This window comes from Oreochromis aureus, linkage group 13 (assembly GCF_013358895.1).
Source record: "Oreochromis aureus strain Israel breed Guangdong linkage group 13, ZZ_aureus, whole genome shotgun sequence".
NCBI lineage: Eukaryota > Metazoa > Chordata > Actinopteri > Cichliformes > Cichlidae > Oreochromis > Oreochromis aureus.
The window spans coordinates 1,130,644-1,202,467 of record NC_052954.1 but is presented as its reverse complement, the minus strand read 5'-3'; the positions used below and the strand labels follow the sequence as shown (position 1 = coordinate 1,202,467).

The 71,824-nt window shown below is 41.6% G+C and overlaps 3 protein-coding genes across 3 annotated transcripts; 2 read left to right on the top strand and 1 right to left on the bottom strand.

Moving 5' to 3' along the window:
- Positions 1 to 21,855: 21,855 nt before the first annotated feature.
- Positions 21,856 to 28,729, bottom strand: yipf4 (Yip1 domain family, member 4). Its single transcript, XM_031755024.2, has 6 exons — positions 28,511 to 28,729; positions 26,730 to 26,883; positions 25,953 to 26,124; positions 24,219 to 24,296; positions 24,018 to 24,131; positions 21,856 to 22,618 (listed from the first exon to the last, which is right to left on the bottom strand). The coding sequence occupies exons 1-6, from the start codon at positions 28,566 to 28,568 to the stop codon at positions 22,481 to 22,483; spliced, it is 714 nt and encodes a 237-aa protein (XP_031610884.1). The 5' UTR covers positions 28,569 to 28,729; the 3' UTR covers positions 21,856 to 22,480.
- Positions 28,730 to 29,644: 915 nt separating this feature from the next.
- Positions 29,645 to 49,342, top strand: exo1 (exonuclease 1). Its single transcript, XM_031755010.2, has 14 exons — positions 29,645 to 29,964; positions 30,879 to 31,069; positions 31,259 to 31,378; positions 34,644 to 34,767; positions 38,616 to 38,753; positions 38,925 to 39,137; positions 39,668 to 39,855; positions 39,982 to 40,084; positions 40,174 to 40,387; positions 40,945 to 41,131; positions 44,996 to 45,521; positions 45,678 to 45,758; positions 48,025 to 48,221; positions 49,141 to 49,342. The coding sequence occupies exons 2-14, from the start codon at positions 30,909 to 30,911 to the stop codon at positions 49,214 to 49,216; spliced, it is 2,328 nt and encodes a 775-aa protein (XP_031610870.1). The 5' UTR covers positions 29,645 to 29,964; positions 30,879 to 30,908; the 3' UTR covers positions 49,217 to 49,342.
- A 6,684-nt stretch (positions 49,343 to 56,026) lies between these two features.
- On the top strand, positions 56,027 to 71,155 carry si:ch211-125o16.4 (neuroblast differentiation-associated protein AHNAK). The gene is made up of 7 exons (XM_039622067.1): positions 56,027 to 56,089; positions 62,347 to 62,462; positions 64,133 to 64,208; positions 64,315 to 64,435; positions 64,538 to 64,713; positions 65,321 to 68,979; positions 69,499 to 71,155. The coding sequence occupies exons 3-7, from the start codon at positions 64,206 to 64,208 to the stop codon at positions 71,153 to 71,155; spliced, it is 5,616 nt and encodes a 1,871-aa protein (XP_039478001.1). The 5' UTR covers positions 56,027 to 56,089; positions 62,347 to 62,462; positions 64,133 to 64,205.
- Positions 71,156 to 71,824: the final 669 nt, after the last annotated feature.

Sequence of the window (71,824 nt, the reverse complement as noted above, 5' to 3'; positions counted from 1 at the left end):
ATGTGCAAAGAAGGTATTTATGATACGCACTATATTCCCAAAAGTATTCACTTTTCTGTCTTCACATGCATATAAACTTGAGTGATATCCCATTCTTAATCTATAGGGTTTAATATGATGTCAGCCGACCCTTTAACAACTCTTCAGCAAAGGCTTTCCACAAGGTTCCAGAGTGTGTTTATGGGAATGTTTCACCATTCTTTATGGGCTCAAATTGTGGTCATAAATATTTTGTACTTGTAAATCAAATGTGTATTTGTGAACTGAGTTTTCTAACCTTGTAAGCCAAAATATGTGAAAATCTTTTGTTTTGTACATCTACAGATGAGAATTTGTGTGTTTGTAAAAAAAAGATTTGTGTTTGTAAAAAATATTTAGACAAGTTACAAATTTTGTTGTTAAGGTCTGGTTACAGATACAAAGCAAAAAACTACGTGTAAAACTCTGCGCTCTCCCTTTGAGTGACTCTGACTCCCCTTGACTCTGCCATCCAGTCTGACTACCCCCAAAATCAAAGAACTGCAGTTTCCACTGTTCTAGTTTCTCTGGTTGCTTCCATAGCTCAGGTTGCCTATGTTCGTAGTTTGTGTTTATACTCACAGCTCAATTTACTCATCTTGTTGCACATTTACTTGACTTGTAAATAAACTTGGTTACTAAAACGCTTACCAGTGCCTCCATCTGCATCCTGCAGTTGAGTCTTTTTTTTCTCTGAGTCGGCCTTTGGCCATGACAGAAAACACCACTGGATCAGTTAATCTTCAAAACCTATATGCATTTATAACAGTTAAAATTCCCAATGGCTGAGATTTTGTATTCACGCAAAATGTTGTCACTCATCCAGGTGACTTCTTCAGTCTCACCTGACTGCAGGTTTCCAATCTTCTAAACAGCACATTTTCACAATGACTGAAACTAGCACCACTGAATGAACAATGGGCCGGGAGGTCAGTTCATTGAGCATTAATATGCAAATTGTCATGATTGATCAAAAACCAATCAAATCAATGGTTGTTGATCAATGGACTCAAGAAGTGACTTGGATGAGTAAGGAAACGTTTCTCCCACGTCCAGATGAACAGAATCAACTTTTAGGATTTACTTACCTGGATGACCGAGCATGCATCAAGACTTTCCTGATGATATTACATTTTTACATATTTTTACTAAAATGAACTAACAATTTAGGACTTTTACTTAGTACTGTTACTTTTTGCTAAGTAAAGACCATATTTCCTGAAAGGTACAGTATAGTGTGTTTTTTTTCCTGAAAATGGAATGAGTGAAATAGAAGGTCATAAGTTTTTTTGTTTTCAAATGATTAACCTCCCAGTGCATGCTTCATGTATTCTTCTGTTTTATTCTACATGTCACACATCATTTTGCTTTTCTCTCTTTGTTACGTTTTAAATAAAACGTAACAAACAGACATTTCATTTTGTGTGTGAACTCTGCTCACTCTACATCAGTGGTTCTCAAACTGTGGTGCACGTACCACTAGTGGTGCTTGGGTTTTCTCTGGTGGTACGCGGGAAATCTCCAATTTTTTTAAAAATTAAATGATATACCATTGTGGAGGTATGCAAAGACGACACAAGAGTTCCCGCGGCTCTTCTGGGAGCCAGAGTCAACCAGAAAACGTCTCCCCGAGCGCAAGTCCTCAATGAAGAGCAGCCTTTCCTTATCGCCAATGGTGGCAGCTGCCACAAAGAGCTGGCGGGCTTGTTTCCCTGGGCCTCAAAACTGCAAACGTGGCACGGCGCTGTTCCGCTGATGGTAAAAACACAGCCCTTTTCCGCCGGGAGATGCCGTCGGTGAGTTGTGAATTATCGCCTGGATGCCAAAGCTCCTGATTCCCAGGAAAATGCGATCTGCTTCTTCTGCGAGTGAGCAGTAATCCTTCGTTGACAGCAGCGGGGAGTTGGCAAGGCCAGCTCGCACCGGCAACTGTCGGAGGAAGACGTGAGTGAAGAGGAATCCGCCATCATCTGTACTGTAAGGTTTTGAAAACGGAGCTTTAAAATGAACAGTGGTAATAAAAACTGAGGAAGGCCGACAGTGATCACTGACTGTTTTTAGGGGCTTGTTCAGATTAAACAGAACAAAATATAAAGCATTAAAACATGTTAAAAACACAACAGCCTTAATAAATGCAGAGTAGTTTGGACCCGGAAGCAGGATTCCTCAGGTCAGCATTTAAATATTGGCTATCCCACCTGCTGTGAATGTTTTAATGCAGTACAGTTGTTATTATTAGTGATATGTCGGTCGCGAACGAAACAGCTCTTAGATCCGGATCTTTGTAGTGAATGACGCAAGCCACTTTTTTGCTTCACTCCACACGTGAGGCTTGTGCTTGCGCTGAGCAGAGGGGGGAGGGGCGGTAGTTACACTCGCAGTAGCACAGGAACAGAGCGGGAGGGAGAGAGAGAAAGAGAGGCAGGGACAACAACGTCACATTACAAAGGTATAGTAATCATCCACAACTATTTTCAGTTGCAGATGATAAAGGATTCAGAAAGTTTATTCATGCAGTGAATCCTATGTATGCAATTCCAAGCAGGAAAACATTCTCCCAAAAAATCATCCCAGGCCCATATGACAGAGAATGTGAATATTGTTTTGATTTTGTATATTTTAATTTATATTTTATTGTGTTGTGGTTTGCAGTGTTTTGTGTTGTTTCAATTTAAATTTCTTTAAAAGGAAAAAGCTGAAAATGTAAATAGTTAAAAGTTGAAATGTACATAGTAGTTTTTTGTATTTTATAATTTATTTATTACATTTAATGTGGAGTGAATAAATAAAAGTATATTTATGGTGGCTCCTAGAGACAAAGCACGTACAAACTCTAAAGCACAACAGAAGTGCTCCAGGATGCTAGAGGCAGTGTTGAGCTTTTGTTACCTAGTGGCTACACAAGCCAGGAAGTACCAACGACCGGATTTGGTGTGTGGTAGTAACAGGTAAATGAACTTTTAAAAAAAATTTTTTTTTAATATATATGAGTGTTTGTGTATAAATACACAAACAGTACACATATGCTTTCAATTGTGTAATTTAAGTGATCTAGGTAGCTTTGTACGTGCTTTGGGTCCATTCTCAGTGAATACCTTTAAACACAGCTCATCTCTCAGGAGTAACGTAATTTTACTCACCCTTCCATTCGCTACAATCGCCCTCTTGTCTGTCAGCGCGTCAGACGAACAACTACTCAAGCTCTGCATCCATCGCATTTCCTCCGGCAATCCCTGAAACACACCGAATGTCACGGTACCAGACATACAGTCTGGTACGTCCATCCATCCAGATTTAGTTTCTCTAAATCTCTAAATCCAGTCATGAAGTAACTCCGGCCACCCGCCACGTCAGTGAAAACCAGTGGGGTCGCCCGCCAGCAGAACTCACAGCCCACAGACCGGGCGAGTTAGCCGAAAAGCCGACGGGCGTCAGCGCCGAACCCACGCTTCCAAACAAATCGCAGCTCCAACAGCAAAAGCTACAGCATACTTCGTAGCTCCACCCACCCACCATCGCCAGATAGCAGGGGGAAGCTCAGCTCTGTACTCCTTCCTACTAACACCATTTAATGCAAGCTGAAAATCTGTCGCTAGCTCCATACTCTCTACCGTTCTCCATCGTCGTGATATTTCCATCCTCCTTTCGCTAAATGCTTAAGCAAGTTGGCACTGGGATGCCCGGTTCTTCCCTATCTGCCATTCGCAAACGCAGCAGCAATCTTCCTACCACCGAACTGCCAGTTTCTCAGCGAAGACGACACACACGCACACACACGAAGGCACTGAGCCGGTTCTCCATGCCTCGGAGGCAAAATGCAGTATGCTTCGGCAGCGAGTTGCCAGGTTTCCAACCTCTCATCTGCTAAACTCTGCGGCAAACATCGGCACCGGGTTGCCAGGTTCTCGGCCACTCATCCCTCCTCTGCTAAACTCTGCAGCAAACATGGCACCGGGTTGCCAGGTTCTCTGCCACTCATCCCTCCTCTGCTAAACTCTTCAGCAAACATGGCACCGGGTTGCCAGGTTCTCTGCCACTCATCCCTCCTCTGCTAAACTCTTCAGCAAACATGGCACCGGGTTGCCAGGTTCTCTGCCACTCATCCCTCCTCTGCTAAACTCTGCAGCAAACATGGCACCGGGTTGCCAGGTTCTCTGCCACTCATCCCTCCTCTGCTAAACTCCCTGGCAAACGTCGGCTCCGAGTTGGCAGGTTCCCAGCCTCTCACGCCTCCTCGGCTAAATTCTGCAGCAAACATGGCACCAGGTTGCCAGGTTCTCGGCCACTCATCCCTCGTCGGCACCGAGTTGCCAGGTTCCCAGCCTCTCATCCCTCCTCGGCTAAACTCTGCAGCAAACATCGGCACCGGGTTGCCAGGTTCCTTTGTCCCTCATTCGCAAAAGCAGCAGCAGCTTTTCTACCGTTGGGTTGGCAGTTCTCTGCATAGACAAAATAAATAAATAAATAAAAAGGCACCGGGTTGCCAGATTTTCCTTCATCCCCCATTTGCATGCAGCATCTAGCTTCCTTACTACTGAACTGCCAGTTTCTCCGCATCTATCATTGCAAGCAGCGGCAAACCCTTCTAGCACCATGGTGTCAGGTTCTTGCTATATCTGCCATGTGCAAACCGCAGTGACAAGCTTCTTACCCCTGAGTTGCCAGTTCCTGTCCATCCACCATGGCAAAAGCAGCAGAGAATCCTTCTAGCTGGTTCCTTCTATAGCCATCATTCATAATCGCAGCAGCAAACTTCTTCCACCACATTGCCAGTTTCTCTGCATCCGTTATTGCAAAGCAGTAGTAAACCCCTCTGGCACCTCGATACCAGGTTCTCTTCCTCTATGCCCCCACGCAAATGCAGTAGCAAGCGTCGGCACCAGGATGTCAGCTTCCTTTTCCTCTGTTCCTCCTTTACGAATGCAATAGCAAGCTTGGCACCGAGATGCCTGGTTCTTCTTTATCCCTCATTCGCAAACGCAGCAGCACGCTTTCTAATATAGAGTTGCCAGTTTCTCTGCATTTATCACAGCAACGCAGCAGTGTGTGAAGAATAGAAATATTTTCCTGCTATTATTTGCTGCTATTTTGATAATCATCATTACCGTTTCATGTTAATAGTGATGTTGCTTTCACAGATGCATTCAGATGTTCAAATATATTGGTATTATATCAGTCTTTATTATAAGTCCAGTTATAACCACTTCGAACTGTTGAGTTGAATCTATAATTTTAAATGCTTTTCTAATGCTTCGATAATCTTAAAGGTTTCTGTGTAGAGGGCAGAGACAGGAAAATACACTCTGTGCCAAAATGAGACAGGAAACGCGTCTGCAGAGCATGCTTTTGCAGAAGTGAAACCGAAAGCAGAGCGAGTGCAAGCCAAAGAGTAGGGTGTTTATTATGCATTTATCTTTGATTTAAGCTTTTAGTAGAGGCTTTTGATCAAAACATTAATTCAGTAGAGTACACATACATAGTCTTGGTTCGGACATACACGTAACCACACACACACTTAGTTAGAGGGATCACTGATAGGGGAAAGTTCAAATTGTTTTGCTTGGGGTTGCCGTTAGACTATATTAGGAGGAGCAAACATATTGGCAGATCTGAGAAGGAAAACCTGTGTTATGAAAATGATTTTAATCTTTTATACATGATTGCATTTGAGCTTATTAAAGAGCTGTGGCTCCTGGTCAAGTGAAGGTCAGAAACTCTTGGCGGGCGTTATGATCTGCCAATACACGGAGAGGAGGACAGGAGCTCTGAAAGGAATTGCAACACACCTGCTTACATGACATATGCCTGGAGTTATATCCTTATATCCTTATATTCTTTAGAGCTAAGAGTTAAGTTTGTATCATTTACACCTTATATCCTTTTGAGTAAGTTTCCTTCATGGTTTGAGTATCATCATTTGAGTGTGACATTTAGCCTAGAAATTACACAGAGTTCAGCTGTGTATGGGCACAGGCCTTATGTCTGGCTAGGACGAGGGGTGTGAGGTGAGCCAGAGTGCAGGAGAGGTCATGACACATACATAGCATACACTGCAGACACACACACACACATGCACACCATAATAGATCTATTTTGGTAGGGCAGAAGTGAAGATGTGTTTTTGCTGCAAAGGCAGAATTGTGCCGACGTACTTAGAGGAAGTGCAACAGATGTCCCAGGAGATAAGCGACAGCGAAGACGAGCTGAGGGGAAGCACCGACCCGAAGACAATGTTCTTTAAAACTATGTTAAAGGTTGTTGACAGAACATTTGTGGTTTTGAGCTGACGTATGCTGTATTAAATCTGCCTAGCAACAGAAAAGGGGGCTGTACTATCTTAACCCTATAAAACTGTTGTCTGAATATGGTAAAGACAGTTCAATACTGATTGGGTTGTTGAACTCACACATGTGTTCATTAAAATGCCGTCTAAATTGCACACTGGACCGGATCTGTGGTTATTTATGGATTCCTCTCTCAACATTGAACCTTAACAAGTGAAACCTTCTACCGCTGGGAAGTCAGCTTCTCTGCATCTAGCCCTCACATGCTAAGCAGCAGACACATGCTAAGCAGCAGACGTTCCTTTTGGCGCCAATCCAGTACCTTACGGTACCTTCTGGTATTGGATTGGCAGCTTCTGCCATCAGTCACTTGTGCAACCCCCCCCCCAAAACCCCGAGATACCAGTTTCGCTGCCATCTTTCCTGCCTTCGCAAAGCACCGGCGAACCTTCGTGGCACCGGGATGCCAGGTTCTGTCCTCTATCGCTCTTTTTAAGACATCCAAACTGCGCCGTGCGCATAATTCTTCATGGCGTCCCTTCACTTCTCATGTGTTTTCACTAGCATCATCAGGCATCCACCCTCAACACAATCATTCAAGACTGCTCTCTAAGTCGACTCACGGTTCTGACTGCGTCTAAACAGCTTATCTCCCACGAAGTCCAGTGGACTTGCACTCTGCTCTCGGACGATTTTGGGGGTTATTATTATAGAGATTATTTTCCTCTAATCAGTCTTTCAATTCATTAACTCGTCCCAAGCTGCTGCTGTTACTTCTGTTCATTCAGAAATCAGCTCAGTTGTTATCGCTGCCTTTTCTGAAGTAACTAACCAGCTAAGCACCCCTTCTCCATCTTCTACTCAAAGACAAGCTCACACAAGCTTTTCGAGCCGTCAAGCCTTACCTCAAATCTCAAATCCAGCATTCTTCTGTCAGAGCTTCAGCTCAAAGTTGAGCCACATCGCTACATGATTGAGGGTTCCCCTCGTTCATCTATTAAGATTTCCGTTGTTCACGATTTCCTTTGATCTCTTCTCCTGCCATTCCTTCCTAATTGTCTGAGCTCATCCACTCCACACCATGGAGCGACGTTCGCTCTCCCCGCGCTTGTCTTTGACCCGTTCTCCTTCTCTCTCCCCAACTGGTCGCGGCAGATGGCCCCGACACTCCCTGAGCCTGGTTCTGCCGGAGGTGTCTTCCTGTTAAAAGGGAGTTTTTCCTTCCCACTGTCGCCAAAGTGCTTGTTCATAGGGGTACATATGATTGTTGGGTTTTCCTGTACACATCATTGCAGGGTCTTGAGGCGTTCATTACTGTGGCTCAGTGCAGTATAAATAAGTCGAATCGAAAATCAAATTATTACCGCTGACGTCTTCGACCTTCATATCGCACAGTTGTTACTGCTTCTAGGGGATGCCTTCTTTGGGGATCTGCCAGGCCCGGGAGCCGTCGCCAGTCCCCTTCGAGGCCTTCCCCAAACCGCAGCTCAGTTCATGTCCAAGCATTCACCTTTACCTACCAAAACGCTGTCAAACCTAAAATGAGGACGTGGGCCCAGCTAGTGAAATAAAAGTTAACTGAAATCATACTTAAGTCTCTTTTCATCTGCAGTTCAGAGTGCAGTTAAATGTCTTTTATCTATCTTTTTCCTTCAGCACCAAGAACAGAAAGCTTAATGAGGAATGCCCCCGCAGAGGCCGGAGTCCCAGCAGCTGAAGCCTGAGTCCCGGCAGATGAGAGGCTGTTCACAATTCGCTCACGGTTTATTGAAAGAGTGTCTGAATCTGTTTTAAACAAACTTCTGGATAAACTCCTGCAGCAGCGTGTTATCAATGATCAGGAGATGGAATCAGTCAGATCACAGCAGAGCAGAGCAGATAAAGCACGAGACGTGATCGACACGGTGCGACGAAAAGGAAGTGAAGCCAGCTCACTTCTGATTGCTGCTCTCTGTGAGGAGGATCGATGCCTTTCCAAAGACCTGAAGTTAACGTGAAGGAACACAGACTTCTAAAGAATCTGTGGAGCTGTGACGATGACTCTCAAAGACCACTGATAGCGTCATTATTGTGATCTTCATGTGAGGTGTGTTTTAAAATGGACTTTAGTTCTGAAAGTGTCTCTCATTAAAAGCTGGACTCTGAATACCTGCTGAGCAGGAAATTGGATTGATTAAGAAGCAGAGTCTGGGACCTCAGTAAGTCTCTGGGCTGCTCATTATTAGTGCACAAACCAGGAAATATGTGAAGCTCCATTAATGCTGAACCGCATCTACAGGTTTAAGAGCAACACCTCAGGTTATCAGGGACCAGCGTCTGTTTCCAACAATATAATTGAAGCTGCTTTTACCTTTAATACTGGAATAACGTATTGAATCACATGATCAGTATTTATAATCTGTCTACTGAGGTTTAAATTCTCCTCTGTGCTAGCTTCTGCTTTGAGCAGCACGTTGTGCTTCTGCCTGTATAAATAAAGTTTTGCTGCTTGCTTTCTTATGGTGGACTTTGAATTCATGTTTTTAAAGAGTTTGAGCTTCCTGTTCATCTGATTGACTTCATTTTCTCCTCATATCTGAACCATGTCGTCGTGGGTCTGCATGTGTTACAGTGTTAATAGAGACGACACAGACTTATAGCGAGCTGTTTATTGAATAAAGGCTGGTGATCCATGGTGATGTAAATAAAAAACCTATTACTAGAAAACCTCACTGACTGGAAACACAGTAAGTAGTGATGATCCGTTTGAAGCTGAAGCTCCGACGCATGTGTAATGAAAAACCAACACACTGCTTCACTGGTTAGTCTGAACAGAGTCACGTGACCACTCATATCATTCGGTATGTCACTGCTTCAATGACCGATTCACTGGTTTATAAAGAAGTGAATCATGGCAGGATTTGTGCTGTGTTTTGGTGATTTTGTGCGAGAGTTAGTGAACCAGTGTGCAACACAATGAGATACATGAGCCAGTGAGGAAGTGAGAACGCTCTGCCTGTTCCTAAATAAAAAACAGTTCATAAGCAATTCTGCCCCCAGGTCTAAAACATACATAAAAATACATTAAACATATACGTAATAATATATATAAACGAATCTGTCCATGGGATAATTACATAACCATGAGACCGTGCCATATGTTGTTATATAAATTGTATTTTTTATCTATTGACAAACACACGCAAAGGGACAATACAGCATGACACGTTTATTCTTCAAAATAATTTTATTCATCAAATACATGTAACATTATTTTTTCAACCTTCAGCTTCAGTTTCCCTGATATCTCACAGAAGAATCACATATTAAACAGAAGCCTTTAGTCAGCTGAAATAAATGTCCAGGCTCCAACACGAGCCACCAGGCCAGAACCAGCTTCCTCATGCTATGGAAGTTTTAACAATAACCTGCAGTGAGCGTGATTTGAAGTGGTTTAATAAACACATTGCAAAGTGGAGAGAAACATCCCAGCCAAACACTAGGGTGATCTCTGCCAATGGCTGCCGCCCTCACATCTTATATACACACACAGACTACGGCGTTCCACAACCCTTACATGTTGGCCCATGTCATGGGGCGGGGGCTACACCTCACAGAGAGAATTATGACCTTGTTTTCTGCTTAGCGTCACCTAAAGATTTACATCCCTGATAAGCAGGAGTCTCACTATCTGTTTAACGTCCTCCATGAACTTACAATGGCCCCACTGTGTGTGATAGAGCATAAGACAAATTTGTGAAGCTAACCCAAGTACAAAGTGATACTGCTATTACTAAAGTGATACGGTTAAAATATGTATCCCTAACCTACAGGCGTGCTTCAACGTCTGGTGACACTGGTAAAATTTCTTATTTTGAATAGTGTTTGTTATATATAGGTGAAATGATAATCTTGCATTCATTATCTTGTTGAGTTGAGGGCTGCATTCTATGTAGTGTTTTGTATAAGACCTGTGGAAATCCCTCAATCCCTGGCGGACTGATCCCCAGCTACCAAGACTGGCAGTTGGGACAGTTAGCTTCTACAACTTCCAATTGTTAAGTGATGCTAGATGTCTCAGCACTGCAGGGAAGCAACAAAACCTTCCCCTTTTGATTGTTCCTGTAGTTGGACTCTGCAAAAGTGTGTGTGTGTTACCGCCAGCAGTCATAGTTGGTCTCTCTTCTGCAAAGAACGCTAAATGGCTAAGGTACTACTGAAGTTTCTTTCTGTTCCTCCTGGAGGCTGATGAGGAAACCTGGTTCTGGCCTGGAGGTAATGAGTGTACAGGCAGATTTCTTTTCTGATGTATTAATCACGAAAACAGCAATATACACACACAATCAGGAACAAATGTAATCTGTGAAGAATGACAGTGTTCTGGTTGTGTGAAAGTCCATGTGTCATTTACCTATGACAGCTTGACCCAGTGCAGACCATGAGATACTGATCTGTCCAAGTCGACCATGTCCTAACGGCCTCTCCAGAAGTTTCTTGTTGGTGACAGTGTAGTAATGATGAATTATATTTCTCATCAGAAACACATTTGTGGATGGAATTATATTACTTATAAAGTAATTATTTTTCATCATGCATGCAAAGAACAGTTCAACAACTTGACTATTCAGCCGGCCTTTCAGTTCTGGGACAAGTTGAATTCTGCGTAATATGTCCTTGGAATCTTTTGTATTTGCCTGTATGAAATCTGCCATACAGGACGATCCAGTGACAGGGTGAGGATTTTCAGTTACACAGTCCATCCTTTCATGTAGCCATGAAGATTCACTCGTAATCTTCCATCCCGCACAGCCTTGAGATTTTCCTTAGTGGGCTCAGCCAGTCAACCTTCATGTGGATGAAATGGCAGTCTATTAGGAACCTGCAAGTTGGTGTGTGCCGCCAAACAGCAAGCAAAATCATAAACGCAGAAATTTGGTATTTGCTTCCAGGACAGGAGAAGGTCAGCAAAATCCCTGAGACTTTCAGCACGAAGATTAAATTTAATACTGTATACAATGCCATCTGGACATAGTATTGCAGACCATCCACCTGTGAGTAAAGATTAAACAAGTTGTCTGTGATTGTAACTAATTATTTTAATGCTACTTCTTATAATCACTAAGTGATGCTTACCAGAGGCACCCCATATGCTTTGAAAGACCTTATCATATGTCTGTCTGCTCTTCATCTTCTTCCTCAGTCTGGTGATGAGATCTGGAGCCTTTGGAGTTGATGCTGCAGGCTTTGCACAATTTTCTCATCACTCAAATCTGACAGTAACTATGGAAAACTGTAAATGGAACAACCACTGAGCTTATTTTACATATTCTGAAAACCACACCACAAGGCAGCAGTCTTGTGGTGGTGGCTGACTTGGCACTGAAGAATGCTGACACGACCATAAATGCCTTGCCATATCCCCACGCCATATGATCGTCATGTTACAGACAGGGAAGTGAACATGTCCTGCCATCCTACATGGGAGCCTGCACTGGCATATAATTTTGTCTGCAAGAGAGAAAAAACACATGTAATTTAAATGTGGTTATATAGAATGCAATCAATTTATCTAAGAACCAGAGTGTACGTGTTAACCTAAACATCCAACCAATGTAACAGGGCTCAGTGCTGGTTCTAACAGTCTGAGCTGCTTCCAGCTTTATTTGTGAAGAGCACAGCAACTTACAAAACACGTAGCGAGCTCGTACAGCTGCGACGTAAAATGTTCATAAGTTAAGAAGGCCTTAAAATAACGGTGATGCTGGCGTTAGCCATGTTAGCACGTTACCTTCAACAGGTGGTCAGACTGCGTAAACAGGCACTCAGTCAGATGTTGGCTCTCCGTTTCGCTGCAGGGTCCCTTCATTCTTCACATATCCGTGTCGAGCCGAGTGTAAATCCCGAGGCTGAACGGCCTTTGTACAAGCACACACGCTTCGTAGCAGGGCGAAGCTATGAGCTAGAAAAATCCAGGCAGACAGCCTGTGTCTGTCCAACCAATCAGAGAGCTCCTTACATCCCACGGTGTGGCTAATTTGCATTGCAGCACGATTTTTAAAATGAAGTTGTTAATCCAACAGCTAAACCAAATGTTAATCCCTGAGCGAACAGGAAAGGGAAATGGATTTTGAAATGAGGAGTGGAATCGCCACTTTAAAAAGGATTTTGAAAATCACTTTATTAAAGTGGAATTCAAAAATGAATTTACAAATGCAGAATTTATTCTACAAGTCATTATTTAAGCACAGAATTCTTTATTTCAATGCGCGTGGCTCTTGTGGTCCTCCATACACAAGTGCCATCAAGCAATGTGACGAACAGGAAAGAAAAATATATTTAATAAAAACACGCATTTTTTCTTGCTGATGAATGCACTGAACTGTACAATGTGAATAGTAAGTTTGAAGTCAACAAAAAGACTGCAGAAGTGCTGAAAAGAAGTGCATATGTATAACCAGGCACGTGCAGAGGGGGGAGCGGAAGGAGCTTGAGCACCCGCCCCTTTCCTGATGGGTGCCCAAAGTGCCCTTTTGTTGAGGCAATTTTTAAAAAATTTTTAATTATTTTTTTTTTTAAATGTGTGTGTGCGTGTGGAGTCCTGTCTGTGCCCCTCAACAATAATATTTAACTATTAATCACATTTTTGCTAAATAAAAGGATCTGGCTTGCATCAGTCACATGATCACCATTAACCAATGATCGCCCTTGACGGCAGAACGCCCTGGTTACGAGCCGGGAACGAGCTCACAAAGTGCACGCGCATTTTTTGCGGTCCGGAGCTGTAGGAGAAACACAAATTACCTCAGAGACACAGACTGATGCGACAAAACCAGTAAGTAGGTGCAGGGTCGTGCAGAGACGTTCAAAGGGGCGGGTGCTCAAAGCTAAAAAGGGGCACATTGAACCAGGCTGAATAACAACAACACACATTCATCAAGAATCTAATATGGGATCGCATCATACTATATCACTGTTGTGAGGCAAAGCAAACGTAGCCTATGTTTTACCTGATGGGTACAATGTTGCTGTTGAGGGGTTGCTGCTGCTCCTGCTGCTGATAGTGCTGGAGGGCAGGGCTGTGCTGATCTGAGACTGTAGACATTAAAAAGTCCACAGGAGAGATGGGAGCTGATTAAACAAGTGTCATGAGATAATAACAAAATGCAAAGATTGGTGACAGAGCTTGGAACCATAAGGCAACAAAAAACTGAGAAATAAACTCGGCTCTGCCTGTGAATCACTCTTTGCCTCTCTTCCTCCTTCCATCCCCTCATCTCATCTATCACTCTCCACTTGCTGTCCATCTGAGAACAAGGCACAACTTGCTATTGCAATAAACTATTATTTAATTATCCACACCTAACAACTCTTACACTTAATCTATAATAAAATGATGACAGAAAAATGTTATAGAAGCAAAACATTCCAGTTGTGCTTATTATTATTTTTATACTGGAATACGTCTCCAACAACTGGTACATGTGTTAATGTTACCTGTGCTCTTTGTAATCCAGCTGCTGAGGGATCCACTGCCTTTAGTAACCTCACACAGCTCCTACTGTTTCCTCCTCATGTCCTTACCAGCCATGTCTGGACAATGTTATATTATGAGTAATAATTTAAAAGATCCATATACATAAAACACACACATGCATGCACACACAGTGACATTTTAGACCTTCTTCAGAATACTGTATATACTGTGGGCACAAGTTTCCATCATGGTGCTGATCCAGAATCCTTCCCTTATTATTTATTACTAGAGCTACAATAATAAAGCAATGAGGGGAAAAAAGTAATAAATTTATAATAATGTATTTATGATGATTCCATTTGTTTCACTATCCACTCTGTGCAGGCAGAAAGCTTATTACATTTTTAAACTGTAGAGATACAATAATTTTGCTGCTGTAAAATCAGCATTTTGTCTTATTTAAAATATAAATCTAATATAATCTGTTTCTTAATGTATGTTCTTTAAAATACAGCGTGTTTTTTAAAATATTATAATTATAATAATCCATTATTATGTGGACATGCATATTAGATCGTTTTTAGTGAAATATATGTTCCCTAAAACGGTGACAGAGCTACAGACCCATGGCAGCCTTACCCAGTGAGCCAGCAGCTATGACCAGCACTACTTGTGCAGTTAATAAAAGGACAGGTAAAGTTTGTCGCGCTGTTGCACACACAGCACGCTCATTTGTTTCAGTTCGTCAGTTGCCACAAGACAGCTTACCAGCGTGTACGTGATAAGCTAATACTCCTGTGTGCTGCAGACTACAGTGTGCGCTGTATACCTACTTACTGGTTTTGTCGCATCAGTCTGTGTCTCTGAGGTAATTTGTGTTTCTCCTACAGCTCCGAACCGCAAAAAATGCGCGTGCACTTTGTGAGCTCGTTCCCGGCTCGTAACCGGCGCGTTCTGCCGTCAAGGGCGATCATTGGTTAATGGTGATCATGTGACTGATGCAAGCCAGATCCTTTTATTTAGCAAAAATGTGATTAATAGTTAAATATTATTGTTGAGGGGCACAGACAGGACTCCACGCGCACACACACATTTAAAAAAAAATAATTAAAAATTTTTAAAAAAATTGCCTCAACAAAAGGGCACTTTGGGCACCCATCAGGAAAGGGGCGGGTGCTCAAGCCCCTTCCGCCCCCCCCTGCACGTGCCTGAGTAGGTGTACAGCGCACACTGTAGTCTGCAGCACACAGGAGTATTAGCTTATCACGTACACGTTGGTAAGCTGTCTTGTGGCAACTGACGAACTGAAACAAATGAGCGTGCTGTGTGTGCAACAGCGCGACAAACTTTACCTGTCCTTTTATTAACTGCACAAGTAGTGCTGGTCATAGCTGCTGGCTCACTGGGTAAGGCTGTCATGGGTCTGTAGCTCTGTCACCGTTTTAGGGAACATATATTTCACTAAAAACGATCTAATATGCATGTCCACATAATAATGGATTATTATAATTATAATATTTTAAAAAACACGCTGTATTTTAAAGAACATACATTAAGAAACAGATTATATTAGATTTATATTTTAAATAAGACAAAATGCTGATTTTACAGCAGCAAAATTATTGTATCTCTACAGTTTAAAAATGTAATAAGCTTTCTGCCTGCACAGAGTGGATAGTGAAACAAATGGAATCATCATAAATACATTATTATAAATTTATTACTTTTTTCCCTCATTGCTTTATTATTGTAGCTCTAGTAATAAATAATAAGGGAAGGATTCTGGATCAGCACCATGATGGAAACGTGCCCACAGTATATACAGTATTCTGAAGAAGGTCTAAAATGTCACTGCGTGTGCATGCATGTGTGTGTTTTATGTATATGGATCTTTTAAATTATTACTCATAATATAACATTGTCCAGACATGGCTGGTAAGGACATGAGGAGGAAACAGTAGCAGCTGTGTGAGGCTACTAAAGGCAGTGGATCCCTCAGCAGCTGGATTACAAAGAGCACAGGTAACATTAACACATGTACCAGTTGTTGGAGAGGTATTCCAGTATAAAAATAATAATAAGCACAACTGAAATGTTTTGCTTCTATAACATTTTTCTGTCATCATTTTATTATAGATTAAGTGTAAGAGTTGTTAAGTGTGGATAATTAAATAATAGTTTATTGCAATAGCAAGTTGTGCCTTGTTCTCAGATGGACAGCAAGTGGAGAGTGATAGATGAGATGAGGGGATGGAAGGAGGAAGAGAGGCAAAGAGTGATTCACAGGCAGAGCCGAGTTTATTTCTCACAGTTTTTTGTTGCCTTATGGTTCCAAGCTCTGTCACCAATCTTTGCATTTTGTTATTATCTCATGACACTTGTTTAATCAGCTCCCATCTCTCCTGTGGACTTTTTAATGTCTACAGTCTCAGATCAGCACAGCCCTGCCCTCCAGCACTATCAGCAGCAGGAGCAGCAGCAACCCCTCAACAGCAACATTGTACCCATCAGGTAAAACATAGGCTACGTTTGCTTTGCCTCACAACAGTGATATAGTATGATGCAATCCCATATTAGATTCTTGATGAATGTGTGTTGTTGTTATTCAGCCTTGTTCAATGTGCCCCTTTTTAGCTTTGAACACCCGCCCCTTTGAACGTCTCTGCATGGCCCTGTGTATAACTATAACTGTAAACTATATTTAATACCTTTAATACTATTAATCATTAATAATATTTATATTATATATTAAATATTAATACTATATTCATAATAATTAATAATAATACCTTTGAAAGGAAAAGCATTTTTAATGTGTCCATTTATATGTTCCTTTGTCTTTTCCCTGACAGGCTGTAAGAGGGCAGTGAAAGAGAGTCGTCTGCAACATGTTGTGCATTCCTGCAATGCTGGCTTTGAGGCAGAATTACATATGTGTGCATCTAAAACAGAGAGAAAAGCAGATAAACACCATATACACATTTTAACTATTTTGATGCTACTTTATGCTGTGTTCTTCAAAGTGTTGACAACAGATTAAGGGAGAATATGAGATCAAATATATTTTGGATGTAAAAAAAAAAGAAAGAAAACAGTTCAGGTTTTAGCAGAAATAACACATTACACTTAGCATGTAATAGATTTGGGGAGAAAAGTCTTTACAAAAAGATACTTTACAAGATACTTTTTTGTGACATACGTATCTATTGACATACAATATATATACACTTTAACAAAGGCTAACTAAAATCTGGGGAATAAGACAGCAGTGGAGAGTAGAATAGAAGTGAATTTGTTCAATAAGACAATAAAAACAAATACGTTTGAAACTGACTACTGTATGCCAACCAGAGAAGTAAAAAGTGCACACATTGTTTACTCAAGTACAAGTATAGATACCTCTACTTAAAAATACTTGACTAAAAGTAGAAGTATTGACTAAAGTTTTTACTCAAGTGGAATTAGAAGTACAGGCTCCAAAAGTGTAATGTAACCTTGTAAAATGTAAGAAGTAGAAGCACAAAAAAACGTGCCAAAGTAATTTTACTTAAATACATTAACAAAGTATTTGTACTTCGTTACTTTCCATCTCTGATGCTGACAGTAAATCATATTCTAATGCAAAATGTGGTTTAGAGACTTCTTTTGTCTTGTTGCCCAGAGAAGCCCAGCTCTCTTACTTAAACCAGGGCCAGGAAACAAACATATCTGTGTGTCTCTGCCATGGAGCACGATAAAAAATACAAAATTTAAAAATGAACCGACCCAACCTTTACGATCCACTTGTGCGGTTTCCACTGTATCCATGCAGGGCACGTGTCTCCGCTTACTGTGGAGCTCCACAGTGACTGCAGCAGACCCTTCTCCATAGCTTTGGATCACAGCACAGATGAAATGAGATTCTTTTTGTTCATTTCACTTTGAAAGAACAGCCACACATGAGCTCAGCAGCCCCACCACGTCTGTAACCCTCACAGAAGCTTCCTTCTTCAGAAAAACCTACACAATCACTGTCAGCACTGTGAGCACTGCCACTTTCACTCTGGACCCACAGACACACGAGTGTGAGCTGAGACTGAAACACCACACTGACACTGACTCAATTACTGTTACTGACACCAGGCTCCAGCTGTGTTTGCAATATCGTGATCTCAGGTAGCATCAGTGATGTTTCCTGTTTGCAGTGCAGCACATTATCAGGAAGTCACTTTGGCTACGTTCACACTGCAGGTCTTAATGCTCAATTCCGACTTTTTGATCAAATCTGATTTTTTTTGTCTGCTTGTTCACACTACAAATAAAATGCGACAGCAAACGCGCTCCAGTGTGAACGCTCAAAGCGGCCCGCATGCGCAAAGGAAGACGTCACACACAACGCGCTCTGTTTAGACCCAGAGCAAACAATATTGTTTGACTGATGGCCCTTAATATAAAGACTTCGGACTTTACGTTTCCCAATTTTTGCTTTAAGTTATTTTGTTATTTACATAATAATGTAAATAACCTAATAATGATCCTTTTTGCTGTTTTAGAGGAGCGGTGCTTCAAAGGATAGTCGCAGATTTCTGTCAGAATCTGCAGATTATACAGTACAAATAAAATGTTCACGTTGTCTTCCCAACAGTTTCACTGACATCTACACTGGATGGCCAGGAAGCGTTCGCGATGTCTTCTCCGGCGCTGATAATTGGCGTCTGTCTTGTGTCAGTGACGTGAAAGACGGATTTAATGCGACCTGACCGTTCAAACAGCAGTCGCTTTCTAAAACATCGGATATGTATCGGATTCAGTACCACATACCAAAGTGACCCAGATCGGATTTGAAAATATCGGATTTGTGCCGTTCACACTGTCAGACCATGATCGGATATGGGTCGCATAGGGTCAGAAAAATCGGATTTGCTGCGCTTTCGCCTGCAGTGTGAACGTAGCCTTTGTAATGTTAGCACAATCTTTATGTTATGTGCTCACTGATAGTCACACTCCCAGAAAATACACAATGAATCTCAATTCTACTTTTTCTACTTTGATCTTCTTGCTAAAGATTTGGGGTTAGAGGGCTGCAGCTTCAGACTGTGATTTTAGCAGATCTGAGCTCCTGTTGGCAGAGTTGAATCACATCTGAGCAGACAGAGAAATCATTTCAGAGAGCTGTGTCTGATTTCAAATTCTATAATCGGACTATTTCTATCTCATTGTGTATTCAGTACTTTATAACACACAGTACAGGTGAGTTTAAAAAACACTCACATAAATTTAATGCACCCGCTGTGTTAAGGCCTGAATCAACTTTAAGTCACAAGAATAAGATGTTCTTGTGACTTAAATTATTTTACAGTAGAAAGAGAATGAACTGATGAGTTAGTTACAAATATACAAAAAAAGAAGCTAGCTAGCCAGGCCCTGTAGCCAGTGCAGCGAAAGATAGCGTAGGCCCCGCCGGGGGTCAAACTCTGGCAATTGGTGATTCTGTTCTCAGACATGTGAAGCTAGAGACACCGGCAACCATAGTCAATTGTCTTCCAGGGGCCAGAGCAGGCGACATTGAAGGAAATTTAAAACTGCTGGCTAAGGGTAAACGTAAATACAGTAAGATCATAATTCACGTCGGCAGTAATGACACCCGGTTACGCCAATCGGAGGTCACTAAAATCAATATTGAATCGGTGTGATCAACCACCGATAAAAAGCTCAGATAAAATAATTATTGTGGGTGATTTTAACATCCATGTAGATGCTAAAAATGACAGCCTCAACATGGCATTTAATCTGTTATTAGACTCAATTGGCTTCTCTCAAAATGTAAAAGAACCCACCCACCACTTTAATCACACTCTAGATCTTGTTTTAACATATGGCATAGAAACTGAACATTTAACAGTGTTTCCTGAAAACCCTCTGCTGTCTGATCATTTCCTGATAACATTTACATTTACAATAATTGATTACACAGCAGTGGAGAGTAGACTTTATCACAATAGATGTCTTTCTGAAAGTGCTGTAACTAAGTTTAAGAATATAATCCACCCACTGTTATCATCTTCAATGCCCTGTACCAACATAGAGCAGAGCAGCTATCTGAACGCTACTCCAACAGAGGTCGATTATCTTGTTAATAATTTTACCTCCTCACTACGTACGACTCTGGATACTGTAGCTCCTGTGAAAACTAAGGCCTCAAATCAGAAGTACCTGACTCCGTGGTATAATTCTCAAACACGTAGCCTAAAGCAGATAACTCGTAAGCTGGAGAGGAAATGGCGTGTCACACATTTAGAGGATCATCATTTAGCCTGGAGAAATAGTTTGCTGCTTTATAAGAAAGCCCTCCGCAAAGCCAGAACATCTTACTATTCATCACTGATTGAAGAAAATAAGAACAACCCCAGGTTTCTCTTCAGCACTGTAGCCAGGCATCAACGTGTCTTTTAGACCCCATTCCTACAAAACTGCTCAAAGAAGTCCTGCCATTAATTAATTCTTCGATCTTAAATATGATCAACCTATCTCTAATAATCGGCTATGTACCACAGGCCTTCAAGCTGGCTGTAGTTAAACCTTTACTTAAAAAGCATCTCTAGACCCAGCTGTCTTAGCTAATTATAGGCCAATCTCCAACCTTCCTTTCATATCAAACATCCTTGAAAGAGTAGTTGTCAAACAGCTAACAGATCATCTGCAGAGGAATGGCTTATTTGAAGAGTTTCAGTCAGGTTTCAGAGCTCATCACAGCACAGAAACAGCTTTAGTGAAGGTTACAAATGATCTTCTTATGGCCTCTGACAGTGGACTCATCTCTGTGCTTGTCCTGCTAGACCTCAGTGCTGCGTTCGATACTGTTGATAATAAAGGTGTGGAGCAGTGGGTTCAGGGCGTATTGTCAGGGGAGACTGAACTTCATCTCATGTCTGTGGAACGAGATGTAGTTAGAGCTGGATCAGGTGACCCTAAATCCTCCCTTAGTTACTTCTTAGTTAAGAAGTATTCTTCTTCTCTCACTATGTGTTTGTACACTACTCTTAATTTAATCATTAGTTGTTATTAATCTCTGTCTCTCTTCCACAGCATGTCTTTATCCCGTCTTCCTTCTCTCACCCCAACCAGTCGCAGCAGATGGCCCCGCCCCTCCCTGAGCCTGGTTCTGCAGGAGGTTTCTTCCTGTTAAAAGGGAGTTTTTCCTTCAGACTGTAGCCAATAATATTATTTTAGGGTCTTGACCTTACAATATAAAGCCCCTTGAGGCAAATATTTTTGTGGCACTAGATCAATTGGAAAGAAGTACATTAGTACATTTCTATCTTAATCCTTAATGACCCTAAACTGCTGCACTTACATTTTAAAGAATATTAAGAGTTACAATTACCTGAGTAGTTCACCTGAATACTACTCTAGTACCACCTCAACATTTGTAATTTGAAGAGCTACTTAGTGGGTCACCAAGAGAGATTCATTCCTCCGTTCTTTGGTATTTGACAACCTACTGATGATGAGCCTCAGCTTCACTCTTGTTTAGTTCTAATTATTCTTCTAATGTCATGTCCCAAACCGATAGCATACAGTAATTATCTGGCTGCCAGCCAGTCATATAAGCACATATTTACAGTTGCTTCTCCCACTAAAATTTGCCAAACTTACGGTATGTCATTTTTAAAGCGGCACTGGCCTAGTTAAGCCTAGTTATAGTTAGGGTGAGTTAGAGCTGTTTTCTTGTGTTGGCCTTGGCTCTCCATGAACTATGCTTCCTTCTGATAACATGTTGGCAATAAAAATTTTAAAAACTGACCTCAACAGCCTCCTTATATTCCTTTTTCCAGTTTTATGTTAGTCCCCTCACCACCTAGACCTTTGTGGGGATGTAACAGAATTGTTACTCTTGGCTTTGTCATTTTTTCTTCTTTTCTACAAACATTAGAAACCCAATTGTAAGTACAGTAGTACTGAATAAGAACACTGTCTTAGTGTGTTTGACCCTACATTTCCAAATGATTGATGATTGTAAAGTTTGTAGGCAAATCTAGTGCTGCAGTATAGATTACTGTTCTGTTAAGTGTGACAAAGTTGGGTTTACTGTAAAGCAGTGATGAGTCATGAGACACCAGATGGTTTAGAGACAAATTAGTCTACAAATTTACTGTATCATTGATCAAACGAGTATAGTCCTGTATCAAAAAGACTCAGGGTTTAGAGAACAAGGCACCACATTTAGTAGACAATGGTTTATATCCTTCTGATTGCCCCATTCCACCTGCTTCCACTGCTGAAATCTATAAATTAACAAGTCTGTAAAAAGGGAAGAGCATAAATGAACATTTCTGATAGTAAGCTACAGTGCACAACAATAAGGATCAGCATAAACATACATAAATATTTGGCACCATATTCCTCAGTGTGATTAAGATTTGTAAAAATATGACATTAATATCCAGGCCTGGACTTATTTCTAAACTCAAGAGCTACAGGTTTCCGCAGGGCTCTGGAACCTGTATTGCACTGGTGATTGATAAGTCTGCATACCAAAGTTTAAGCAGCAAAAGCATATGCACTTTATTGACCAAAGACACAAGGGAAAAACTATATACATTAGTATATATTCCCAACTTCCCCAACATCTAGAATAACAGAGTTTTAAAAAAAATCCTGGTTTTGTAGGTTTTTTTGTTTTTTCCCCCCACCCATGCTCCAGGGTAACTGTCCATGAAAAGGTCCACAGCTCCAGGTCATCCAATCACACTCCAGTATATAGTGACAGGAAGTAGATGTACAGTAGGAAAATGGGATATATGAGAAGGGGCTTCTTTGTTTTAAATTCATCTCCGACGAGCAGTGAAGCAGCACTGTACGCAGCCCAGAAAACTCCAAAAAGCTGGAAGATGAGAAGACATTCGTTCAACATGAAGAGCAAACAGCCACAGGGTGAAACAACTTCACTACTTATCTAAAAGCTACAATTATTAACAGTTTTCTATCATGCTGTGGGTTATGAAAGACTCATTTAAAAGACAAGCTTGTCAAGAGCATACTGACTGGAGCGCACAATTACAGCAATGCTCTAATTACCTGCTGATTCTAATGCCATCCTGCTCGGACATGATAGAATGTTGAAGTCACTGCTTGTTGATGTAAACTTCTCAGGCAAGTTTGTATCTCTGACTTTGCTTACATAGTTCATGAATGCATGCTGAACCAAGCAGCGTATATTTTCCTTTAGAGAAAAGCGAGTGGATTTGGAACCAGGGGCCATGGAGGACTCAAACCATCAGAAATAATAAGGCTCTATTTTTTTTATTCATACATTTCTATCTTCTTCTCATGAGGAGAAATGAGGAAACTGTCATAGGCGCATGAATTTCTGTTCCGTTTATGAAACTTTGTCTCCATGTCCACACTAATATGTTTTTGTTTGAGAACACATCGTTTTCTCTCCGTTGTGGCCTTCCGTCCACACTGAGACGGCGTTTTTGGTCAGGGAAAACGGAGCTCTCCAAAGTGGATACGCTGTTTTCGCGTCACAGTGTGGACTGCGAAATCGGAGGCTCTCAAAAACTCTGACGCATTTTAGTCATGTGATGCAGTCATGTGACCAATTCAACTAAGATGGCGGCATTACACAGCAGTTGTTTTGTTTGCTCTCAATTTTGACAGCCCCATTAAAGATTAATATCAGTTTGTACATGCTCCAGAAGACGCAATGTTTACTCAGAGCAACTTTGTACTCTTGTGTTACTCGCAGCAACAACTCCACCTCATTGTCAGTCCAGTTGAAAAACTTTCCTCGACATTTTGCTGCGACGCTTCAAAGAGCCAGAAAGTAAACGGCAGAAGGAAATGATGCAGGTCGAACCGTCCTACGTTTCACGCATGCGCATTACAGGAAGGTAGTGTTTTCAGTGTGGACAAACTCTCGGAAACGATTGAAAACGATAGTGTGAATGTGAGCATTTTTAGGTGTTTTCAAATTTATCCGGATCAGTGTAGACGCAGCCTTTGACTACAGCAGTCCAGCCTCCTTTTTGCAGCGCGCCCCCTCACTTACTCTCTACCCTGATTTGGACACCAGCTTACTAGACAGACCAGCTCAGCACATATTTGAGCCGTCTCTGCTTCCTACAATCTTTACAAAATACCCATACTTGCATAACACTACCGATTTGCTATCATAATCATGTTCTTTCATTTTGCTGTGGCCTATGAGCCAGGTTGTAACATTGAACTTTTTAACAATGTGAAAGCAGAAGACACTTGTGTTTATTAAAGTGACTCACTTTGACTAGTGTAGAAACCACCTCGAAGCCTCCAATCACTAAGAGCAGAGGGGCTATGACGATGAGAGGAAGAAGGGAATACCCAATCACTCCAAGGACCTGACCATATGAAACCTGCTCACGACAACAAAAGCATTTCTTATCCTCTGTATGTACAAGTTAGAGTTAGCTTCCAGTGCTGCAGGTGTCAGCTGGATTTACCTCCCCACCAAGAACACGAGCCAGCAGGAAGATGGTTAGTGATCCAAATATCCAGATGGTGATGATCCAAGACACAACCTGTGAATGCAAAGAATTATGCCATAGTCAGTTTAAGGCATGACATTTTTGAACATATGTTCACTCTTCTGATTACTTCCACTAGGACTAATATGTGGAGGATCCAGCTAGCAGATTACATATATATGTCTGAGGCAGATGCATATAATATAGAGGATGCAAAGTACTGTCTAGTGAAGCTGCATTTGTTGGTCTACACTAGGGCTGTTCGATATAACGATATATATCGGATGACGATATAAAAACGTCTATCGTTTCATTTTACGCTATCGTTTGTTTCGTGGTGTCGCAAAATAAACTGTTTACGGCAATATTTTTTCATCGTTTTGATGGTCACTGTAGTGGCTATATGAAGTTCTCTCTTTCTCTTATATTTAATATAACCACACTACGGACGGACAAGCGCTTGTTTGTATGCGTTGTCGTTAGCAACAACGACGGTAAAACCATCGCGTGTCCGCTTGCTTATGTTCCACGTGAACCCTTCACAATAAAGCTCAAGATCCTGTTGAGACTTTTCAAAATAAACTCAATCACGTGAAAGATGCAGAGTATTTACGGATGAGAAGCAAAAAGAGCCGTCAGGTGCTAAAAAATAAACCTTAGACTCAAACGTTAGAACAGGCTTTTCCCCGCAGCACGCCGTGTGATAAATACTCACAAAGAAAACGGCGGCCGTTACAACTTATGTCTAAAAATGTATCGTTTCATGCATCTGTTAAAATACTCGACTCCAGGTACGCGACGCCCAGCTGGAAACACTTCACGCAAGTCGAGCTGCCCGACATTCACAGAATTTACAGAAAATGTTAAATTTTTGTGATTTATATCGTTATCGGGATGATAGAATTCTTATATCGGGATATGAGATTTTGGTCATATCGCACAGCCCTAAGCAAAGAGATGGAATAATTTGTTTTATCACCTCAAAACTAAGCACGTTTTGGAATATGAGGAAAGTCAAAAACTGCGCCCTCCACAAACGCCCGGTCAGTCAAGTGGAAAGAAAAAAGGTGGCCCTAACACCAGCAGACTGATCTGTTCCAAAGGCACATTTTCCACTTTATTTTAAACAATTTAGAATTTTGTGTCGTGATATTTAGAAAAAGATCTGTTACATCTTAAAAGTTATTTGAAAAGTTTTCCAATTTAAACATTTAAAAAAAAAGTTTTGCACAATAAATATGCTTAAAATGGCATTCTATACTGTTCAGTCATTTTGACATATTTATACAGAAGTATATATTGCGATATATATCGTTACCGCAATATGGATTTTAGGCCATATTGCCGAGCCCTAATTACAAGTAAAGGTTTTGAGTTACTGGAGGCAAAACATTTGTTTTGTCTGGCTCCAGCAGAGACTGGACTGGAACCCACAACCAATCCACACAGATCTCAAAGTGCTGTGCAGCCCAGTGCACTGGAGCTGTTTGATATGGCCAATGCTTTTTGGGGCTTTAGTTCTTTTCTGGATTCAGTATGAAGCTACATGAAAGAAAAGCAGTAACATAATGAGCACTACTTAAACTCTTGTTTAACCCACAAACACTGGTTTCAAAAGCCATCCAGGCAGGACAGATGACGATGGTCTTGCTGTAGTTTGAACATGTTTGAATGCAAACGACACAGCTGCGTTTCTTGTGTCCTCCTCACCCTGAACTGTCCATAGATGGAGATCATGGAGAAGAGCAGCACCACAGCCAGAGGGCCCCAGAAGTCCGGGTTGTCTCTAACCACCTGTCGGTTGTAACCCAGTGATGGCATTGGCATCAGCACACATCGAATCTTGTAATAGATATCCTTTATATCAATGTCCAGCTCCTCCCTGCTCAAAAAAAAGCACAACAAGATGACGTGATCATCACTGGTGTTAAAGTCAAGTCTAACCCAGTCAGTTTCAATGCTAAAGATCACAAAAACAGGATCTACAGATTAGCATGTGCTTTGAGCAAGCAGCACAAAGTGAACTGAACTGTTCAGAAGCAGTGGCATAATACAACTGTCAAACCCTTCTATTGTTTTATTCCTCATTTCCTCTGATATAAATCTTGTTCCAATGGTGCATGCTTATAGTAAGTATTATCAACATTATCCTCGTTCTGTGTACTCTGATCTCTGTGTTATTCCATAGAGAAGGAATATCTCTAACACAGGTATCTCTCTGGGTTTGGGTAGGGAATAAGTTCCCTTTAAGTAAACCTACAGTTTCAACATTTCAGTACAATTATAAAAAAAGCAGAAACATTTCACTACAAATACTCCCACTTATCTAAAAGAAGTCTATACAGTGCAGACTTGGATGACATTTTTTTGAAAGATAACCCACTATATAAGTTTATTGTAAAGATTAGCCAAGGTGATGTGAGTCATAATACAGCACACTTAAAGCACTACGGCTGTTCCAACAAAATAAAACCACCATGCACTTACAGAAGAGGTTTGCTCTCTTCATTGTCCTCTTCCTCCACCTCCAGCAGCCAGCCGTAGCCTCGTTGTCTCAGGAAGGTGGTGGCATACGGGTCCTTCCCACTGTCACTGCCTATATTCAGTTTAACATCTGGAGTGCTGATGGTGCCGCTGAGTTCTGAGGATGACATATTTGTTTACATTGTGTAATGTGTGCTTTTAGACTGGCGTGGCTGCAGAAATACACACTGCAAGTTTTATGACAAAAGAGCTTTGAGTCCACCACTATAACCAGTTCTTACTCTCAATGCAGCCTTACCAAGCTGACCAATAATCGTCCTCATTAAAATTAGGATGTCAAAGTAAACATTAGTGGCAGCTCCACTCTAAACATAAAGATTGAGACCGATGCAGGCAAAGGTTAAGTTTTTTTTATAAGGAAGGTATTCCAGCGTGCTGCCAGAGTGCACTCGCCTGGCATGTTTAACAAGACCCTGTCCAATCAATGTAGTTACAAGTTACACACACAGGGGATGGGACTAGGAATGGAGAACCGGTTCCCAGGAGTTCAGTTCCTTGGAAATGTTAGTCTGTTTATCCATTGATCTTGCTTACTTGATTGGAATTTGCATGTCAGAGGAGGAAAATACCAGCACAGTCTACAGCATGGATACAGACTTTTATTTTACTTTAATTTTTATTGCACAAAAGGGTGAGAGCGTGATGGTAAAATGGAAGATGCATCCAGGACAGAAACAGCTGCATTATGCTAATCAGACAGCAAGCTAACGCTAAGCTAGCCAAGAACCCAGAGTGGAAGCTGAGTGAACTCCGACCCCAGCCAAGCAGCCAGACCCTGAACTTCAACAGGCAACAAACAGCCTCCATTGTTACCTTCTGTAATGTTTCTGTACAGCAGAATCACTGTGGGGATCACGTTGAAGCGTCTTTGTACTGGTTTTCATTTTGGTTTGCTGTTTTCAGCTTTGTGTTCATACCTAAATACTCAGAGATCGATTACATGTGTGTCCTCACTAGGATAGTGCTTTGTGTTGATGTGTGGGGCTGTAGCCTCAGGTTTATATTGTTCAATGGCAATAATGGGACAATGTGCTCCACCCATTTTATAGAGTTGCATAAAATAACATTATTTTCTCCTTTGAGTAATAAAGTAACGTACTGCGTTACGTTTTATCCAAAAAGGTATTTTGATAATGAGACCTAAATCACTGATCCAAAATCACGTATGTGGGATGACATATAGTGACTATGAAAGCCATAACACGTGACCCATTCACAGTAACCACTGTGGACGGATGAATTGGGATGAGAGTGAAATGTTTCATCCCAGATAAAAGTGACCACTTATAGCAAGTCTGTCTTGACAAGCAGTGACTTTTCCCTTGACGTGGACTCAAACCCTCCACATCATAACAACAGCAACCAGACCCTCACACAGGAGAGACTCAGAGTCACTTACTCCATCACAATTTAAGCAGTAACATTTAATTTCTGGTTTAGCCAGTAAACTTGGTACTCGGTAGCTACGTTCTCCACCAGCCACGTATCAGTCCTGAAGTTATTTAGCAAAGCGAAACGACAGAGTGTCTACCTGTGTATTACTGTGTACCAATTACTCAGAAAAGCAGAGTCAGCCCACAGCAAAGTGCTGTTTCTTAATGTGGATTGATCTACACCTGGGTATCTAGTCTAACTCGTGACAGCTAAAATAAACGACGTGAGCACGTACGAGGCTAGCTATTTTTAGGCCTGCTAGCTGTGTAGCTCTGCTAGCGATAGCCTACCTTCAGCCTCTGTCGAAGACACGAACGTGAAATCTCCGTTGGTGGGAGAGAACTGCATGTTTCAGTTTCTATTACTGCCACACGCCTTGGCTCCACAGAAATTGCATTTAGTGACACGTTAATAAAGCTGTCATTAGTCACAACTCCTCAGTGAAGTTCAACTACCGCATCTTGTTTTCCTTCCGACGTTGTGCGCTTGGACGTAAGCAGGAAGTGCAGATGATGCTAGTAAAGAGGACACGTCTTGTGATGCATTCAGGTCAAATTATGATGGTCGGAAACTATCAGAAAATCTTTGTTATGCTCAGTGTGCAGGGGGTGGAGGGTAGGGGATCCACAAAAATAATTCAGGAACCACACGTGGTCTTTTATACTCTAAAGCCTAGTGGAGTATTTATCTCAGTTAGATTATAGATTGATTATAACTTCAACTAAACGTCAGAACTTGACAACAGCCTTCAATAAAAATTTGTAGAGTATTTTGTTAATGAAGTTAATGTACGCCTAATTCTCAGTCTCACGTTTTCCTCTTCAGACACATGTGATCGGTACAAACTGCTAAATATCCCACTTAATACCCCTTAAATCCTGCTCACACAGTGCGAGTAGGATTGTGTCACTTAACGACATTAGGGCTATGAAAATCCATCAGAACAAAATGTTGTTAATTTGAAAAAAAAAAGAACACTGCCCCAAGTACTGCAAAGCCTGAGTGTATTTTGTGCAAAGTAGAGTTCAGTGTGTTTTGATCACAGGTCCTCTACAGCCAGATCATAGATCATAGATCCCATGTGGCTCTCATCTACATCCAGCTGAGTGTGATCTGCTTACACTTGCCTGCAGTGCACACTTTTACGTGATTCTTTTTCAGCTTGGTATGGGAGATATTTTGCTACCAGATATATTACTATTATTATTATTATTATTATTATTATTATTATTATTGCAAATGAATTTACACATGCATTTTGGTTCAAGACAGAAACCAAAATTCACAGATGCATTTGAACATGACTTCTTCGCTTTTGCCAAAAGACTTTTGGATCCAGCCTCTAGTGGCCCTTGGAGGAACTGCAGTATTACAGGATTACAGGCAACTTTGTACCGGCGTACTTCGTTTCGCAAAGTGGCGGGTAAACTGTGTAACGGGGCAGAAACATGGAGCCAATGGCATGTCGTTGAATCTCTGGCGGTGTTCCCACAGCCGCAACTAATGTGGAAGATTTCAGTTGCACCCACATCAATAAGATACGGGTCGTTACAGCAGCCCTATGGACACATCGTAGCGTCACGCCGGTGATGTTTTGAAGCACACTCCCCTTTCTATTACGTTCCCTGCCTCTTAGCCAATAGCAACATCTCTTACTGAAATCCTTCTTTTGCCGCTAAAACCAAACTCCCTCTAGTTTTCTGTCGCCGAGGGCTCCGTTTGTGTCGCTAATTTCAAGAAAAGGGTAAGTTTAACTTTTAACCGTTAGTCAAATTACGTTAAGCTGCTTTTGCTCCTCGTATGAGGAGAATGTACGCTGACATCAGTTGTAGGGCCAAGAAACTGTCCAGTTTTGTCCTGTTCCCGACCAGCTACTTTTTAAAGATAACAAGGCGTCTCCAGTGTGATTTTCACCACTGTTAATCTGTTGAGTGCATTCAAAGGAGAAACGTCTGCGCTGACTTGATATTGTTACTCAGCGGGAATCGAGCAGCTCAAATTATCAGATAAACATGAACTAAATGCACACGTGCTCATGAATGAACTGATAGGTAGATATAGGAATGTGTTAACGCCGCTGAACGGTGTTTACCACTGCATTGTATCGTATTTATACGATACAAGTGTGACAACTTTATAGCTAAAGCTAGTTTAAAAAAATAAAACAACGTGTGACATTTAAATCTAAATCCGGTTTACTGTGCACGTGGCTTTAACATTAGCAAAAGGGAAAGTAAATCTGAAGCCTTAAAACAATTCTCAAGTGAAATAGTAGGTAGCAAAATAGTCACTGTAGGTTTGGGGGATATTTTTGGATGCACTGATATATCAGCTGAGTATGGGTAGAATCTGTTGACTGACACTGACAGATGGCTGATTTTATTTTATTTTTTTAATCTGTAGTGTCCCATCAGTTTTACACTGGCAAAATGTCACGGAAAAATGAAGAGCTGAAAAGAAAGCAAACAGAATTATCAAGAAGCAAATCTGTATCGACCCAGGATTTTGGAATTGATGCATCAGAAGAAACCTCCATTTGTGACATAGTGCTGTTAACCTTTATTTAGTCCACAAAGTCCATTTTAGTTTAAGGTGTCCAAGCTGGATGCACCGTCTCTTGTTCTTTATCCCTTACTGTTGATGATTTCTTATGTTCAGAATCAGCGTGGCACCGATCACTGGCTGAAAATGGGAATCTCTGGACTGCTGCAGTTCATCAAAGATGCAGCAGAGCCCATCAACGTGAAAAAATACAAAGGCCAGACAGTAGCTGTGGACACCTACTGTTGGCTGCATAAAGGAGCTTTCTCGTGTGCTGAGAAACTTGCTAAAGGAGAACCGACCGACCAGTAAGCAGTTGTGTTATTTTCAATCAATTAAAACGACCGTGTTGTTGTAGGGTCTTTACCTGTTGTTATTATTTGGCACAATGCAAATAAAACTGAAGTGAACTAAAGGTGCTCTGAATGAGGCCGTTCTCTGATTAGGAATGGCCTAAAGTCCAGAACTGATAGTGGTGTTGAATTTGCCCCATCCAGGTATGTGTGGTACTGCATGAAATTTGTGGACATGCTCTTGACCTTCAGTGTTAAGCCCATACTGGTGTTTGATGGACGCAATCTGCCTTCAAAACAAGAGGTGGAAAAGGCTCGCAGAGAGTGAGTATCTACCTTTATTTGCTTCTCGCTGTAAACGTAAACATTTGAACAAGTTTAACCTGAAGGGAGAAGATTGCTGCGTGGACTCCTCAATCACAACTCTTGGGATCCTGATAGTTTCTACAGTAGAATCGAATGACAAATTTGAGATGCATCCGGATAGAAAAATACAATACAGTACACTTCATTACAAAGGCTGGACTTTTAAAGAAGAAAGAACACCTAGGAGCAGTCTTACTGAGAGCAACACAAAATCATGTTTTCATGTAAAGCCACTCGAAAGAGGCACAGCGTCAGTTTTGTGACTGCATGAGATATTTTTGTCTGATCTTAAGTCATATGTAGGAGTTTCTCTTACGGACGAAAATGTTCCAAATATATCACGCAAACCTGATTTTTGAGTTGTGGTGTGGTATTTATAGCAAATTGCACTAAGAAAGCATGCCTGATGCGTTTGTGATAATTGCTTCTAGGAATGATTATTTAGAATGGAGGACTGGGTGATTGGCTCAAAGCTGTGAGCACAACACCAAACCGTGGTTCTTTCCTAAAACTCGCCATTCAGTCGTCATGGTGGCTGTTTAGAGCCCTTCTTGTCTTCATTCCTCAGTAATACTGAAAAACAAAAAAATCAGAAATTGACTGAACTGTGTTTTTCTCAGCTGTGTGCATACAGCGAGTGACTCCTGTATTGAATCTGTAAAGAACCAAAGTAAAAACAACCGTTGGTGACACTAGTTACACAGTGTCAGTGTAATAATAATGTCTGAATGTTACAATGTGTGACTGATATAAACCAAAGACAGGTTTGAGTGTGTATGCATGTGGCACAGGGCTCTAGACTAACTTGTTGCCACGGTTGCACTGGTGCACTGTTTTTCTTAGGTGCACCCAAATTTTTCAACCGTGTCAATCAACACCACAGTTTTACATGTTCACTTTTTTCAAATATTGCTGTCCAGACAGACAATATTGATTTGATTGAAATGAAATGATTAACTAACAATCTTGTCAACACAAAGTTCTTTATTTGGAGCACATTTGTAGAAGAACGATAAGTCACTGTAAAAGTGCTGGACATGCTTCACTGAGCTGAAATTTAAACTTAAATTAAAAGGACCTCAAAATGTCTCACAGGCTTCAAACTGAACACCTCAGTATCTGAACATGATCGATATCTTATGGACTATCCTTCATTGCAGTCACATGCCCCTCAGATGGCCAGCTCCTGTAATTTTGCCTTTTTTCCCTGTTTTTTTTTTTTTCTTTTCTTTTCACTGTATCCGTGACCTACAAACAGAGCACACGCGACTTCATTATCGTACGTGGGGTTTACGTTCAAGCCATTTTTCTTGTGAAGAATTATTTCAGACTTGAACATAGTGAAGAGAACATCTTTGGAAACATTGTAGGTAATGTTAAACGTAATCATCCTCTCGGCCTCCTCTGACGACCTGTTTGCTGCTGAAAGGCCGTGGGGAGAGGGGACACTGGGCCTTTATCGCAGGATACGTTTTCTGGATACACTGTGCTTTTTCAGTGTTTCAATTGGAAACATATTAGCACCAGTCAGAAGTGCAGTATTGCTGGCCGTGGTCTCTCCACACTCACCACAGTAAATGCAGTGCATACCTTAACCAGGGAAACTGGTCATGCCGCTCTCTTCCAAACATACACTTCCCCCTTTTAGTCTCAGTGGGCTCTGGCTCGGAGTCACTCGTGTGTGGCTCATTGTCTGATGCCGTCTCTGGACCTGTGTTAGACATAAGCTCCGTGTCAGAGCACTGGCTATGAATTTCAAACTGATCAGGCCTTAACGAAAAAGTTATCAATCGTTCTTTTCATCTTTTCTCCTTGCCCACAGCTACATCCACCTCTGTTGGGCCGAGGCTGCTCACCTCTCTCTATCCGCCTGCACTTTTAAATGTACACACATGTGTAGGGCTACAGAAATCATTGGTTTAGATCCGGATATGGGAATAGAGCAGGGCGATATGTCCAAAAATATTTATCACGATATACATTTGAAAATTTGCGATAACAATATAACTGACGATATAATTGACACTAGACAAAATACTTTACAACTCCACAACTTTATTAGTGCAAAAAACCCCATCAATGTATTTTCACTTAAACAAGCAGCTGTTTTTTATGTGCATTAAAGTTATATAAAAATGTAACAGTGCAAATTCCTCACTGACAGTTTAACCAAAAGGCATTTCCAGTGGAAACTGGCCGACATATCCTCAGCATAACCATGTATAATATCCACAAAACTTACCAAGAGGTTATACACACACAATACGGTAATATTATGTTGAAGCACAGTACGTATCACTCCGCGAGGCTCCTGCCTACGATAGCCGTAATGCTCCAACAATCCATCAAGCGGTGCGGCTTCGTAGCTTAGCAAAGTCGTACTGAAACATTTGACAGATTTTCGAGCGCCGTGTACATAAAATCGTTTCGAGGTCAGTAAACACAACCAGAATTCATACATAAGGCCCACGGGATTATAAGGTCGATTTTCAGAAAAATCAAAGCATTGATTTTAAGTGTGCTGTATTTTCCAAACAGCACGGTAATAACGACGGCCCGCTAGCATGCGCTACCAAAAATAGTGCTTTGTTGTGTATCTGACGGACGAAAGCTAAACCAGTTCCACACCACTGAAGTTGCAGCATTTTTACAAACCAGTTCTGGTTCATCCGTTTCATTTAACGATCCACTTTCGCTCTTCTCATTCTGCGTCGCCGCCATGTGCGTATGTAAACAAAGGCACTGCGCATGCGCGTTTTACCCATATTCTATCGCGATATTTCATTTTCCTAACGTTGCCCGACATTTACCGGTATTACCGTGTACGGTATGATATGGCCCAGCCCTATATGGGAATATGGGACTTTCAGAGTTGCTGAGACTTTTTTTTTTTTTTTTTTTTTTTTTTACACCTGACTGGCCCGTCGCACTGATGAAGCGCTGCATTTCAAAGCAGCAGCAGAGTGTGTGTGAAGGTTCCCGAGCAATGAGCGCACATCCCCATCACAAACAAATACTTTAAAATCATGAAGCAAAAGATGTCCAAAACCACATTGTTATCCTTGACAAGGGAGCTGAGCTGTACCTGTGACTGTCCTCATTTTTTCTTTACAGCTAACAGTGACACCACAGCATCGTATCATATGGTTTCAAATCATGACTGTCACTTCTTTCCACCTCACGTTGTATGTCCTCAGTTTGATTTCACTTGTGTACCTTTCAGGCGCAGAGAAACCAACCTTCAAAAAGGCAGACAGCTGCTCCGTGAGGGCAAACTGTCCGAGGCCAGAGAGTGTTTTAACCGCTGTGTTAACATCACCCCAGCTATGGCTCATAACCTGATTAAGGTGGGGACGCTTTCTTCTCCTTCTATTCGATCTCCCTGTAAGCGTGACGTATGGCGTGCTCGTGAAGCACGATGTGCCTTTACTGCTATGCTTCTGGTAATCACTGTCACCTGTTGTGTTAACTTATTCTGTGACAGCGTGGGGGTTTGACGCCATCTTTGTCTGGATTAGCATTTTAACACAGTTTCATGATCCCGTGACTGTACGGATGGCAGCCTGTCTGACATGCTCTCTGCATTTTAAGCTACTTTCCTCTTTATTTCTTGTTCCTCTTATTTATTTCCTGTTAGTCTGCTTACTAGGGCTGTGCGATATGACCAAGATTTTAAATCCCGATATAAGACATTTATCGTACTGATAATGATATATATCACAAAAAATTTACATTTTCTGTCAATTCTGTGAATCTCGGGCAACTCGACTTGTGTGAAGTGTTTTGAGCTGGGTGTCGTGTAGCTGGAGTCGAGTGTTTTGACCGATGCATGAAAATAGTTGTAACAGCCGCCGTTTTCTTTGAGTGTTTATCACACAGCGTGCTGCGGGGAAAAGCCTGTTCTAACGTTGGAGTCTGAGGTTTATGTGGAGCACCTGACGGCTCTTTTTGCTTCTCATCCGTAAACTCTCTCCACACTCTGTCATGTGACTCTTGCGTAGGTGGTAGAAGAGGTTTGTAGTGTTTGAGGTGGGGACCGGTTTGCAACACAATTTGCAGAGTACAGTTTTCTGGTCCGTGTCAGACTTTTCACAACCAAACCATGTCCATGCTACAGAGGCAGCCCCTCGTTTAAGAATAAGGCCCTCGATTTGTTTTGACTGGTCCTTCTGTTTGTCATCATTTCAGTTTATTCTTGAAAAATCAGGATCTTCAGCTTTATTGTGAAAAGTAAACAAGCAGACGGCGGAGCCACACGCTGGGTTTACCGTCATTGTTGCCAACGACAACGTGTAAAAACAGTGGCTTGTCCGTCCGTAGTGTGGTTATTTTAAATATAAGAGAAACAGCGAACTTTAAGAAATGAATATAGCCACTACAGTGACCATCAAAACCATGAAAACATATTACTGTAAGCAGTTTATTTTGCGACACCACGAAACAAACGATAGATGTTTTCAAATCGTCATCCGATATATATGGTTATATCGAGCAACCCTACTAGTTAGTTTTTACCTGATATAGTTATATTGTTACTTTGTTTTGCTCTTGTTTTGATATTATATTTGCACTATCCTACTGTATCCTACAATTCTTATTGTATGTTGTTGTATGTCTTTATTCCTGTGTTTCTCTTGCTGCACTGAGCATGTGTATGACGAAAGAACTTCCCTCAGGATAAATAAAGTTCTTCGTATCTTATGTACGGCACCTGCTTCTGTAAATGGTTGCTTAATGTTGCGTAATTAGCGATAAAATCTATACTTTCTGTGAAGAAAGTTAGCTCTCTCACCCAATCACAAACTGAACATGTGTGCATGAGTCATCCTTTTACAAAAGTCTCCATCTTTCCTTATTTATCCATAAACACTCCACAAAGACAACTTTAGTGGTCTAAAACCGTTTGCATGTGCAGAAAATACTAAAATGCATTTTCAAAAATTATGTTTTAAAAATTCCATGTCCCTATTGCCAGTCTTGGCAGCCGGGGATCGGTCCGCCAGGGCCTCCGCTCCTGGCCACCGCCCGACACACATTGCACCCGACCCCTATGGCGCCTCCTGCGGGTGGTGGGCCTGCGGGAGGATGGGCCCATGTCTCCTCTTCGGGCTGTGCCCGGCCGGGCCCCATGGACTAAGGCCCGGCCACCAGACGCCGCCCTCGGGCACCCTCCCGGGCCTGGCTCCAGGGCGGGGCCCGGTAACCCTATCCCGGGCAGGGTAAACTGTTCCCTCGATGTTCTTTTCATACGGGTCTTCTGAATCGCTCTTTGTCTGGTCCCTCACCCAGGACCAATTTGCCATGGGAGACCCTACCAGGGGGCAAAAGCCCCCAGACAACATAGCCCCTGGGATCCCTGTGACACACAAACCCCTCCACCACGATAAGGTAGCGATTCACGGAGAAGCTATTCTTATTTCTGTTAATGATAAGAGACAATAATGATTTGGGGCATCAAAAACACCCTGGCAGCCTCTCAGCCTCTGAGTTAGTTGGTTACCATTCATGTTTCAGTGAAAGCTGAGTCAGTGCAAGCAGATAATGTTAACAAATGTGCGCAGCTAAATGAGCTACATGATACACAGCCATCTTTATGCTACGTCACTAAGTTGCAAGCAGACAGTAGTGGCAGTTAAACAACTCCTCGGTGGCAGAGCCCCTGGTGTTGATGAGGTCCGCCCCGAGTTCCTGAAGGCTCTGGACGTTGTAGGGCTGTCCTGGTTGACACGCCTCTACAATGTTGCGTGGAGATCAGGGCAGTACCCTGGACTGGCAGACCGGGGTGGTGGTCCCCATCTTTAAGAGGGGAGACCGGAGGGTGTGTTCCAACTACAGGGGATCACACTCCTCAGCCTCCTGGGAAAGTCTATGCCAGGGTGCTGGAAAGGAGAGTTCGTCCGTTAGTCGAACCTCGGATACAGGAGGAACAATGCGGTTTTCGTCCTGGTCGCGGAACACTGGACCAGCTCTTTATCCTCTCGAGGATACTTGAGGGTGCATGGGAGTTTGCCCAACCAGTCTACATGTGTTTTGTGGACTTGGAGAAGGCATTCGACCGTGTCCCTCGGGTGTCCTGTGGGAGGTGTTATGGGAGTATGGGGTGTCTGGCCCACTGCTACGGGCCATTCGATCCCTATACAACCGTTGTAAGAGTTTGGTTCGCATTGCCGGCAATAAGTCGGACTCGTTCCGGTGGGTGATGGGCTCCGCCAGGGCTGCCCTTTATCACCGATTCTGTTCATAATTTTATGGACAGGATTTCTAGGCGCAGCCAAGTGGCGGAGGGCTTTCACCGGTGGCCTCAGAATCTCGTCTCTGCTTTTGCGGATGATGTGGTTCTGATGGCTTCATCAGGTGGGGGCCTCCAGCTCGCACTGGAACGGTTCGCAGCCGAGTGTGAAGCAGCGGGAATGAGGATCAGCACCTCCAAATCTGAGGCCATGGTTCTCAGCCGGAAAAGGGTGGAATGCCCACTCCGGGTCGGGATGAGTTCCTGCCCCAAGTGGAGGAGTTTAAGTATCTCGGGGTCTTGTTCGCGAGTGATGGGAGAAGGAGCCGGAGATCGACAGGACGGATTGGTGCTGCGGCTGCAGTGATGCGGACGCTGCACCGGTCCGTCGTGGTGAAGAGGGAGCTGAGTGTAAAAGCGAAGCTCTCAATTTACCGGTCGATCTACGTCCCGACCCTCACCTATGGCCACGAGCTGTGGGTAGTGACCGAAAGAACGAGATCGCGGATACAAGCGGCAGAAATGAGCTTCCTCCGAAGGGTGGCTGGCCTCTCCCTTAGAGATAGGGTGAGAAGTTCGGCCATCCGGGAGGGGCTCAGAGTAGAGCCGCTGCTCCTCCACATCGAAAGGAGCCAGTTGAGGTGGTTCGGGCATCTGACAAGGATGCCCCTGGGCGCCTCCTGGGTGAGGTGTTCGGGCATGTCCCACCGGGAGGAGGCCCAGGGGCAGACCCAGGACGCGCTGGAGAGATTATATCTCTCGGCTGGCCTGGGAACGCCTTGGTGTTCCCCCGGATGAGCTGGAGGAGGTGGCTGGGGAGAGGGAGGTCTGGGCTTCTCTGCTTAGGCTGCTGCCCCCGCGACCCGACTTCGGATAAAGCGGATGAGGATGGATGGATGGATGGATGTTTTAAAAATTGTCATGTAAAGGTGAAGAAGGGCTTGTTTTTGTGTGTTCTTGAACCAGGCTGCACGGGCGAGAGGCGTGGACTGTGTTGTGGCTCCGTATGAAGCTGATGCTCAGCTGGCTTACCTCAGTAAATCTGGTTTGGCCCAGGCAGTCATCACAGAGGACTCTGACTTGCTGGCATTTGGGTGCAAAAAGGTATCTAAACTCAGGAGATGCATTTCCAGCTGCATGCTGTCTCTATTCTATATGCAACACTGTATATCAGTGAAGAATGAATTCATTTTAAACCTAGTCTTATGTCTCTAATTAGCAGGAGCAAACAGGGCTGTGTTAAGATGAGTCTGTCTTTTTTCTTTTCATTCACAGGTGATTCTCAAGATGGACAAGCAGGGCAACGGCCTGGAGATAGACCAAAGCAACCTCGGCCGCTGCCGATCCTTGGGGAATGTTTTCACAGAGGAAAAGTTCCGCTACATGTGCATCCTCTCTGGCTGTGACTATCTTGCCTCTCTGCATGGCATTGGTCTGGGCAAAGCCTGCAAGCTGCTGCAGCTTGCCAAAGACCCTGATATACTGAGGGTAGGAGAGGCCCAAACCATGAAGCTATCCATTTAGATATTTTATTGATCATAGTGTCTGCTTGGTCATTTACAATATATACAATAATCCTACCTATAAGAAAATCATGTGTCTCTTCAGCTGTCTTTTCTTGTCCCTCACAGCCAAGTAGCTGTGGCACATGGCTGCCGGAGAGCGGAGCTTTCCTCCTGTTAGAAGGAAGTCTTTGCTTCCTGCTAGGTGCTTGCCTCACAGAGGAGGTTGTGTGATTGTCGGGGTTTACTTTGTCATCTTTAGCTTATACTATAAAGTGCCTCAAGGCAATTGTTCTGACTCTTGTGAATTAGAAATCAAATATATAAACAAAATGAATTGAGAGTGAAATGAACCCTGTCCACCCCACCTCTAAGATGCTGTAGTTGTGCTATACACACTCTTAACTAGTGACAACAACAGTTATTTTTGATCACATGTTGATTGTTGACAAATAAAATCCTGAATGTTTTTGTCGTTGTTTGTTAGCACTGATAGACTGCTCTTCTTCCTGTCAGGTAATCAGAAAGATGGGCCAGTACCTGAAGATGAGTCTCGTCGTTCCCGAACAGTACATCGAGGGATTTGTCAGAGCCAATAACACCTTTCTCTATCAGCTGGTTTTTGATCCTGTCAGGAGGAAGGTCGTGCCCCTCAACCCATACCCAGAGCACATTGACCCAGCCACCCTGAGCTATGCTGGACTGTATCCTCATGTCCTGTAACACATCTGATCTGCTCTTATCTCGACTCATGTTTGACTTAGAAAGGTGACTAATGTAAGTTGCTTGCCTTGGCCTGCCCAGTATTTTGTCCTTGATGGTGAATTCAGTCATTTAGGAGATGATAAGGGCTTGCAGATGGCCTTGGGAAACCTTGACATCAACACCATGGAGAGGATAGATGACTTCAGCCCAGACAAACCTATTCCACAGGTATTGGATCATGGTCAGTCAAAGGTGTTATGATTCTCAAAATAAAGTGTGTTTTTTAATATAGAACAACTTTCCAAACCTAATTTCAGCAATGCAAAGGCCGCAGTCACAGCTGGAGCTACTCACCGGGCTCCACAGGGCCGAGTATTTGGAGCAGAGGCTTTACACCAGCCTCTGCGGCACCTGCCCAGCTCCCAACCTCTCCAGATAGGCCTCTCTCCACCAGGGGGAAGAAGAGAGTCATCAACCTGGATGGCCTAAGGCTACCCTGCAGAGAGCTGCAGGTGAAGAGGCCCGGAGAGGGTGAGATCTTCATGCTGTGCTCATGTTGGGTAGTGGAATGTAACAAAGTAGAAATCTGTATCTACGCTTCATGCTTCTTTTTATTTACCGCGTTTCAGTATGTGAAGCATAACTGAAACAATTAGCACGAAGGTATTTTCATGTAGAAATACTAAACATTACACTATTGTTCTACATTCAACCGTGCAGCTTTACTGATATCCATGTTAATGTTGTACATTTGTTTGGACAGTTTTGTTGACACAGAGCCTGAAGTTGGTTTAATTAGGCAGATTTCAGCAGATCAAATATTATCTGCCCTTTCTAGATAGAGTTAGAATGAACAATGGCTTTCAGAGGTGGGAAGCTAGATGTGTGGCTTAACAAGAAAAATGCAAATCAGGAAAATTAGCAGCTTGAATTCAGAGTAGTTGTGACTTCTTGAAATTTAGATTCAGAGAAGGACAAAAAAAAAAAAAGACAAAAGAGCAAATTAAAAAATAAATAAATGGGTCATCATTTAAGGGTTTTATTTGTTTTTTATTTTATTTTATTTTTTTATCTCTACCCTCTTGTAGACTCGAGTATATCGGACCAGGATGTGCTGCAGGAGTACTCTTCATCCAGCCCAAAGCGCTCCAGGTCAGACCAGCCAGCAGACAAGCCCACAGTAACAAGCCTGCCCCGGTCACGCAATATATTTGCCACTGTCCTGCAGAGGAGGAACCAGGAAGCTGAGGAGGATGGCCAGGTCACACGCAGCAGGTAACACGACCCTAATTCTAACACTGTGTAACTGAAAGGACTCGATGCACACAGCGCTGGAAGACTGAACAATGTTTGTTTGCAGTGTTGTCCGACATTCTTAATACATGTAGTTTTCCTGCTGCTTCCTGCTGCCCAGCACACACCACACAGCTCTCTGGTCGGCCCTGGAGGCATTATTAGACCTGACATGACCCCTGAACTAGAGCTGGGCGATATAAGATTTTTTCATATCACGATATGTGTTTTTCATTTCAGGCGATAACGATATATATCACGATATAAGCCAAATAACTATATTTGTAAGATTTAAATGTGCCGTTGCTCACAAGTAAAATGTGAAATAATTAGCAGCTTGTTTTGATTTAAATATTTATTTCCCATAATAAGTTCAACAGGGTAGATGTACTTAAGGAACATGAGACTTCAGTTTCAGATAAATAAAGGCAAATATTGCAAACTACACAAAAGGCAGCCGCTAAAGCGTTTAAGTTTCAAAATAGAACAAACAAAACAGATTAAATTATCAATTCCACTTAGAAACAAAATATTAATTCTAAAAATAAATCTTAGGTCGTTTTACAGAAGAACAGACAAAATTGACTAACTTTTGTCAATATCAAATAAACTGAGAACTAAAAGGAAATTCTCAATCTCTCCTTGTTGTATAGCTTAGCTTTTCAAACAGTTTTAACAGTTACTTTAGTCTGACAAAAGCCGAATGACGAATCAGCGCTTTCAGTCAGAGACTGAGCATGCACCGCTTTATTGTATTTCCAGACTTGCTTTCGGCACAATTTACAGTGCGCGCTACTCTGTTTTTGGTCAGACTTGAAATAGCCGAAATACCTTCACACTACGGAACTTCTGTGGCCCTTCCGTTCGACAAGCTCTCCGGCATTGGAACCATCATCGTTTTTTTCTTCGGTAACCTTCGCTCACGCTCTCGGTTGATTTTTCTCTAGTCGGCAAACTCATTTCCTTCGTTACCCGGGCTGCACGGCTGCAAAAACAAATACACATGTGCGCCTTGGTGCTTGTGCTGTACGTAACAAGTCACATGACGTGACGCTGCGGCTGTGATTGGTTCGGCTCTGTGCTACTTAATTTTGATTGGCTGTTCTTTTCTTTTTTTTTTTTTTTTAAGAGGACAAGAGAGATGAGGCCTATCGCAATAGTTTAATTTTTCTATCGAGAAAAAGTTATTTCGCAATACATATCGTTATCGTTTTATCGCCCAGCTCTACCCTGAACTCACTGCTCCACCCCTCCCCTGTTGTTAAATGTGTAAAAAATGTAAACTCACACAGCAGGCTAAAAAGCAACAGTAAACAATTTATAAGTTTTAGCCCACGACTAAAGGAAGGAAACCCCCAAAACAAAAGGCTGCCTGATGCTTGGTCCTGGCAGGGGCCTCCTGAAGTCCAGCTAGAAATGTAATTCAATATGGTGGTGATGAGTAACCCTGTATTCAATTCAATTCAATGTTATTTATATAGCGCCAAATCACAACAACAGTCGCCTCAAGGTGCTTTATACTGTAAAGTAGACTCTACAATAATACATACAGAGAAAAACCCAACAATCATATGACCCCCTATGAGCAAGCACTTTGGCGACAGTGGGAAGGAAAAACTCCCTTTTAACAGGAAGAAACCTCCGGCAGAACCAGGCTCAGGGAGGGGCGGGGCCATCTGCTGTGATTGGTTGGGGTGAAAGAAGGAAGACAGGATAAAGACATGCTGTGGAAGAGAGACAGAGATTAATAACAGATATGATTCGATGCAGAGAGGTCTATTAACACATAGTGAGTGAGAAAGGTGACTGGAAAGGAAAAACTCAGTGCATCATGGGAATCCCCGGCAGCCTACGTCTATTGCAGCATAACTAAGGGAGGATTCAGGGTCACCTGGTCCAGCCCTAACTATATGCTTTAGCAAAAAGGAAAGTTTGAAGCCTAATCTTGAAAGTAGAGATAGTGTCTGTCTCCTGAATCCAAACTGGAAGCTGGTTCCACAGAAGAGGGGCCTGAAAACTGAAGGCTCTGCCTCCCATTCTACTTTTAAATACTCTAGGAACAACAAGTAGGCCTGCAGTGCGAGAGCGAAGTGCTCTAATAGGGTGATATGGTACTACAAGGTCATTAAGATAAGATGGGGCCTGATTATTTAAGACCTTGTATGTGAGGAGCAGGATTTTGAATTCAATTCTGGATTTAACAGGAAGCCAATGAAGGGAAGCCAAAACAGGAGAAATATGCTCTCTCTTTCTAGTCCCTGTCAGGACTCTTGCTGCAGCATTTTGGATCAGCTGAAGGCTTTTCAGGGAGATTTTAGGACATCCTGATAATAATGAATTACAGTAGTCCAGCCTGGAAGTAATGAATGCATGAACTAGTGGAAAACATATAAACATATGAACATATGGGAAAACATGTTTTGATTCATTAGCAAATAAGTTGAAATAATACATTTTCTATTTGATATTGCTAAACCAGCGGTCCCCAACCCCCAGGCCCCGAGAGTTGAGGCTTGAGTAAATTTATGGTTTTCAGGGTTTCTATCGTTAACTCGGTTTCCCGGGGTCTTTCCCGTGTTGTAGTTGTGTGTCTTATTTTGAAAGAAATATTTACGTGTTTCCATAGCGACCAGAGAGCATTAAGAGAGGAGGATGTTACTCTCAATGTTGTTGGTGTATTTCAGGAGGACGCTGCTAATAAAGTTACACAATGAATTTGTTTATTATTATATTTAAAACATCCACAGTTTTTGTCTCAGTCGTCTCATTTATTTTGTTGTATTTATCCGCCACACCTTAAAGGCCGGTCTGTGAAAATATTGTCTGACCTTAAACCGGTCAGTGGAGCAAAACAGATTGTAGACCGCTGGTTTAAACAATGAAAATCTGCTTAAAGGCCACTGATGGACACCAGAGCCCAGTTCTAGAACTGGGCAGGTTCTTTTAGACAGTTTTTGACAAATTCATATCTGGCCTTCCTGTCCTTGAGCGTAACCAGTGGTTTTCAACCTGGTGTAAACTCTCTGGCGGGGAGGTCTTTGCTCCCCAGGAGTCCACTCTGCAGCTGGAGGAGAGCTCTAGCAGAGGTGGAGAATGAACTCGACCTGGGTGTCTATTGTCTTGTGTAGTCTGGGCAGCACTGCTGATAACACTTGTGCCTCTGCAGATCATTATAGTCACAGCATCTTAATTATGCCAGGTTATGAAGTCATAACCAAATGTGATAATGCTATGTCAGCAATGTTTTTCTTTTCAATTACAAAATGGGATATTATTAGATTTTAATTTTGTACAAGTGAGATGTGTGCTGTGAGTTTAGTTACAGGCCAGCAGAGGGACTCGGCTGACATGGATTTCACTTGTAGATACATGAAGGTAAAGGCACAAAATTGGACCCTTGTAGAACACAGATGTGTGGCAAATAACTCATGTCATTGTCAGTGACAGAAATGGATAAGATCAAGACTTGGTTCATATTAGAATCAGGGTAGGCTGAAAGTCCTGTGATTCTGTGAGATACTAAAAACTCATGAATGAAGGACATGTTGTTATTCAAGGCAACAAAAAGGGAGTAGGATATTAATTCTGATTAATGCCTCAAATGAGTGGAAAGAAAACCTATTCTGAAGCTCAGAAATAAACTATAAACTGAATAAGATGTGTGCTTGACACATGTTTGAGTCATTTTGGTCTTTTTTGAACTTTGAGACAAATGAAATTGGCTGTATGTCTTAAAGGTTTTAAATATTGCTTTAAACCAAGTGCTGTAACTCAACCAAAATAATGCTCCACTAATATTTGTTTACTATCACCCTCAACTTGAATGTGACCATCTTCCATGTGTAGATTCTTCAGCAGTTCCAGTTCAGCACCGAGTCGGAGCGTTCAGGATTGCTCCCCGGAGGACCCCACAGCTGTCAGTCCCACTCAGAAGTCCTCGGCCAGCATTCACAACTGTGACAGCGAGAGTTCAGATGGCCCGTCTCTGGAAACCATCAAGCCATCTCCATCACCTAGTACCACCAGTTCAGCCAGTCGTGGCCTCAGCCTATTCCGCTGGTCAGACGGCCCCTCAACTGAACAGTCCACCACACCATTGTCCACCTCAAGCTTGTCTGCGCTGCAGCAGTTTCAGTATAAAAAGGAAAGCTCTTCATCTCCACCAAAGATCAGCAGACCCTCTGGAGATGCGGTTCTTCCAGAGCCCTTCTCCCAGGACAGGAAATCAGAGGAGAAGGATGAGCTCTCAGACTCCCCTCCCTCCCAGGACAGCGCTTATTTCTCCCAGTCGCAGCCTTACCTCACTTCCTTCCATAAAGAGGAAGCCCCCACCTACAGCTTCCCCTCCTCCTACCAGGAGGATGCTGCTTCTGTAAGTTGCTGTAAATCTCCCCGTTTTACAAATGCTGTTTGTCCCTTGTGGTTGGGTCAGCGTCATCACAGTTTCATTTCTGTTGAGTAGTTGCATAGAAAGGTTTTCTGGTTTCACAACTTTGTTTTTTGTGTCTGACTTTGTCTGCTTCCTTAGGAAATAAAAGATTCAGAGATAGAGCACAGTCCCACACACTCAGCAGAAGCAAAGGTGAAACCTGGCATGCCGAGAACTAAGGTGAGTTTGAACCAGAATCCAGCATTGTACAGGCTTTGGGTTTAATCACAGCTGAGTCAAATGTTCTGTAGGAACGCACTCTTAGTTTGCTCAACACCGTCCAACACGTGTGGTTTTCTTATGTGTCGATTGGCATGTTTGTTGTAGAACTGTTTAAATTGTTGTTTGTTGGTGTCGACATAGTGTTGGTTGAAGTCAGGCAGTGAATGTTGTCACAGATGGCACAAAGGGCCAATGCCAATGAGTCAGCCGTACACACCAGTACATTAGGAGTGTGTGTGAGATACAAGAGAAGATGAAAACCAATGTGTTATGAAATAAGACAGCCCAAAGGTAGCGGCTGAAAAGAACGCTGTTAAAAAGGAACGTCTGAAGGATTTGTGGACAGATTTTGGCTATTTAAAGTCAAACACGGAGGCAGAGTCGTACACACTGCCAACTGCCTCATGTTTCCACAAAGGAAGTCACACCACAAATCATTTGTATAATCTCAAACTGCCATTCTTGCACAGTTGACAGTTCATCTGCACAATGCAATGTGCGTGCTTTGCATTGTCCCAGAGCATGCCATATGACAGAAATACCAAAGATGCAACAGCTTAAAGGTCTCGGTCAAGTCTGAATCCCACTGACCGTGACCTCAGGTCTAAATCAGGGTTTTCTGAAAACGCTGTCACTGCGGTTACTTGAGACCGAGGTGACGTAGGATTTTTGAAATTCGCAGCAGCCGCCAGAATTTTGATGTTTCGTTTTTTTGTTCATCCATTTGTGGTGTTGCTCCCCGAGAATTTAACGAATCTATGCAAAAGAAAGTGATGAGGTATCGATTTTTCTTCTTGATTTTGTTTTGTATTAATACCTAAATTATTTATTTGGACCAAGGAATTGGTTTTCCATTTTGTTTGCATTCTTCTGTAACACCTGAAGCTTTTGACTAGTCAGTTACAGTAGGGGAAATAAGTCCCATATCATAGAGAAATAAGTGTTTGATTACAACCCAGCAGGAAGTCTGGCTCACACACGTTGCATGACCTCAGCTTGTGATATGTATATACAATCAGTGTGGAAGTCCATGCTAGATCTTTCCTCACAGGCTGAAGATGATCATGAGAACGGTGATGGACCAATCAAAACCTAGACTGCAATGTTAACCTGAAAGGAGCTGGGAGCACAACACAATTGTTAGCTCACAGTGAATATCTAAATGATTCAGAGAATGCTTGAAGGAAACTGCTGCAGCCTGATGAAGCCATAATTGACATCAGCTCCGTCTGTTGTGTTTGGAGAAAGAAAAATGCTGAGTATGGTCCAAAGAGCACCATCCCTACAGTCAAGCATGGAGGGTACTGTTAAAATCCTGGACGACAATCTCCTTTTCTCAGCCAGAACACCGAAAACTGGTCGTGTACAAATGTTCCAGCGTGACACTGAGAGCCAGAACATCCCTCCACAGGAGTGATTAAGGTTAGTGAAATCGATTGGGGACGACTGCTAGGCCACGCAGAAGCACAGAGCGGCTTTGTGGAGGCTCACAGTGCACCAAGGTGGGAGACTTTCTGCAGAGCCAATCACTACAGACCTCCAAACATGTGGCCTTCAGATTGGCTCAAGGACAGCGTGTGGAGAGCTTCATGGAGTGGGTGAGAGCGCCACAAAGGATTGATCAGCGATCAGTGTCAGTGTGTCTAAAGCTTTATATGGATGAGTGTTATGATTTCAACAGCGGTCGATACAGTAATGTACAATAAATGTTTCTGGGCTGACTGCTGCATCCATGTCCACACCCACAGTTTATAGATTTTATTCTACTCTTTACTATTTTTAAATAGTATTGATCCAAGACATGATCACCTCTTACATGTTGATGAATGAATGACTGTAAAAATGCTCAAAAACTCTAACTGGGATTTCAGTGTGCATGAAAACCTCAACTTGTGCAGAATAATCCTCTCCGCTCTGAGCTCGACATTGACTGATTCATTTCTTCATTCATCATGTCAGTCACCTGGTGTTGTCACCTGAAATGGCTCTGAACTGTGTTGCAGTCCAATGACTGGTTTGCTCCAACGCTGTTCTTCTTGTCATCGGTCTTTTGTATTGTCTGGACAGCATGAATCTCACAATGGAAACAAAGACAGTGTTACCATGAAATAAATAACTGCAGTTTCCTTACATATTAAGACACCATGTTTTAAACCAAAAAGAATCCCCTACCTCTTCACCTCTGTTTCCTGTGTCTTCATGCACATGATCTGTCTCTTTCCAGGTTTCAGGTCTGCCAAAACCAAAGTCCAGCAGCCAGAGTCAAACGGCAAGAGTGCGAACACTGGGCCCAGCGAGGGTCAGCGGACTGAGGAAGAGGTCTTTGAATCCGGGCAAGAAATTCCCCTCAGTGAATAATGAAAACAACCCTGGTGTCCAGGCCACCATCAGCAGCCTCTGGAGGAACTTCAGCTTTAAAAAGTAATTGGGAGAAATACTCCAGTGACAGAAGTCACAACAATCATAGTCCATCACCACCACCATTAAAGGTCCTGGGTTTAGTAAGCATGAACTGTGTAATACACAAGCTGGTAGTACTTTTGACATGGTCAACCTCTGACCTTCCAGAACATCCACGTTAGCTCTAAAGAGTCAATATATAAAATTGTTATTTTTCTTTTTGTACTGAGCGGTGCTTATTAACTCAGAAGACTGAAATCATGATGTAAGATAAACCTTTATTAGTCCCACACGTGGGGCAGCACAAAGTGGACAGTGATGAGTTACAGCAGCAAAAATGAGGAAACCCAATGGAAAAAGAACAACATACTATATACAATAGAATAAAATAAATCAAATAAAAAAATTAAGTCAGGTAAAAGTGTGAACTGCAGTTGATCCACTGCTGCAGTAAACCAACAGCCAACAAGTTTGGTTAATGTTACAAATTAAACCCAAACAGACGCTTTTCTGTCTTTGTAGAACTTTTCTGGTCTCATTGATTACTCAGAGAAACTGTAGGCTCCTTTTAACCAAACACTGCTCTCAGTACACTTTGAGCTTGTTATCTAGCTCCATTGTTACCAGGTTTATCTAATCAAAAGTTAATGTCTCAGTTAATTAACGTCAAAAATGATTCAATGGCTTCAAAGCCATCCAAGGTTTTTAAGGTTTCGAGCAGCACCAGTAACTATTCCAGCTTTTCTTCCTGTTGTTACTCAGAAACATGTTGCTGTAGAATATTTCTGAGACCACATTTTTCACATTGTTAAAAGATGCTGTCAAAAGGAAACTGGGAGCATTTTTAGCTCATAGCTTCTCAACAGCATAGACATAGTATGCCTGTGATGAGTATTATTTAATGGAAGAGCCGTAAACACTTCTACTCTTGTGTTTTCAGAGATGCCCAGAAGATGATTGGCTGTCAGAAAAAAGAGCCCATGTCTCCAGTTAAAGACAATGTGCTGTCCAGCTGAACGTCAGCACACGACTGCATGTTTCACTCGGTGCTGAATGCTCGGTGGAGCGAAGCTTTTAAACATACCGTGTATGTACCTGTATTTACTGTAGAGTTTTAAATAAAGAAACCGTCTCCCTGTGTAGTCTGGAGTTTTCTAACATGCCTCCCCTTCTTTACTCTTATCTGCCTTCAGCACTACAAGCACATCACGTATTAAGGTGACATGCTTTTAAAAAATGTAGAAAGCGTAGTTGTGTGTGTGCTGAAATGCACAACACGCAAGCTGAGGAATGTGGCATTAAAACTGCTGGTTTCTGAGGTACACTCGCACTGCACAGGCTAGCAGTGTAGCATTAGCTGTTAAGTGTGTGTCTTTTTGTATAGAGCAGAGATGTCCACCTCGAGGGCCGGTGTCCTGCAGGTTTTAGTTGTGTCCCTGATCCAACACAGCTGATTCATATGGCTAAATGAACTCATGCGATTCAGGTGTGCTGACCCAGATGTAAAACCTGCAGGACAGCAGCCCTTGAGGCCTGGCGGTGGACACTCCTGCCTTAGCTCACTGTTGATGAATTTGCCGGCAGTTTTCATTCATGTCTGCGTATATGTCTGAATTACTTATTTTCTTTCTTCCAGTACAATAAAAAACATACCACTTTGACAATGATGTCACAATGACATTATTGTGTTTATGTCCATTTTTTCACATTTCAGTTTAAATCCATGTATATGTAAAATGTAATCCTGTCATGTTACCACACAGCACCTTGAAATGTTTAGTTTTAGTGTAAAGATCCTTGGATTATGCTGTTGGCAGCACTTGGAGGGTTCTTCCGTTAACATAGACTGCACAGACTTTAGCTTGTAACACTGACTCTTGCTGTTACATACTGCATGATGTCTTTACTGCAGTAGACTCCAGTACATGTGGCTTTTAAAACAGCCAGAAATGCTTTTAGATGATTTTTAATGTGCCTACTGAGGTTTTCTCTTCAGAGCAAATGTTATTGGTAACAAGATTTTTTTGTTTATGCAAACCCTTGAAATGTCCCCTATTTGAAGGGACATCTAATCATCTAAGGCAGAAAACTCAATACCATTTGTTTGTTTGTTTTAAATGATTGGGACTTGGACTGCTTTTTAATGAAGAGGACAAAGCTGCAGAGCAGGTTGACATTCTTGCTCATGAACTTTATCTCTAATCACAGCAGTGGTTGCCACACTGTACATGTTTGTCAAAGAAGATAGATGGGCACATAGTGAATTTTATTACATTAGTCATTCCAACGGTGTTGCTGCAGGGCAGAATGCCTGAGCAGATCCAGATACCACACATGCTTCAGTGGCCTCTTAAGCCTGACTCATTATTGCACAAGGGCCCATTCGCCTCACTGCGTAGACTGAAGTTACAGTTTAATTCTGTTTCCTTTGTTTGCTTTGCACCTGCAGTTGATTGCTGCAATTATAAAAGGAGTGAACATTATTTCTTGGTATATTGGTTCAAGATGGCATTAGATTACTGGTTGGCTTTAACTGGGAACATGCATGCATGCCTACCAGAAAATGTAGCTTTTGCTGTTAACTCTTGGATGCACAACCTACCAATACCTACACTCTTCCATGGGTGCGGTCAAAAATGATCAAATAAAATCAATGCATTTTTGCAATAAACTAAAGACATTTCTCTCGTTTTGGTTAAGATGATACATTCATATACTTGGTGAGCTTGCTTAGCATATACTGCAGAAGCTGGGTCTTCCCTCTGAAAGGCACAAGTTGTTGTTCCTCTGTAACACAATCACTGGGGAAGAATTTCTGCCAGCAGTTGACCAGGAACAGCTCCCATATGTAGCGGAAAGCTGCCATGTGGTCTGTTTTCAGTCGGTAGGCTCTGGTCCTCTCATCATCAAAGCGCAAGAAACAGCAAATTTCTTCTAGTCTTTCAATTGACATAGTGGCCTTGTACCATGGGTTATGCAGAGGACTCCCAAAAAGCACACCGACTGGTACATCCCAGTTCTTCTCACTTCCTGCAAGAATGGTCAATCCAGTGAAGGCCATGAGCTCATTGTGTGTTGCTTTTCCACTCTTTTCCCGTGTCTGTGGCTACTCTTCGTGCCTCCATGTTTGTGCACGTCAGCACCTCTCCTATTATATTATCAGACATGAACAGCTTCCATGCATCTATTGGGAAGACAGTACTAATCCCAGGTGCAGGCCCTGGCCGGGACTATTCACTATAACTCTGCCCAGTAAGAGCCCTCACAGCTCATTCTGGTGGACACAATGTCCATTTCCTCATCAGAGGACTCCTCTGTGTCACACTGGCCTCGTTCAGTGGGGGGAACAATAGTCTGGGTCCTCTACATCTGAGATGTCAGATTCTGAGTCAATGCCTCCGATGGGCTCTTCATCCATCTATTAGCTAACACAATACTGTGTTAGCTACCTAAATACAAAAGTAGACTAATCTGATCAGACATTTCACACATTTGATCACTAATTTGATCACACTTCATAATCTCACAATGAAAAATAAGTTGATAAACATACTTACATGCTTGTTGCTGTGTAAAAATGACGTCCTGGGTGGTGAGGCTGCTGACATCAGATGTGTAAGTGGGACAGTCAGGGTTGCTCAGGATTAAAGGTTCATAGAAAATTCCAAAGGAACTGCTTGGGGTCATTTTTGATCCCACTTGTGGAAGAGTGGGGTAGTGATACAAAAACTGCTTCTTTTTTTTGATTAATAAAAAAATAAATAAAAGTGCAAATGGCCTCATGTCACAAACATGTTTTATGAGGAATACCTGGAACTTTTCATCTTAAAGAATATTTTGAAAAATATCGTGCATCTAAAACAGGTTTATGTTCATTCAGTTCTAAATGTAATTATATGTTACAGAAAATGTAGTTAAACTATAGTTAAAAGGACTTCTGCTCTTCCAATCAAATCAGAGAACACTGCTCTGTGAGACTTGAGTCTGACATGCCTGTGATAAGGCTGCAGGTTCAGGGAAATCCAACATTATTTGACCTCTGATCCTAGAAAACGTTCTGACGTGAATGTGCAAAGCTGTGAAGCTTACTGCCAACATCGAAATGCTTGATGTCAAACCTGAGGAAATGTTGACAGTCCAGAGAACTTTCTGAATGAATGTCTGTATTGAAGACATTTTGTGTATCCTGTGTGTCACACATGTAAATCTGAAACAGTAAGAACTAAAATGTATCTGAACAACGGTATGCTGAGACTGCAGTGTCACCGCATTCCCCTTCAAACACATGACATGTGCAGAAACTATCAGCACTGAGACAATTCCTGATCAATCACAGAAGAATAAATGCACCATTATATTATATTTACTGTGTACATGCTATATACATGTGTCCTGGGATTGTTATGAAGTTTCAGCTGTTTGGTAAACAGGCAAACAGTCACAAAAAGCTAGAACTGATTTACAAAAAAGACATTTACATTGACCACATTTACGCTTCTTCTATCCTCTATATTATTAGTATACAGCATTCATATCACACCATATGAGCTTAATGGAACATTTCACAGCTCCTCTCTGCACACCTACACTTTGATCACTATCATGCAAATCTGTGAGTCCCACACTGGTAATGGCACACACTGACAATGATACAGGCTACTATGTAGCCCACTTTAATGCTTCTTTTAGGTGCCTTCCAGTCACACGTTCCATTTATTGGTTATGCTGCATATTTTCCAATACACGACTTCTACTGTATATCGTGGATGTGCTCGCATATCCAGTAATAACCACATAAAGCTCTTGGTGTTTAGGCCTCTATTAGACATATCTAGCATATTTTGGTCATGCCATGCTGGAGTCTTAGCCTTGGAGCAGATGTAGCCTTGGTGGAGAGTTTTATTGCCATTGTTTTAACTGACTGGGAAATTTTGAAAAGCGTGCTTCTAAGGTAAGAGTTAAAAACTCAACACTGTTTCCAACTGCTAGTGACACTTTGTCTGGAAGGAAGTCTTCTCACCACTGAGTCACCACATCCTCACAGCCGGGGGGGGGGGGGTCCTTCATCAGTCAGTTTAATTTCACCTGGTGTCATATTTCCACTGTATACACTCAAATTGGAAGTATGATAAATTAGAAATGTACAGGGGTCGTGCCATTTCCGAAAACCACTCCTCACCTTTTCCTTCTGCTCCTGTGTGGTAACTGTGAATGATGCACTTCAGCTTTTCCTCCTGCGTGTGTGTAGTTTTGCCCTCGTGTTGTGAGGCATTCATGTAGCTACAATTTTGTAGTGTCTATAGTGGAATTCTGATGCATAGCTTTTTGGGGCTGTTTTGCACACATGTCTATTGCTAATAACTGCCTGAGTTTTTCAGAGGTGTTTCCCTGTGGCTGTCAGTTTAGTCTGACTCCTGTAACAGTTCTTTCACTGTACCGTATCCTAATGGGATGTTTCTGTGTGATTTAACTTGAGGTCTTTTGGATAATACCAAAGTCAGACTAGTACTCTGACTCCAAGTGAAGTCGACAACCCGAACAATCCTATAGATTTGTTCTATATTCAAGTACAACAGCACAGTTTACGTAGGCTCCGATGAGGCTGAAATATGTGACCCTTGACAGAGTTTTGTAATTGGAATGAATGAGGCTATGTTTGTGTTCGTTTCAGTACTACCTCAGAGCAGTGTGTAATGCTCAGTTTCTTCCACATACTCCACATGCCTTCCTCACTATGGGTACAACTCAGCAGATAACATAGCTAGGCAGTAACCAGAATGACAATGCCTATGTACCTATCCACATGCACAAAGCAATCCTGTGCTGCAAAACCTACAATACATCACCTGACATAATACCAGCACTGCTATAACAGTGCAGGAGGTGTGTGTGTGTGTGTGTGTGTGTGTCTGCTCAACATCGCTCCACAGGTATTCATTAAACGGCACAAGTTCCAACCTGAAGTAAAGGCAGTGAATGTAACATGAATGGAAGACCAGTGTGTGTTTTTCCTCTATTTTCCAGATTCTAGAAGAATCATCCCCCGGCTAACAGACATGTATAAACAACACCCCCCTCATCTGCGCACCTGCACCCTCAACACCTGCATGCTTGCTATATACTGTCACCTTTTGCTCGTTTGACTGGAAATCCAAACAAATATGGTCTCATATTTTGGGAAATCCATTACTGACAATGTATTTCTTACATTTCTGAAAAGCACAAAACCGCTGCTCCTTCAGGAGCCTCCATCATGCACATGGAAGGATATTAATGCCAGTGGCAGATATGGGACTGGTACATCAGTGCTTCATGTGGAGCTGTCCAACTGAGAGCAATCATTGTGACACACTGTGTAAAAGATTTTAGAGATTGAAGTAAAGATGATTTACTGACATTTTAATCCCTTTATATTCTTCTCTGCACCTTATCTTTAAACTTTCTTTGTGATTAAATGAAACTTGAATGAAAAAAATCAAATACAAAGAAAACCAGCCCTCACATCAATGAACATCACTAACTGAAAATCCAAATGAGTATTTCCTTGTACAGCCAGCAGCTTCAGCCTGCTCTGGTTTCTTGGTCCTCTGAGGAGGACAGGATCATCTCACCACAGCCAGTATTTCTGCCACGATACCTTTGCAGCTGCTCCATAGTGGAAAGGTCCCACCCCATCTCTCTCACCACTCCTCGTCTTCACTACCTTTGTTTCAGCTCTCATGTTGATGATAATAATAATTGTTGTTATTATTATTGTTGGTGGTAGCAGTAGTGGTATCAACTGATGTAAGAAAACAGTTTCTCCCATATATATGAGTGTGGCTCCATTAGACATGCTCAGCATGTTTATCAGAACATCTGGTGGTAATAATAAGGATGGGAACAAAGTCAGGTGGGGTTGTTGTTTTTTTCAAACTGAACCATGACTGTGGTATCTGATCCAGTCAATATCTGATCAGTAATCCTTTACTATGTTATTGCTGTAAGCACCTGTCTATTTTAACCCCAATAACCTTTGTTAAACTGTGAATTCTTAAACCTTACACAGTTTTCTATCAGTGGAATGCAGTCAATAAAATATAATGGCCTTGTCTACATGTGCTCCACCAATTATATGCTGCCTATACAATTTAGGCAACATACAACATAAGACACAGTTTTTACTGTTCAAATGAGCAAACTTGCACAACGTATAGAAGTTTTAATGCAAAGAAGAAGAAGAAAAAAAGAAAAAAAAGAATTAATTCTGATTAAAGTACAACTTTATGAAACAAACAAATCAAAGACATAAAATATCTGTAAATAATATGCTATTTGTAAGAAAGGGCCAGGTTTGTAGCAGGTTTGCCTTATTGTGAAGAAAGCCATAAGTAAGAGGTCACCTAACTCCAGCTACAGGAAGTAGCAACAACATTATCCTGGCACAGGGCTGACTTGATACAGGCACAGCTGTGATAAGGCCAATGTAGTACATTTACATTCATGAATCAGACAGTATCCAGATAACATATGTAGAAATAGCTGCAGAACAAATAAAAAGGGATAATTTTCTCACAGCTCTGTCTTGAATTGGCTGTGAATGTTACTGATTTGTTACAATTAAGTGATCCAATATTGAAAAATGGCTATTTGAATGTTTATTTGAAGTTCTGAATTTTGTCTTTTATACATTCCTCACTTCCTGTTCTGGTAAATGTTTTATTCTTTCTTCTTTTTTTCTTGGACCCCTTTTTGTGTACTTCCTGTTTTATTTTGACGTTTTGATTCCCGGTGTTGTTTCCTTTGTTTTTACTTCCCATGCCCATTAGTCTGACTGAATTCACCTGCTCCTAATCATTGTTTGGTAGTGTTGGAGTTTCCTGTTGTGCTGCACAGCGCATGTAGCAAGTGTAAGTCAAAATACGTTTTCCTCTGTTTAACAAACTAGAGTAGATTTAGCTGTCAGTAATTTGTCCTTTAAGATTTTAATTATATTTGAAGCCAAAACAGATGAAAATACAAGTTTGAACACATGGCTTCAAACTTGTATTTACAGCCTGGTGTCTTATTCTGAACTCCTCTTAAAAAACAAACCAAACATATTTTGAGTCAGCAGTCATGGCCACCTTTCATTTGAAACAAATAGGATGCTAAGATTGTCACCTATAAGTCATACTTTGATGTAACAGACAGGTTTTGTTAGTCCAAATGACCATCCTTTCCTGAAGTAGGTCGGGTGAGCTGATCTGAGTATTTTACGAACTCGGATCAACTCAAACAGCCATCTCCAGGTTTTTCAGGGAATTGTCAAAAATCCATACATAGTCTGTGGCAATGGTGAGCAATAATATGTTGTTGATGTCTGGGAGAATGTGCAGACTGCTTTGAGCTACAGTAATCCAGACCCCTCGTTACAACCAAGAAGAGCATCTCTGAATGTCCAACACATTGAACCTTGAAGCAGATGGACTGTTGCAGCAGTTAACAACAGTAAACCGAGGCTCACCAACATTGGACAGTGGAACATTAGAAAAACGTTGCCTGGTCTGATGAGTTTTCATTTTTGGATCAGAATTTGGTAAAAACAACATGAAAGGATCGGTCCTGTCTCGTGTGAGGGGTTCAGACTGGTGCTGTCATGATGTAGGGGATGTTTGCTTGGCACATTTTGGCCTCTGAATACCAACTGAGCATTGTTTAAATGTCACAGCCTACATGGTTACTGTTGCTGACCACATTTATCCCTGTAAGTCTTGTGATGGTTTCCAGCAGGATAGCATGCCATGTCACAAAACTCAAATCATCTCAAATTGGCTTCCTGAACTTGACAGTGGACATGCAGCTGGAAGATCTGCAGCAACTGTGCTTCTGTGGTGGCACCAAAATCTCAAAGGAATGTTTCTAGTACTTTGTCAGATCTATGCCATGAGAAATGCAAGTAAAAAATGTAGAGATTTCTAAAGGAAAAGGGGGTTCCAACCCAGTATTAACAAGGTCTACATGAGTAAATGTGTAACTAAAAGGCAGACCATTACAATGACTGATGGATATAAAAATAATATGTACATTATGAGGTGCAGACCCAAAGCTTTTGGTGACAGTCCTGGCTATGTATCCTTTGCTGTTCGTATGGCAAACGTTTGAACTTATTTCATTATAAAAGACTCGTCATGCTCTGTAACACAGGACCAAATTTAGCAAGAACAATCACTGATCCTGGGAAAGCACAGGACAAACCAGATACACTGATTGACAGAAATCCATATTCTATTTTTCTCACAGCCGTTGATGAAAATGAAGTTTTTGAAATTGTCAAAAAATGTAAAAATCAGAAATCTTTGGATTGTAATGATATTGATATGATAGTGGTTAAAAGAGTCATTGAGGCTGTTATAAAACCGTTTACATACATCTGTAATTTATCATTTCAAAGTGGACAATTTCCAGACAGAATGAAAAGTTATACCTCTGTACAACTCTGGTAACAAACACTATTTCACAAGCTACAGGCCTGTCTCTTTACTGCCTCAATTCTCAAAAATTCTTGAAAAACTGTTTAACAACAGACTGGAAAAATTTACAGATAAACAAAAACTACTCACCGAGAGTCAGTACGGATTCAGATCAAGCAGATCAACATCATTGGCACCATTAGATTCAATAGAATACATCACAAATTCCATAGACAAAAAGCAATATGTGGCTGGGTTATTCATAGGCTTGACAAAGGCATTTGACACTATAGATCACGATATATTAATGAGAAAACTGGAACGTTATGTGTCAGAGGGGTAGCTTTAGATTGGGTCCGGAGTTATTTAAGTGACAGGAAGCAGTTTGTGAAATTAAATGGTGGTTGCTCCTTGTGTATGGACATTGCTTGTGGTGTACCCCAAGGGTCAGTTTTGGGTCCAAAATTCTTCAACTTACACATTAATGACATCTGTGCTGTTTGCTGACAATACAAACATCTTCTGCTCTGGTGATGATCTGCAGCATTTATTGGAGGATATGACTAATGAAATAAGTAAAGTGAAGTTCTGGCTTGATAAAAACAAATTATCATTAAATTTGAATAAAACTCAAATTATTTTATTTGGAAATAGTAGTTTAAACACAAACACTAAGATTCAAATAAATGGTGTTGATATTGAAAATAAATTTCTGGGGATAATAACAGATGAAAAACTTAACTTATTCATTCCAAAGTATCACGAAGCATTGCAATACTAAACAAGGCAAAGCAGGTATTAGACATCACTTCATATTCTCTACTGTTCCCTGGTTTCACCTTACTTAAGCTATTGTGCAGAGGTCTGGGGCAACAACTATAAAACCACATTACATCCACAAACTCACTTTTCCTGCAGTCTGAAATATTGAAATCTGCTGATCTAGTGAAATTCCAAACAGCACAAATTCTATTCAAAGTAAAAAATAAGGAACTGCCAGGTAATATTCAGAGTATGTTTCTGTAACTTCAAAACAGGGAAGGTACGAACTACAAGAAAAAGCTTTTGTGTTTCTGTCCATGGAGTGAAACTGTGGAACAGTTTGAATATGGAATTAAAGCAACATCCAAACAAACAGTTCAAAAAGAGTTCTAAAGATATGATCTTCTCGAACTATAAAGAAAGGGAAAATGTTGAAATTAATTGAATGTCTCTATTTAGAAAATTTCATGATATGATATTAGTATATATCAGAAATCTGTTCACTATTTTTATTACAGATGATATCAGTACAGAAGCTGACTAAATATTAACTGATAACTTATGGCAAAGGGGTGGGATTAAATAAGTGTGCACTTCTTCCTGCTCCCTTTCAACATGTAAATGAATCAGAACAGAAGCAATATTGAAATGTATTGACTTTTGTATAGTATTTTTCTTTCTCTCTTATTTTCTTTGCTAAATGTACCTGTATATTGTTTACATGTTTGAAATAAATTAACAAACAAACAATATTTTAGATCTCAATAGCCACAAATGGAAACTTGTAAAACATATCTTAAATCCTGGACATATGAAAACTAGCCCAGAGATTTTTGATTAGTGACTGTATACCGGGGTGGGCAACTCCAGGCCTCGAGGGCCGGTGTCCTGCAGGTTTTAGATCTCGCCCTGGGTCAACACACCTGAATCACATGATGAGTTCATTACCAGGCCTCTGGAGAACTTCAGGTCATTTAGCCATTTAAATCGGCTGTGCAGGACATGGCACACGAGGCCTGGAGTTGCCTCCCTCTGTTGTACACAGTGTGGATTTAGTTCCTTGAAACATAAATAGAGAGTAGTGATGAAGTGATTCATCTCACCTCAGAGTCAAGAGCCTCAAGGGCTGGGATGACAAAAACTGAACCTACACATTTGTTTCCATTAAAGGTTGGTGTGGTCATACAAATGAAAATAGGACTCAGACGTGTGCGCCCACACGGATGTAAGTGGAGGTCGATTTTTGTAACACATTCTGCTGCTTGAGTAATGTGCTCAGCGAGGGTGCCACAGCCACATTTACCACAACAACTGCTGTTTTAAAGTTGCCACTTGTCCGCGTGCCTCAGTTTGATAGACATGGACTGTTGTGCAGTATTCGGGATGCTGTTTGGCCGCTGAGCCCTATAGCAGTCATTATATATTATGAATGTCTGCACTGAATCAGCTGTAATCTGCTTTAATGGGTATCTGCATCTAAATTTGTCAGCAGGAGGCTGAAATGTGGTACCGGACGCTTCTTGCTTCCTGTTTTGTAGTGCATTTGTAGTAAAAGTTTTGCTGATCAGTAATGTCTGAATGACTGTAAACAGCCTTTGTGGACAGCAAGAGTAACACATTGTCCTTTTCTTAGCCTTACAAACATCTACAGACACATTTGGAGCACAATCGATGACTGCACATGAAACAGGAAGTTTTGGTATACATAGACTCTTTATTTACCCTGAAGGAAATTTGCATCCATTATCCAGATATCCACCAGCTACAGTGGGAGCCACTAGAGATTTCAATGCTCCAATAATGCTCTGCGGCATGTTGTCACATTGCTGAAGCCTGTCTAAGTTGTGGGTAATCCTCAGCATAGAGAAGCAATCTGTAAGCTTTAGCAGAAAATTGTAATCTATGCTTTTTATACTCAGGAATTGTCCCTCACTTCTGGTGTATTTCACTGTTAGAAACGTAAGGTTGGTTTATCAACTTCAGAAATATTCCAGAGGTGTTTCTCTCAGATGGAGCTGAAGAAAAGGACAGATCAGAATGATTGAAGCTCTACTTGGCCCCGTGTGATCAATGATCTCTCTCTCACTTAAAGAAATAGACAGTAAAATTGTAATACATGAAGTGACTGCTCCTCCTTATTGGGAATTCAGGTTTCTGTTGATCTGTGTTTTGCTATCATTTTACATTGACAACACCCTGAGTGTCTGTTCCACACAGTCATCACATTGTATTAATTGGTCACATGGGTTGGGTAGTGACTTGTTGCAGAGTCGAGTACGGCTTTTCACAAGGAAAGATTTCAGGTGACATTCTCTGCAGAATAGCTAAAATGCTTTACAGGAAAATGCCACTCCAGTTTGTCATCGTTATAAGCTGTTCTCTGAAAATGTCTGACAGAATTATTTTAACACCTCCTAAACTAAATGGCACCTTATTGGTAAGGAGGCAGGCCCATGACACACGAGGCAGACTCACAGTCGGTCAGCTGACAACTTATTGAGGCAGTAAGATCAGCAGTGGAAGTGTGTGTGTGACTGGGGTAGAGTGTTGCACAGCACCAGCCAACTGTCAGCAAAAAACCCCACAGTTTCAGAGAAAGTATCTGTAACTGAGCTCCAGGAGGGCGATTAAAAGGAACAGTGTCATACTGGTCCCAGGTCACCATCTACCACACCCCACTACAGTAAAGCTACATATCAAGCAGCAGTGAACCGTGGGGAGGTTAGGGAAGGTTGTCCTCGCAGAATTTTGTTAAATTAGAAATATATAATTCATATTATGTCCGTCCATTGTGTTATGTTGTAATACAAAAATGACATTCTCATTATAAAGTAGTGATGCTCAAGACTAAACATTTCAATGTTGTATTTGTTGGAGGTTTATGATGCCGACATGCTCTCAGAATATGTTTAAACTGAATGTGAAAAATCCTGCGTTGATTCTAAATCCATGTTTAAGAAACTGTGTCAGACATAATTCTTTGGATGCTACACCCTGGGTGCAGCTTTTAGCCTTACACCACTCAAAGTGCTTCACAAACTATTTAGGAAGCTAGCTATCAGTTAGCCTCGCACAAAGACTTATAATGTTTGGACTCACGGTTTGCTTAGTTTTTACCGTTGAGTTCACTGACACTGAAGCATGTGCACTCTTGCTGTTAGCAGTTTACTGCCCATTCGACAATCATTAGCTGTAAAGCAAAATGCCAGTTGTGGCAGTTTGTGTGAAACGATTAAAAAGTGTTTCTTTGTGGAGTTGGCGTGCTCCCCCTGTGCCTCTCTGGGTACTGGGCCTTCGTCCTGCACGCCAAACGCATACATGCCAGGTTTTTGATTCTAAATTGGATGTGGGGAAGACAAAGTGTACAAAATAAAGCTCTTTATGAATGTTTGCTCAAATGCTGTTGTAGACTAAAGCACTTTGAGAGGTTGGTACAACTGGGGGAAAATGATGTTTTTAAACACAAGAACATTTATAACTGTTTCAGTTTTTACACGTTTTTAATCCTGCTCTCCTAGCACCTCGTTTTAAACATAATCATGGTTACTTATTATTCTTGTTAAATTTCAGTGTATTAAATATGTACAAATGTACCAAAATGAATACAAATGAGTGAAGTGTTAAATATGATAATGTTTAAGTATTGTAGATAATCAGGAGTCTTTGACCACCAAACAACCACATTAAAAAACAACAACAAAAAAACGGACACTGAGGCAAAATGAAGTGTAAGCAAGTGTTGCTGCTTGTTTGTACCTTTGGGAACCTGGTTAGTCCTGTTGATAAGGAGTGGTCTGTTTCTCACTCATACATCTTTCTCTTGTGCTTTCTAGTCAGGTTTCGGCTGCCTAAAGGCCTAGTCTGAAGTTAAGGTGTGTGTGTGTGGATTTGTTGCAAGGGGGGTCCAAAAGAGGCGGTCCTGATGCTGCCTAACCTGTTTGCCTGGATTATAGGTATTCAACTGGCAGCTTCATCGCGTCCTGCCCACAGAGCAGCAGTGATACACTGAAGAGGAGACATCTAGCCCTAGGCTTTCCTAAGGAGACGGTGTCTTTGGCATCAGCACGCGGTAAGTCCATCAAATCTCAGTTTGGTTGCTTGTTTTTGGTTGTTATGGCATAATCTATGATTGGAATAAATTGGAGGAGATTTTATAAAAAAATATCTTAATGTTTATTCATTTCATAAACTAAAAATTGCATTTCAGTAAAATGTACATTGTAGTTGTGATAGGTTCATCTCTGTACTTAACGTCAGCTACATTTATGTTCTGGAGAGTAAAAAGTTTTCATTCGAGTACTGAGACTGACCCCAGTCCTCTCACAGATTTGGGTGGAAAGTCTGAATTAATACTGAAGCCATTTATGGATGAGGTGTTTGCACTGGTGTCATTGTTTTCTTTAAACGCATTAAATTGGTGTACTTGTATGTCAGCATCAAACTGCAGAGTTTGTGTGGTGTAAAGATTTTAAAATAGGTTGACAGAGTCCACCACAACTGTGGGCATGCCAAACTCTGCTGTCACTGGACTCACACCCTGTTTGATTGAAGTTGTTTCTCAAAACGTTGCCACCCTGGATACACCTATTAACGGCATTGCAATGTGTTTTTTAATAAGTGTCCTGTGACTTTACTGCCTGTTTGTTGCTCATCCTTGGTTTGGGGAATATAAGGTAGAGCCTAAAACCACTGCCCAGTTTCCTTGCAACCCAAGAATGCCTGAAACAGCATCATTGAGCATATGACTACAGTTTTCTGAACTCTCACTGAAGAATTAGATTTATTTACTGTCATCTGGTTATTAACTGGTTAGTAGTTGTTTTTCTATATTGAAAAAAAAAAAAAACTCCTGTACTGCCAATCCTTGGGATGGACTGCATTATCACCCGTGGGTGTTGGCCAGTAATAATCAATAGTAGGCAGTTAGTTTTGTACGTGTAGTTTTGCTTTTTTCAGAAGTGCTGTTTGTATTTCGATTGAGTGAACTATGTTTTTACCACATCTAATTTCTTTTTTGAGTGGACTTTAAAAGCATGGTGTTGACGATCGTCTGATTCGCAGCACTGCTGGACAGTATAAACCTGATGAAGCAGACGCTCTTGATTTTAGATTTTTTATCACAGCATGTGTAAAACCTGCTCCGTCATTTTCTATTCGACACTGCTGCAAGTGAATTACGTTAGTGTTTATATGCAAATGTGTTGAGGTGTGGTCGAATCCAGTGTGTGTCAGTCAGAATGCATCCAAACCAACTGGTTTAGATGCATACATTCACCTTAACAAACCTGGCAAAGGCTTTAGATTCCTGAAGTGTGAGACACTGGTTTGTGGGCGTCAGAGTTTCTCTGTCAATTCAGAGTCAGGAAACATGAATAAAAGTACCGGCTCTTGCATTTTCTGCCTGCATTATGATGAAAAAAACCAAAACACGTTCTACTTGTGTGTGTCCGTGAGGATCGTATTATCAGGTATTACCACAGGTAGAAACAGTGACAGTAACACACATACTAAAGTACACTTTTCTAAGCTGCACCTACAGTTTACCTAAATCAGTGTTTTTATTAATAGGCTGAAAGCTGCATTGTTTGAGAAAGAGTACAACTTTAGACAAAATAACTGTCAATGATCGGATTTTACTTTTACCAGCAAAAAGGACATTCAGCATTGCTTCCCTGCATCTTACTTCGTCGGTGTCAGCTTTAAGTAAAAGCTCCCTCTGCTTTCTTTTGTGTTTTACAGATTGCTGTAGTTCCCACATTCTCTTGAATTTTCATACAAGTTCTGTGATGTGGATGTGCATGTAATAGAAATAATGGTAAGTATAACAATGTTAGACATACAGTGGCTAACAATCATTCACAAAAATGTAAACATTGCCTGATGTAAAAATCTCATACTGTGTATTCTAACCACTGTCAAAGGACGAGGACAGCAAGAGTGCAAGCTTCTCAGAAAGCCTTGTGCTGGATAACGCTGCGAAAGGAGGAGTTGATGCAGGAATCAAAGACGGCACAATCTCTGCAAAAAGTGGCCTCCAGTCTGGTAAGATAAACATTTCAGATTCATTGTTGTTAGTTGACACTTTTGAAAATTCAATAAGCACTAATAGAAAAAACAATGTGATATTATTTCTACTCGTTTCAGGGGAAAAGTTTGTTGCAGCAACAATACAACTTGATAAACTTGAGAAAAACGATGTGCTGAAAATCTTGAAGGTACTGGAGCCATACGAAAACAAAATAAATCTTCTGACAAAGAAGGACTTGAGCGCCGGTGTTGATCTTGGCTCTTTGGGAGTAGGTCTCAAAGATTCGGCAGAGGTAAGCATCAGGCTGTGTCGAACATTTGGTTTACGTTATTAAAGGAAAGACCATGAAATATTTTTTTTAATTTATACATTTTTAAACCTGTTTGTGTATGAGAACTGTTAAAATATTGACTTTCAGTATTTCAGTGAATGCCCATAAACTGTCAAATCACTAGATATCTGAAAAGAAATCCAGTTAGACATTAATTTTTTTTTCTAAAAACTGCATATGTGATGCCTAAAATCCCCTACGTAAAAATCTTTTTCTCGAATCTGTTACCAAAATGAAGCAATAGTAGGCATATCAGTGCTTTCTAAGAAGATGGGTCAGTCTGCTTATTTAAACATACAATATATGAGAACATGTAGCTCAAAGAATAATTTTACTGATGCAAGTGACCTAATGTATGGGGACGTTTTGTGAGGTGGTGGTAATTTATTTAAAAACTAGTCCATCCTATTCATCCATGACATCTTCCATTTCCCATTTCTGCCCCCACCTTGATGCAGTGGAGATGAACTGGACATGATTTGTGCTGCTCAGAATACAATTTTAGTTAATAGTAGTATCATAAAGTTAGTGCTTTAATTTTTTTTTTTTTTTTTTTTATTACCAACAGATATTACAGAAAGATCTGTCGCTGGATGCATCAGCTCAGGGACCAACCGTTTCCCTTGATGGCCTGAATGGAAAGCTTAATGATGCACGAGGGTTGGGGGTTAAAATAAGTGAACCGACTCTTAATGGAGACCTTCCCAGTCTTAGCCTAAATAAGCCATCAACTGATGCTGGTGCCACATTTAAAATGCCCTCAGCAGGGCTTACGGTGCCAGATATAAAATCAGATTCAAGTGGAACCCTAAAAGCACCTGATATCAGTGTCTCGGCTCCCAATCTTAACGCTCCCAGTGCGACACTAGACATCAACAAACCAGAAGTCAAAGGCAAAATGACACACAAGGCCCCAAAATTCACAATGCCACACTTCAATCTACCTGATCTTGATGCACCAAAAGCAGACATTGATGTCTCTGGTGATCCAGGTCTTCCTTCAGTCAGTGGAAGTATGGAGACCCCAAACCTCAACCTGTCAGCTCCAAAGTTAGATTTGAAAAGTAATGATTTGGAGTTGAATGGGCCAAAAGTGGATTTGAATAGTCCTGATGTAAATGTAAAGGCCCCAGATGCTAATATTGAGGCACCCTCAGGGAAAATCAAGTGGCCCCATCTAAAATGGAAAAGTCAAAAACTCAAAGGACCAGATGCCAACTTAAATGCTGACCTGTCTACACCTAATGCCAGCATTTCCACACCAAAGATTGGTGGTGATCTAAGTGCCCCAGATGTGAATGTTGGCTCAGCTCAAGCTGATATTAAAGGCCCTGATCTAGATGTTCAAACCCCAGATCTTAATGTTGATGCCCCATCTGGTAAAATCAACTGGCCTCATTTGAAGTTGAAGAAACCCAAAATTAATGGCAATTCAACAGATCTTGACTTGGATGGAGACCTGAAACCAACAGATGTTGAGCTCTCTGTTCCAAAAGTGGAGGGTGAGATAAATGTCCCTGATCCTGACATAAATTTGCCAAAGGCAGAGCTAAAAGGACCTGATCTGGATGTGAAAAAACCCAATACTAATCTAGAAGCTCCATCTGGTAAGATCAACTGGCCTCACCTGAAATGGAAGAAGCCCAAACTTGAAGGATCAAAAGCAGACTTGGACGTGGATGCAGACCTAAAGACACCTGATTTAAGTCTTTCAGCTCCAAAGATTGAGGGTGACATTAATGTACCAAATGCTGAGCTGAGTCTTCCAGAAACTGAGCTAAAGGCCCCAGGTGTAGATGTTCATGCCCCAGACGCTGACATTGATGCTCCTTCAGGAAAAATTAACTGGCCTCATCTAAAGTTGAAAAAATCCAAACTTAATGGGTCAATGGACCTCAATGCAGATTTAAGCCCACCAGATGCTTCAGTTCCAAAAATTGATGGGGAGATTAGTACACCTGACGTGAGCCTCAATTTACCCAAAGCTGACGTTGATATCAAAGCACCAGATGCTGACATAAACCCACCTTCTGGCAAAATCAAGTTCCCAACACTGAAAAAACCTAAATTCTTGGTTTCTGGGCCAAAGGTGAAAACTCCAGATGTTGATGTTGATGCTGATGTGAAAGCACCTGACCTCAGTCTGTCTGCCAAAGCACCTGATGCTGATCTGAATTTACCAAAAGCTGATGTTGATATCAAAGCACCAGATGCTGACATAAACCCACCTTCTGGCAAAATCAAGTTCCCAACACTGAAAAAACCTAAATTCTTGGTTTCTGGGCCAAAGGTGAAAACTCCAGATGTTGATGCTGATGTGAAAGCACCTGACCTCAGTCTGTCTGCCAAAGCACCTGACCTCAGTCTGTCTGCTGAAGCACCTGATGCTGATCTGAATTTACCAAAAGCCGATGTTGATATCAAAGCCCCAGATGCTGACATAAACCCACCTTCTGGCAAAATCAAGTTCCCAACACTGAAAAAACCTAAATTCTTGGTTTCTGGGCCAAAGGTGAAAACTCCAGATGTTGATGTTGATGCTGATGTGAAAGCACCTGACCTCAGTCTGTCTGCTGAAGCACCTGATGCTGATCTGAATTTACCAAAAGCCGATGTTAACGCACCAAATGTAGACATTGAATCTCCATCTGGAAAGATCAAATTGCCCACTATGAAAAAGCCAAAATGGTCACTCTCGGGTCCTACGGTTAATAGTCCAGATGTTAATTTAGATGCTGATGTTTCAACCCCCGACTTGAATCTCTCAGCTCCAAAGATTGATGGCGAGATAAATGCACCAGATGCGGATCTAAAGTTACCAAAAGCTGATCTGGAAGCCCCCAAATTTGATGTAGAGTCTCCAGATGTTGACATTGAAGCCCCATCTGGAAAATTGAAATGGTTCCAATTCAAAAAACCCAAATTTGGCACACTGAAAGGTCCAAAGGCTGATATTGATTCTAATGTGACAATACCAGAGGCGGACCTCAAAAAGTCTGATGCAGAAATAAGTGCACCAGATGTTAATCTTTCTGCATCAAATATTGACGCCAATATCAGTGGCCCAGACCTTAGCCTTGGTGGTCCAGATCTTGACCTTGATACACCTGATGCAAAGGTGAAGTTTCCTAAATTTAAATTACCAAAACTCAAAGGATCACAAGTCCAGGGTCCCAGTGTGGATGCCGATTTAAAAACACCTAATATTGATGCAAGTCTTGATGCACCAAAAGCTGAAGTAAATGCACCTAATGTAAACCTCAGAGCAGAACCTCTCTCCTTGTCTGCACCAAAGGTTAATGGTGGTCTTGATGCACCAGATCTTGATGTAAATTTACCAAAAGCTGACCTTAAAGGCCCCAATGTAGATGTTCAAGCTCCAGAGGTTGATGCCCCTGCAGGAAAAATCAAGCTTCCCCATATAAAATGGCCAAAGTTTGGCTCATCGGCGCCAAAAGTGAAAGGACCTAATCTTGATGTTGATGCTGATCTACAAAGTCCAGATCTAGGTCTGTCTGTTCCTGATGTAAATGCAAAGTTACCCAATGCAGACTTGACAGCACCCAATGTTGAACTAAAAGCATCAGACTTGAATCTGTCAGCCCCCAAAATTGAGGGAGATATTGGTACTCCAGGCATAGATGCTGGTCTTAAAACCGGTATTGATCTGTCTGCACCAAAAATTAATGGTGGTCTTGATGCACCAGATCTTGATGTAAATTTACCAAAAGCTGACCTTAAAGGCCCCAATGTAGATGTTCAAGCTCCAGAGGTTGATGCCCATGCAGGAAAAATCAAGCTTCCCCATATAAAATGGCCAAAGTTTGGCTCATCGGCACCAAAAGTGAAAGGACCTAATCTTGATGCTGATCTACAAAGTCCAGATCTAGGTCTGTCTGTTCCTGATGTAAATGCAAAGTTACCCAATGCAGACTTGACAGCACCCAATGTTGAACTAAAAGCATCAGACTTGAATCTGTCAGCCCCCAAAATTGAGGGAGATATTGGTACTCCAGGCATAGATGCTGGTCTTAAAACCGGTATTGATCTGTCTGCACCAAAAATTAATGGTGGTCTTGATGCACCAGATCTTGATGTAAATTTACCAAAAGCTGACCTTAAAGGCCCCAATGTAGATGTTCAAGCTCCAGAGGTTGATGCCCCTGCAGGAAAAATCAAGCTTTCCCATATAAAATGGCCAAAGTTTGGCTCATCGGCGCCTAAAAAGTGAAAGGACCTAATCTTGATGCTGATCTACAAAGTCCAGATCTAGGTCTGTCTGTTCCTGATGTAAATGCAAAGTTACCCAATGCAGACTTGACAGCACCCAATGTTGAACTAAAAGCATCAGACTTGAATCTGTCAGCCCCAAAATTGAGGGAGATATTGGTACTCCAGGCATAGATGCTGGTCTTAAAACCGGTATTGATCTGTCTGCACCAAAAATTAATGGTGGTCTTGATGCACCAGATCTTGATGTAAATTTACCAAAAGCTGACCTTAAAGGCCCCAATGTAGATGTTCAAGCTCCAGAGGTTGATGCCCCTGCAGGAAAAATCAAGCTTCCCCATATAAAATGGCCAAAGTTTGGCTCATCGGCGCCAAAAGTGAAAGGACCTAATCTTGATGCTGATCTACAAAGTCCAGATCTAGGTCTGTCTGTTCCTGATGTAAATGCAAAGTTACCCAATGCAGACTTGACAGCACCCAATGTTGAACTAAAAGCATCAGACTTGAATCTGTCAGCCCCAAAATTGAGGGAGATATTGGTACTCCAGGCATAGATGCTGGTCTTAAAACCGGTATTGATCTGTCTGCACCAAAAATTAATGGTGGTCTTGATGCACCAGATCTTGATGTAAATTTACCAAAAGCTGACCTTAAAGGCCCCAATGTAGATGTTCAAGCTCCAGAGGTTGATGCCCCTGCAGGAAAAATCAAGCTTCCCCATATAAAATGGCCAAAGTTTGGCTCATCGGCACCAAAAGTGAAAGGACCTAATCTTGATGCTGATCTACAAAGTCCAGATCTAGGTCTGTCTGTTCCTGATGTAAATGCAAAGTTACCCAATGCAGACTTGACAGCACCCAATGTTGAACTAAAAGCATCAGACTTGAATCTGTCAGCCCCCAAAATTGAGGGAGATATTGGTACTCCAGGCATAGATGCTGGTCTTAAAACCGGTATTGATCTGTCTGCACCAAAAACTAACTTTAACATACCAGACCTGGACCTTTCTACTCCAAAGATTGAAGGTCCCAACGTGAATGTTGGTTTGCCTGAAACTGATATCAAGGCACCCAGTCTACATCTGCCAAAAGCTGACCTCCAGTCATCTGATCTCAGTTTGAAAACACCAAATGTCAACCTTTATCCACCAAAAATTGATGGTAGTCTCTCAGCACCAAATATAGACACGAGTATGCCAAAAATTGAACTAGAAGCACTTGATGCCAATGTGAAATCTCCAGATTTGGATGTCAACCTGCCAAAAGCGGATCTCAAAGATTCCAATATCCAGTTAAAAACTCCAGATCCAGATTTGAATACCCACCTTGGTGACTTTAAAATGCCACATTACAAGCATCCAAAACTTGATCTTTCAAGTCCTGAAGTAGAAGCTCCAAGTATTAATCCCAAAGTTGAGGCCGGAATTAAGGTACCTGGAGTCAGCACAGATATGCCTACAACAGATGCACACATCTCTGTTCCTGCAGTAGATTTGAGTGCACCAAAAGTAGGTGATATTAAAGGACCTGATGTAGATGTGAAAGCTCCAGACGTAGATGCAAGTCTTGAAAAGTCCAAGATGCCACATTTCAAATTCCCAAAGTTCAGCCTTTTTGGGTCTAAAACAAAATCTCCTGAGGCTAATGCCAGTGCAGATCTTGAGGGGAGTGGCTCTGACTCTGATGTGCCACACTCGGAGGTGGAGGTTCCTGTATTCAAGTTCCACAGACTGCCCCAAACCAACATTGATGGCACTGGAGGAATTACTGATGCACTGAGCTCAATAAAATCTGACTTGGAGGAAAAGGATTATGTTTTCAGTAAAGGAATCCGCTTGCCAGTAGTAAATACAACAGCAAAAGGAGGAGAAAAGATTGACATTTTGGAGAGATTGAAAATCGCAAGAGAAAAGGCACCCCCGGTTAATGTGCCACCAACTGAAGAGAAAACTGGTCTTGATCTACAACTCACCGGTGCAGGTCTTGATGCTAATACATCTACAGGTGTAGGAGATTCATCTTTGGTCAGAGGAGGTACTTTCAAAGTAGACAAACCAGAGTCTACGCTGGGGCTGACCGTACCTGATATTTCTACATCAGATGAAAATGACAAATATTCACTGAGCCTTTCTAATATGCTTGGCCTTAATGTCAAGGATTCTGATGCCAACTGATTGTTCAGAGGTTGGCCTGATAAATGAAGCTCCAGTCCATAAATGTATGAATACATGCAGCTTAACTGATTTTCATGCTTTAGTTTGTGACATAAAAAGAGAGACTAGCTGCAACTAATCCATGCTAAATTGTCCATGTTGTTGTAATTTTAATAATAATTTAGCCTAATAGAGTTCAGTTGTTGATACAATCTATGTATATTTTCCTGTTATTTATAAGCTTTTTCTAAATGTTATTTTGAAATTAAATTACTTAACTTTCAGTATTGCTTGTGATCACCATAAACTTTGTCTAGCAAGTGCTTTACTAGACCTTTAAATGTTTTAAAGGATAAATGAATTGTGTGAATGTGTTACTCTTTGTTCAATAAATCATTACAATACTTAAATATGCTTTAGCTCTTCAATAAGAATTTTGAAACAGTGTGTACTACTAGAGCAAAAATAAGCATGTCCATTAATTAAAGCCAGAGATATTATCGAATTGTTGAAACATCCCTCCATACAAGTGATTTAACCCAGTGTCCATTCCTGCCATACCACTTGATATGTTGAATATAACATTCTAACAACCTCATTACATCATTTAGTTAAATACAATGATTAGTAAATTATGATACTCATTAATGAATATCATTTGAGGCTCTTGTATCGGATTATGGAACACAC

What these genes read in the sequence shown, in the direction of transcription:
- yipf4 (XM_031755024.2), bottom strand. Translation starts at nt 28,568, where the DNA reads ATGCAGTTCTCTCCCACCAACGGAGATTTCACGTTCGTGTCTTCGACA. An exon ending in CCATCTATGGACAGTTCAGG is followed by an intron (nt 24,297 to 25,952) that starts GTGAGGAGGACA and finishes TTGCATTCACAG; the next exon opens with GTTGTGTCTTGGATCATCAC. An exon ending in CTCGTGTTCTTGGTGGGGAG is followed by an intron (nt 24,132 to 24,218) that starts GTAAATCCAGCT and finishes TGTCGTGAGCAG; the next exon opens with GTTTCATATGGTCAGGTCCT.
- exo1 (XM_031755010.2), top strand. Translation starts at nt 30,909, where the DNA reads ATGGGAATCTCTGGACTGCTGCAGTTCATCAAAGATGCAGCAGAGCCC. An exon ending in TGGCTCATAACCTGATTAAG is followed by an intron (nt 34,768 to 38,615) that starts GTGGGGACGCTT and finishes TTCTTGAACCAG; the next exon opens with GCTGCACGGGCGAGAGGCGT. An exon ending in ACCAGGAGGATGCTGCTTCT is followed by an intron (nt 45,522 to 45,677) that starts GTAAGTTGCTGT and finishes CTGCTTCCTTAG; the next exon opens with GAAATAAAAGATTCAGAGAT.
- si:ch211-125o16.4 (XM_039622067.1), top strand. An exon ending in AAAAAGTGGCCTCCAGTCTG is followed by an intron (nt 64,436 to 64,537) that starts GTAAGATAAACA and finishes TACTCGTTTCAG; the next exon opens with GGGAAAAGTTTGTTGCAGCA. An exon ending in GTCTCAAAGATTCGGCAGAG is followed by an intron (nt 64,714 to 65,320) that starts GTAAGCATCAGG and finishes TATTACCAACAG; the next exon opens with ATATTACAGAAAGATCTGTC.